The sequence below is a fragment of the Amblyraja radiata genome, chromosome 5, assembly GCF_010909765.2.
Source record: "Amblyraja radiata isolate CabotCenter1 chromosome 5, sAmbRad1.1.pri, whole genome shotgun sequence".
NCBI classification, from domain to species: domain Eukaryota; kingdom Metazoa; phylum Chordata; class Chondrichthyes; order Rajiformes; family Rajidae; genus Amblyraja; species Amblyraja radiata.
In genome coordinates this window covers 61,273,070-61,345,158 of record NC_045960.1, presented here as the reverse complement: position 1 = coordinate 61,345,158, position 72,089 = coordinate 61,273,070, and the positions used below count along the sequence as shown (strand labels likewise).

Here is a 72,089-nt window from a genome sequence, read left to right as displayed (position 1 = left end):
TTCCACGACCTAGCTGAGGCCGAAAGTAAGCGGGAACTCCTCGAGCATGACGGAGAGTTCCAGTGACCTCATAGGACCACCTAGGAACACGTGTTGACCATGCTGCGAGTTTGAGTCAAGGGTAAACTCTTCTAAACATGCAGATTAGGTCGCCGCAGTGGGACAGCCCCTTGAAGGGACTGTCCCACTGCGGCGACCTAATTGGCGAGTTTAGAAGAGTTTAGGAGAGTTTGAAAAAGTGTCATGTTGAAGACCTCCTTCGACTATGTACAAGACCTCCTTCGATCTCCTTCAACTATGTTGAAGACTAGCTTCGACTAGCTTCAGGAAAATTGGACACCGAATAGTGGAGAGTGAAGACGACCTCCTTCGACTTCCCTTCGATTATGTTGAAGACTATCTACGACTACCTTTGACTACCTTCGATTACCTTCAACTACCCTCGATTTCTATGTTTCTATGATTACCTACGAATAACATGCCGACCCACTATGACCTACTTCGACTAAACCTACGAGTAAAAAAAATACAGATTTTTTCCATGGCGACCTTTTTTTACACGCGGGCATTTTTCAGCATGTTGAAAAATACGCCGCAACCTAGCTGAGGCCTCGAGTACGTGGGGACTACTCACGAGCATGAAGGAGAGTTACAAAGACCTCCGAGGACATCGTGTCGACCATGCTGCGAGTATGAGTCGAGGGCAAACTCTTCTAAATTCGCCAATTAGGTCGCAGCAGTGAGACAGCCCCTTTAACGTTTAAAATATGACATAGCTGCACATTCCTTCTCTCATTTCTAATTCTTATAACCAGTGAGTGTATTTAGTTTCTTAGGCATCAGAAACATTTTGCATGTACATGAGGATTCGCTTGAATTTCTACCTGGAAAGGCAATTGCTCTGCTCTCGACTGTCTGAACCTACAGCGAGTGGTGAACACAGCCCAGTCCATCACAGGCTCATTACTTCCTTCCAGCCAATCCATCTTCACGATGAGTTGCATCAGGATGGCTGGATGTATCGCCAAGGATTCACTTCTTCGGACTGAGAGTCAGGGAAGGGGGAGGTACAAAGATAAGGAAGTGTAAGGTGTGAGAACGAGACATCAAAGGGGGCGGAGATCAAGGAAAATGTAGAATAGATCATTGTTAGCTAGGAGAAGGTAACAACAAAGCAAACAGAGATCAAATGTAACTTCCCCGTCATTATCTTCTCCCTCTAGGAGAGCCTTTCACATACTATTAACTCCACCTCATTCAGTTATTCTGAAATTTTACTTCAATCGTTTTTGCAATGCTTCAGATTGCACTACAATCTTGCAATAATCTGCTGCTTTGGATTCACCATTGTATTTATTTATTATTGCTTTTGTTATTTTGTATTACTGTATGTATATTATTTACTCTGTGTGCTTCGGGTGGGCAAGGAACTTCATTGCATCCTGTGCATATGACAAAAAACTAATCTATTCTAATTTATCTATATCAACTACCATTTTTGCTGAATTGCAGCCTTTAACTTTGTGGCTATTTATTAATGAGATATTTTGCACCTTTGTGCTTCCAACTTATAATTAGAATGGTGCTTTCAAATGAGAAATTTGCCAAGAGAAAGGATATCATATGCATTCCTCAAAATGAAGATCAAAATATTCCAACTAAAAAGAAATACAGTCGATTGAATTCTTTTAAGTGCAAAAGTAATTTGGCAAGGAATGTCATACTTCAATCAGGAGTCTGCTGGATCAGCACCTTAAAGTAATGAGATTGAATGGAAATGGAAGATGCCCTGACCCCTGAACAGATAATGCAATGGACCCAACAATCGTTGGAAAAAATCAAAGGCAATTCTTGATTGCACGGCTGCACCAGTTTGATTTGTTTTCAGTGTGTACAGAGGTGATGTTAGCATCACACAAAATAAAACTTCCCTAAGTTTCAAGATTAAATACCTATCGTACAAAAAGAACTTCAATTCCAGCCATCTTCCATATTTTCTGTCATTATATCATTCTATTTTTTTTCTTAAAACATTGTTACTCTTTTGCCTGTTATCCTATAATATATATAGCTCCAGATCATAATGTTTGTTTTCAAATCTTTTAATAACCTATTTTATATATTCTGGTCAGCCTCCACCCAAAATAATAACAATCTGGATAGTTCAGAATGAGAGAATGGGAGAGTGAAAAATTCAAACCTGCCTATGTAAAACATAAATGCTGCTTTTGAACCATATTTGATACTGAATCAAGTAATATTTTTTTTCTTATTGTCCTGGTTCTGTTACAATGGTTAATTATATTTCATTTAATGTACTGGAGAAAAGTTTTTTCCAGAGTAATCCAATGCCTGAGGGTAGTCGGGAATTGCTGGCAAATCTTATGATAAGTTTTAGACCTGTTGAGTGTTTACAGCGTCACAATGGATCACGACATCTTTGAGAAAGAGTGAATCTGTGTTATTTAGAGAGAAGTTAAGAAAATGTGCTGATGCCTGCCATTAATTGTGAAATTGAGGATGCATCAAGAACTCTGCCTCAATATACAATGAGTGGTTTGAACAAAATGGGTCCAAATAATGAAAGGGTAGAATTTCAGTTGAAGTCCATGTGAGAAGGATAGAATTACCAGCTCAGAGGGACAGTCATTAACCTGTTCGATTAATTATGCTTTCTAATCAATTCTTGATTAGTACAGGTGTCAGAGGTTATGGGGAGAAGGCAGGAGAATGGGGTTAGAAGGGAAAGATAGATCAGCCATGATTGAACAGTGGAGTAGACTTTATGGGCCGAATGGCCTAATTCTACTCCTATCACTTATGACCTTATGACCTTATAACAATAGTTGCTGCCTGACCTGCAGAGTACATCCAGCATTCTCATGCCCATTCTCCGGAACTGCCAGCTCCTCTGCTATCATGATTCTGAACCGTCCTTCCATATGCTAGAATACAGTCTACTTCAACACTGCCCCATTGTGGACATTGGACTTTGTCCAAGGCTCTGATGTGCTATAAGGCTGAGAACTATATTCCATACTCATTATTTTCCCCTTTGCTCTACCTATTGTAATAGAGTTTGCCTTGATTGTATTTAAGTATAGTATGATCTGATCTGCATGGATAGCAGGCAAAACAAAGCTTTTCACTGTACCTCAGTACATGTGACATTAATAAACCTAAACCTAAGCCTTTGTTTCAGGTTTCCAGCAATTACAGTGTTTTGTACCTTTCCCCCTCTTTAACACTTCTTCCCTCCCTCCTCCATTCTTATACATTTCATCTGTTTATATCTCCCTCATACAGTTCAGCTGAGCCTGACCAGCATCCGCTATTCTCCCTCAGTCACTAAGATGGAGGTGAGTCCCTCATCTGCATCATTCACATTTTTTTGGCCCCCAGCTTATTACCAACTTTTATCTTTGCTCGCTCCATTATTGCTCTTTGTAACCTAAAACACTTTTATTTCCAACTCCATCGGTCAGCATAAAGTTAATTGCCCAGACGGTTTGTCCTGCTTCTCTCACCACAGATACTGCCTGACCTGCTGAGGATTTCCAACATTCCCTCTCTTTATTTCAGATTAAAAGATGGGGTGGGAGATTGCAACCATCATGTGGTCCACCCTGTTTCGACGAATGCAATCAACCTGGCGTGCACACCTGAAGATCAACAGAACAAGTTGTCTTACAACTATAGGCTGTGCACGCCATACGCAAGAAGAAGAAGAAGATGAAAAAATCTGCTGTTGCTTTGTCAGGCCTAACCTGGAACAGCTTCAGTCAGCAGAAATCCCAAGGTAGATTCAGGAAGATCCACTGAAGATGTTTGGAATCAGCACACCACTGTCAGCAAGTTCACAACTTCTTAATGTAATTCTACAGTGCCAGCAATTCCCGGCTAAATTTGGCCCATGTGCTTTTTAGAAAATGTATGCTTAGAACCATTGAGGTTTACAGTTTGGCATGAGACTACTTGGATAGTAGATGGATTCAGCAAAAACAACCTGATCTAAGTAGTAGACACAAAGACCTGCAGATGCCAGTTTACCAAAAAAGATACCAAGTGCTGGAGTAACTCAGCAGCATCTCTAGAAAACATGGACAGGCATCATTACAGTTTTGGGACCTGATGTCCCAGATGGAATATAGTATAGTAAATTGTGGAGTCATGCACTTTGGTGGTCGGAATAAAGGCGTAGATTATTTTCTAACTGTGATGATTGAGCATTGATTGAGTGGTCGATTGATAATCAACTGAGAGTCAGATCTTGGTGGAGTGCAGTAGGTTTTGGTCAGTTCTCTGATATTGGTGGAGATTGTTGTCAATGAGCATAAACAGGGTTCTTATTGCAAGGGGAGGTCAGTGATATAGTGAAAAGACACACAATGCTGGAGTAACTCAGTCTGAAAAAGGGTCTCGACCTGAAATCTCATCCATTCCTTTTCTCCAGAAATGCTGTCTGACCCACTGAGTTACTCCCGCATTGTGTGTCTATTTTTGGTGTAAACCAGCATCTGCAGCTCCTTCCCACACAGGGGACTGACAGTGATTGAGAGAGAGGCTCAATTTTTCCATGGACTTCTGATCAGGCCATGTTAGAATCTGATTTTGGAGTGAAAGCTTTTCTAATCCCACATCTCAAATTATTAACTTTGTGAGCTGATTAAAATTCCTGCAAAATGTTTAAGCATTTGAGTCAGACATCATAAAGTGTGCTGCTGTCTATTTCCAACTTTTCTCATGTGGTAATTCTTCCTCTGAATTTTCATCTCTTTCAGTTGTTTTTCTGAATCAGTCGATCCCCACTGATAATTCAGCCTCAATGACCCCGACAGACAAGAGCTGCGGGATGCTATTCCCACTTAGTACCTCTGACAGGGAGCCTGCCTGCCAGTCACACACTGTACCTTTAGACACTTGTGATGCATGGCTCTCCGAGCCTTCATTTAAATGTTATTAAAATCAAATGTGCGTGTGTTTCCGATATGTGCTACCAACCAGTGAGGCTCCATGCTGCAGGTTTGTAGGCGTATGGTTACCTCTTAGATACTAACATGCATGGTGAATACAGATGTGAACATCAGAAGAACGTAGAGAATCTTCAAAGAGGTGGAAGTAAAACGTCAGAGAATTTAGACACCAGGAAGCGAATGTTTTGGTGGGATGGACCAAAATCTGTACTGAGCCTTTTGTTAACATTGTAGTTCCCTCAACCTTCTCAAAAGTTTGTTATTCAAATATAAAAGGTTACTAGTTTCCCGATAATAGAATCATCAAAAATATCTAATTGGGAGGAATAATATTTTCTCCCCAGCAACAAACATGTCTATTTAATAATTATTATACTTTCCACTATAAAAGAATAAAAAATAATTTGAACAAACGTTAATATTCCAGATATGATATAGAAATACAGTCAGCATAAGACTTAGACCAAAGTATTGGAGTAACTCAGTGGGTCAGGCAGCATCTCTGGAGAACATGGACAGGTGGCGTTTTGAGTCAGGATTGTTCTTCAGACTGATTGTAGTAGTGGGGAGAAGCTGGAAGAGAGGTGAAGTCACAACAAAGCCCAGCAAGTGGACACAGGTGAGTGGAGCTTTGATGGCAGATGGTTGGACAAAGGCCAGAGATGAAAAAAAAAAGAAAAGAAAAAATGTGAGATAAGGAGATAAGGATAGAAGAAGCGTGAAATGTGACCAATCGTACATAAGGTGACCAATTCGCTGATTTTTTGCACTCGGTCTGCCAAAGATTGTCTGGAAGGAAGTAATGAGCCCGTGATGGACTGGGTTGTGTTCACTATTCTTTGTAGGTTCAGGCGGTGAAGAGCAGAGCAATTGCCATAGCTGATTAATTCCTCTTACTAATTCCTAACTAATTCCTAACTAACTAATTCCACTTCCCATCGCCATCCAGACATTTCGGTCCTGGACCTCCTCTATTGCCAGAGTGAGGCCACACACAAATTGGCGAAAAAACATCTCGTATTCTGCTTGGTTAACTCACAACTTAATGGTATGAACATTTAATTCTCCAATTTTCAGTAACAAACCTCCTCCCTTTCCTCCCGCTTTTCCCCCTATCTTCCCTGTGCCCCCCACCTGGATGGCATTCATTTCTGCTTTTCTCCTTCATCTCTGTCCCCTTCCACATTTATTCCTTGTTTGGCTTCACATTTCATGCCTCTTCTATCCTTATCTCCTTATCTCACACTTTTATCTTTTCATCTCTGGCCTTTGTCCAACCATCTGCCAATCAAACCCTCCTCCCCTGTATCATTTGCCAGGATTTGACCCACGCCCATCTCTCTTCCAGCTTTCTCCCCCCCTACTACAATTAGTCTGTAGAAGGGTCATAAGATCATAAGATCATATGATAGTAGAATTAGGCCATTCGGCCTATCAAGTCTACTCCATCATTCAAACATGGCTAATCTATCTCTCCCTCCTAATCCCATTCTCCTGCCTTCTCCCCATAACCTCTGACACCTGTACTAATCAAGAATCGATCTATCTCTGCCTTAAATATATCCAGACTTTGCCTCCATAGCCTTCTGTAGCAACGGATTCCACAGATTCATACCCTCTGACTACCGAAATTCCTCCTCGTCTCCTGAAAAGAACTTCCTTTAATTCTGAGGCTATGACTTCTAGTCCGAGACTCGCTCACTAGTGGAAATATCCTCTCCATATCCACTCTATCCAAGCCTTTCACTATTCTGTATGTTTCAATGAGACCACCCCTCATTCTTCTAAACTCCAGCGAATACAGACCCAATGCCGTCAAATGCTCATCATATGTTAACCTACTCATTCCTGGGATTATTCTTGTGGACCTTCTCTGGACTCTCTCCAGAGCCAGCACATCCTTCCTCAGATGTGGTGCCCAAAATTGCTCACAATATTCCAAATGTTACCTGACCAGCGCCTTAGAGAGCCTCAACATTACATCCCTGTTTTTGTATAAAAGCCCTCTCGAAATAAATTGTTTTTGCTTTCTTAATTACTGATTCAACTTGCAGATTAACTTTTTGGGACCAGTACTACCAACTTCCTTTGCACCTCCGATTTCTAGATTTAGAAAATCTAGAAAATCTCCCCATTTAGAAAATAATCTAAGCCTTTTTCATCTTCTTTTTTTTGTTTCAATATTGTGTTATCTATTGAGTGCTGTGTTTACAACCTGTGGTGCTGATGCTGCAAGTAAGAATTTAATTATTCCATTTCGGAGCATCTATATTACTAAAAGTCTGATCTTGATCACTTCCTGTTGTTCTGTATATTGATTTTAGATAAAACGCTGTCACTTACGGCTGTGATTTTTGGCCATCTTACTCAGTCCCCCTCCGCTGCGCAGGACAAGAGGATTTTTCCCATCGAAGAAAAATAAAAGAGTTATTAGTGTTTAAAAAATGTTGAGATTCTCTCTCCTGTCAATCACGCCATGAGGGCCACGTCTCTTTTGGTGGGAGGGGGGAGGGTCTATAAAACCCAGAAGTGTGGGCATGGCTCAGTCTCTGCAAGATGGAGGAGGGAGAGGTCACAACTCACAGTCTTTAGTGGCCTTGCACCCTGCTTGAAATGGAATTTCAAGGAATAGCCAGCCGTGAGTCAACTGCCGCCCCACCACCCGTGAGTGAGTGAGCTGCCAGCACAACAGGCTTGAGTCACTGACCCGCCAGCCCAAAAATCCATTCGACCCACAATATCCATACTAGCCCTCTGGAAACCAGTCCCATCAGCCCACAACACCCATACTAGTGCTTCCCTCCCCTCACTGATGCATCCCACAATTGCGGAGTCATCTGAAAACTTCTGCAGGTGGCAGGAGTCCGAGTTGTATCTGAAGTCCGAGATGTAGATGATGAACAGGAAGGAAGAGAGGACCGTCCCAGTGGGGCCCCCGTGCTGCTCACTACTTAGTCCGAGACACAGTTCTGTAGCCTGACATACTGTGGTCATCCAGTCAGGCAGTTGGTGATCCAGGACACCAATGAAACATCCACCTGCATCTTCATCAGTTTGCTCCCTCGCAGTGCAGGCCGGATGGTGTTAAAAGCACTGGAGAAATTAAAAAACATGACTTTCACAGTACTTCACGGCTTATTCAGGTGAGCATAGAAACAATGATGCAGGTGGATGATGGCATCCTCAATCCCCATCTTTGTTTGGTAAGCAAACTGCAGAGGGTCCAGGTAGGGTTTAACGAGGGGTCGCAGCAGAGTGAGCACCAACCTCTCTAGGGACTTCATGATGTGTGAAGTCAGCACCACTGGTCTGTAGTCATTGGAGGAGCTGGGGAGCGTCCTTTTGGTACAGGAACCAGGCAGGATGTCTTCCATATCACAGGAACCCTCTCCAGGCTCAGGCTCAGGCTCAGGCTCAGGTTGAAGATGTGCTGGAGTACTCCACACAACTGGCTGGCACACGCCTTGAGTACCCTGGGGCTGACACCATTGGGACCCGTGGCTTTGTGTGGGTGGAATCTGCTCAGCTCTTTCCTCACCTGCTCAGCCTTGATGGTCAGGCACGACAAAGAAAGGGCAGAGGAAGTGGACCAGGGTGTTTGAGGGGGAGAGTCTGTTGGGGAGCAGGGGGGAGGGTGTGCAGAGGCCTCCACATCAAATCTGTTAAAGAACAGGTTCAGCTTGTTGGCCCAATCCTGATTGCTTTCCCTTCCCAGGCCACTGGTCTTCATGTAGCCTGTAATGCTCTTCATATCACTCCACACATCCTCATGCTGTTCTGCTGAAGTTTCAGCTCCAGCTTCCTCCTGTAGTCGTCCTTCCGGTTCTGATTGATTACTGCGCAAACACCTCATCAGTGGTTATCCCGTGCAGGTCGGAATGAGTAGAGTAGTGATTACATTTTGAAGTGGGCCTTTTTGACCAAGTTGAGGTGATCTAGTTGCTCAATCCCCTTTTTAAATGACTTAACATCGGGAGCAGGACGTGTGTTGGGTGGTAACCTATCCCATTCCCTTATCGTCCTTGGGTAAAGGGAATATTGGTAGCAAAGTTTATTGAAATTTAGCGAGTTGATGATGCAGGGACCGTTATTTACTCTTGTTTCATGGCAGTCGGTGCTCTGGGATGATGGGAGATTTGAAGGCTTGATTTTGTGAATCTCCTTGTAATTTGCAATAAGTCTTAGCCTGATTCTGCGGAGCTCTAGGGTATATTATTCACGCTTGATTTGCGCTTGTAGTCATTACATACAAAGCGGGCTGCTCGGCGTTGTACTTTTCCAGGGTGATCTTGTTGTTGTTGAAAGAATCCCATATGGCCTTGCCCTATCTCAGTCTCGCTTTCTGGTATTTCTGCACCCCTTTCACCTCATCCATGTCACCATTCCTGAAGGCCCACTTCTTCTAGTTGAGAATGGCCTTTATGTCACCTTTGACCCTGGGCTTGTTTTTGGGGAGACAGTGTACAGTCTCCACAGGGACAACGTTATCCACAAAGAACTACTATAAGTAGAATAAGTAGTACATGACTGGTTAATCATCACGGTGGTTCAAAGAAGCAAATTAATTCCTCTGCCTCCATTACCAGTAATATCAATTTAGCTTTGAAACCTCTAAGCATCGGCAGTGATCAGTAAATACATTGGCAGTCAAAGGATGTCGTGAATTCTGTCATGAATATTTAACCTTTTAGCGAAATTGGCTAAGGGACTGTAATTATAATTGTTAGTGACCATTTCACACTGCAGTCACAGGCCGGCAATCTCACCTTCAGGCTTTAACATTCAATCAATGCATCGGAGCCATAGGGCAGAAACCCCACAGAGATCTGGAACAATTTACTTAATGATGTTTCTCAGACACTGTAATTTAAAAGTTTACCCTCAAGCAGATGTGAAGCTATTATCTCTGCCGGATCTGGACAGGTGCAGCCGGCAAAAATAATAATCTCTGTTCCACAATATTTTCCGTCTGTTAGGCAGGTTCAGTAATTTAAAGCTGAGCTCTTGATGCCAGCTGAAGGATTTGATGATGTATCTCACAGGAGAGATTGTGCAGAGAGCCCAGTTATGCTGTGGTGTGCTCCATTTCAAGCATTGCCAACCTCCTGAGATGTCCCAGGCACACGCAAATAGTTGGTCAACTTTTAGATCTAACTCAGGGAGCTCATTATAGGTCATATGTGAAAATCAAAAGGACATGGACATTTAAATGGAGTATCCTAAATGTTGGTGGTGGGAGGGGTTAGATGGCAGAGTGCAGGATTGGGAATTGGGGTTACTTTATTTGTCTTTTAAGGAATGCTGCACCTGTTTTTCTCAACTCGAAACATCACTTATTCCTTTCTTCCAGAGATATTGCCTGACCCGCTGAGTTACTCCAGCTTCTTGTGTCTATCTCCTGTTTTTGTGGTATAGCTATCATGATCTAATTTTCAAAGAACTTTGGGACATTAAAGGGGCTGTCCCACTTGGGCGACCAAATCTGCGAGTTTAGAAGAGTGTCTTCGACCTTCAAACTCGCAGCATGGTCAACACGTGGTCCTTGGAGGTCCTATGAGGTCACTGGAACTCTCCTTCATGCTCGAGGGAAGTTCCTGAATACTCGTGGCCTCAGCTAGGTCGCGGAAAAATTTTCAGCATGTTGGAGTGGAGAGGGGTCACTATTTAGTTACAGGCCGTCGAGGGCAGCCGTAGGCAATCTCCTTCGCTGACCGGGCATTTTGATTGGCTCATTGGAGTTTTCAGGACCAAGGAAAACATACCAGTAGGCAAAATGCCCGCTAAACTTTATTATACTTCTTAAAAGTGTCTCCACTCCTTCTCCCCCGTTCTTTCCCCTTCTCTCCACTTCTCTCCCCATCGCCCCCCCCTCCCCCCCCCCCCCCGCGCTCTCTAAAGGACTTACCGTACACTGTGGCAGTCGTTTACCTTCCTCTTCATCACGCTGAGAGTGCTCCCCCACTTTCCCTGGCCCCCGCCTTTGCGATGTGTGTGTGTGTGTGTGTGTGTGTGTGTGTGTGTGTGTGTGTGTGTGTGTGTGTGTGTGTGTGTGTGATGACGTTGCAGTCTGTATCCGTTTGTGTGACGTGATCCGTAGCCGTAGTGCGTCCATTTTGTTCACCAGAGACCGAACGTTGGCGAGGAAAATGCTGGGCAGAGCTAGTTGGTGAGGGTTTAGCTTTAGTCTAGCCCGCTTCCCACGTCTTTGTTTACGGTCTCTGCGCCGCCTCCGGGCACTTCCTGTCAGAGGAGCTGACACGTTAGACCGCGGTGTCCTGGTGATCTCCGGCGGTAGTTGGAGGTCGTCTAATTTACTGACTGTACAGAGAAAACCGAGATCCAAAAGTTCTTGTGGGCCATACGATGTGTTCGAACGACTGAACCGAGTGAAAAGTACTGAAACTAGTAACCAGAATACTACTAATTTGTGAAAACTGGAGAGACGCAGAGCCTCGCGTTGTGCACGCGACGCCATCTTGATGCACTTGATGCTTTAAACTTCTCAGTTTAAAGCAAAATCATGCCTCTCCCTCATAGACCTTTTACCAAACGTACTAATTTTACTTCGGAGTCACGTGAGTGACTACGTGAAGAACCCGCTCAGTGCGCAGGCGCGGCATTACGCCAGCAGTGCAACAGCGGCTGCCACGGGAGTTAGGCTGTCCCGTTACAGCATGAACCGGACCGTCAGGTGAGTACCCTGAGGTCGGGTTTTCTTTTACAGGTGAGCCTTTTTCTGCTTGTGTTTTTTACAGGCAGAGAAAAAGGCTCTGGATAAAACTGTCCCCCGTTTTCCCGTTGCGGAGGGGGGCAGCAACAGGCGGTAGGAGCGTTACCCGGTGTTCCGTAATTCCCCGACACCGTGCCGAGGCCAGCCCGCTAGTACCTGAAGCAGCGGGCTGGACGCATAGCCACTCGAGAGGCATCCGGCAGGTGTTCCCGATGTCGGACGGGACGTCTCTCCACCCGCACGGGGGGAGAGAGAGCCGCCTAAGCCGCTGGAGCGGCTCACGGAGCAGATGCCTGTGAGATGCGCTGCTTGAGGGGCGCTCTCGCATCTACAAGGCAAAAGCTCCATAAGAACCTGTCCCCCGCTCGACTCCAGCGGAGGAGCGTTCCATTGCAGGGGGGGCAGCAACAGGCGGTAGGAACAATTACCGGTCGCCCCGCTATCCCCATCACCGCGCCGAGCCCAGTCCCGCTAGTGCCTGAACTGCGGGCTGGATGTCTAGCCATCCGAACAGGCATCCGGCCGGTGGCGTCCGATTCGTCGGACGGGGACATGTCTCCACCTAAATGGAGGAGAGACAGCCGCCTGAGCTGCATCCAACAGCAATTGGAGCAGCTCCAGCGAGATGCGCAGAAAGAGCGCTCTCGCGGAGGGAGGTCAGGCACCCCCTCCACAGTGCCTCATGCACTGCCCTCTGCTCCCTCATTACTGGAGGCTAGCATTGGTGACCAGGGCTGGGCTGGTCTGGAACAGGGGCAGGCGGACGAATTCGGGAGTATGCCAGGGGTGCAGGAACATGAAGAGCTGTTGGGTGTGATGGACCGCTTGTAGCAACCCCACGGGCTGGAGCACCGCTGGAACCAAGAATGGCGGCCAGCATCTACCATTACTGGAAAAGGTGCTCGCTGAGGTGCTGAAACAACACAGCACCAGAAAACGGTGAGGCCCTCAAAGTAAAAAGTGTCAACAGCCAAATCTGGGGGCATGTGGGTCACACATCCAGACCCAAGAACTCAAGCTACAGCGGATCCTAAGGCTCCTGACGTCAGCCATCACAGCCTTTGCTCGTTCCGTGGAGACCACGGAGATGGATACCTGCCAGCAGGATGTGCTGGCATTAATGTGTACCACACAATTTGAGATCAACAATCTCCGGAGGGAAACATAAGACCTGCCCTCAATCCCAAATTTGCTGGCTTGTGTAAAGCCCCAGCTGCGGAGACGGACGCGCTGCTATTTGGGAAAGATTTCAATAAAAACTGAAGGAGATGCAGGAAGCATCAAAAACCTTCGGCCTAATGAGGGCAGGCCCCCGGACGAGCAAACCAAGACCTCCGATACCCAAGTGACAGCACCCCACGGCATCCACCAGTCGACGTCCGCAATATGGGACTGGTGAACGCTTGGGGTCCGCACATTATCCCCAAAGATCTTTCAGATCAGGGCCCGCAGCGGACCCTCTGGAAAATGCGCCACCCCCCAACATCGCCAGCACGTCAGAACAAAATCTTCAGGAAAAGGAAGAAACAGAATCGCCAATAACCATGGAGGTAGGTGGGTCTGGTCCCTACCAGCATATAAAGAATAAGGGTGCTTTATTAACAGGGGGGAGATTACACTTGTTTAAAGAAGCATGGGGTATGGTCACGAGTGACAAGTATATACTCAACAACATTACAGGATATAAAATACAATTCATGTCAGAAAAAACGCCGCCAGTTCAACAATGGCCCCAAAGGGTATTTCTCCCTCCGTCAAAGAGAAACGTGAGGGACAAGCTGAACTGGTGAGACTTATCACAAAGGGGGTCATCGAAAAGACCAAACATGAACCTTTGGAAATTGTATCGAATATATTCACTAAAACCAAAAAAGATGGTGTCTGTCGCATCATCATTGACTTAACATCACTAAACAAATTTGTTAAGTATATACATTTCAAAATGGAGACATATGTTACTGCCAAACAACTGAATTCCAAAGGACACTTCATGGCAAGCATTTATCTTAAAGATGCTTACTATCTAGTACCCATATACAAGGATCATCGCAGATACCTAAAATTTATCTGGATGGTACAAAGCATTGCCCCATATCGTCGAACTTCAGCCCAAGATTATTCACCAAAATATTGAACCCAGCCATGGCAATACTAAGAAAACAAAAACATATTGTCATGGCATATCTGGAGGATATTCTCATAGTAGGGAAAACGATGGAATTGGCTGTGGCAGCAGTATCAGCTACAAAACAGCTCCTCGAAACTCTGGGGTTCGTCCTACATCCAGATAAATCTAAGTTGAAGCCATCCACTATCATGGACTACCTGGGCTTCACAATTAACTCAGTCCATATGACTGTTACCTTGCCAAAGGCAAAAATGGTTGAATTAGCACAATCATGCAACAAATTAATGGTCAACGAGCGACCAACTATTCGACAAGTAGCAAGAGTAATTGGGGAAATGGTAGCAGCATTTCCGGCTACACAATTCGGACCTTTGCACTATCAAAAAATTTACAGAGAGCAAAGGTACGGGCAATAAAACGACATACAGGTCACTATGATCGTGTCATGAACTTACCCACTGAAGCAATATCAGAGCTACAGTGGTGGGCAAAAAACGTTTGGCATAGTTTCAGCCCTATCTTTATCACTAACCCTACTTTAGTTATTCAAACAGATGCCAGTGCTCAAGGCTGGGGAGCGACTAACTCCATATCCAGCACAAGTGGTAGATGGACTAAACTAGAGTCATCATTACTACTTACACTGGGCATTAACTATCTAGAAGGTACACAAAATTGCTGGGGAAACTCAGCGGGTGCAGCAGCATCTATGGAGCGAAGGAAATAGGCGACGTTTCGGGCCGAAACCCTTCTTCAGACTGATCTATCTAGAGGGCTATCTGGGATAACTATCTAGAGATGTTGGGCGCCTTTTATGGTTTAAAAGCATATGTATCTAATATGCAGCACTTGCATGTTCGGTTACAAATTGATAAATACTACGGTGATGGCTTATATTAACCATATGGGTGGCATAAAATCATTATCATGCGACAAATTGGTCAACATGATTTGGCAATGGTATGTCGAAAGACATATTTGGCTATCAGCTACTTACCTACCAGGTAAGCTAAACACCCATGCCATGAGAAAATTAAACGCCTGGGTTGCAAGTTTGAACAGACCTTACCTGGAACTGGGATTGTCCAAACAAACCATCACCACCATGTCGGCATCCCTTCGAACATCCACCAAGAGGCAGTACTTAACCAGCATCAAAAAAGGGAGAAGTACTGCCAGGAAACATGGACAACATACGCAACAGCTACAGCCACCAACATACTGGAGTTCCTGGCCATCTACACCACGATGTAGGGATCAGCTACAGTGCCATCAACACAGCGCAGAGTGCTCTTTCTGCTTATCTCAAACCAGCGGCAGGACAACAGGCGATGGGATCCCATCCACTGGTGGTAAAACTGATGAAGGGCATTTACAATATCAAGCCCTAAGCCCAGGTATCCCCATATTTGGGATATCAGTGTGGTCCTGACATATCTCAGGGAATGGCCACCAGCCAGATCCCCCGGCCTCGAGCAAGCTACACTAAAGACGCTTAGGTTGATGGCACTTGTATCCGCTCAGAGGGTCCAGTCACTACACCTATTGCGACTGGACAACATGATCACAGCTCCAGACCAGATCTGTCGTTATCCAGCGACTGGTCAAACAGAGCAGACCAGGAACACCTAATCCAGTCGTGGCTTACCCACCAGAACCACGGTTATGTGCCATGACCTACCTACTATCCTACATAGACACAACCAGAATATTCGAGGGAGATGAAAAGCCTTGTGGGTCAGTCACAAAAACCTTATGGTGGGGTACGAGCCAAACCATTGCGAGATGGCTCAAGCAGGTGCTAGAAACTGCTGGGATAAACACTAACATGTACAAATTTTATTCCACCAGGGCAGCATCCATGTCGACGGCTAAAGAATGGACATGCCTATACACCACATCCTGGCTACAGCAGGATGGTGGGAAGGGAAAAGACCGTTCAGAAATTTTATAATAAGCCGTTGGCAAAACCTGGTTTATTTGCAGTAAAGATTTACGAACTGCAAATATTTAATTTAAGCCCAGGGGAGCAACTTATTTCTTTGTTGTTATTGTTTAAAAAATACCATTGTGTTTTTCTACAAATAGACTCATTGGTTCATTACGATAACACTTCCTCCCTCAAGAACTTCGGCAGTGAGTGAAATGAAACTGTTACACGGTTTGAAATCACAGAGCTTTGAAATCTTCACGTAGTCACTCACGTGACTCCGAAGTAAAATAGTAAGATTAAACGAGAACTTACCAGTTTGAAGTTTGATCTGTATTTTATGAGGAGTTATGATGAGGGATTACGTGCCCTCCGCTCCCACCCTCATTATATGGATCAAACTAATAAATTGATGTCTCCTTATCTTTACTATGTTTACTTCAAAATAACTGTGTCTATCTGTGATTCCACACCGCTGCTTGGAAGTATGCCGCACCTGCGCACTGAGCGGGTTCTTCACGTAATCCCTCATCGTAACTCCTCATAAAATACAGATCAAACTTCAAACTGGTAAGTTCTCGTTTAATCTTACTATTTTACACCTGCATCAGCTCGGTGCAGATGTTGCACTCCAGGCTCTGTCCAACATTTGGATACTTCTGCAACAACCACAGGGATCAGCGTTGTATTGACAGACATCCCAGCTGCTCTACACATTCATGCACAGAAACTGAGCATAAATGGCATGATGTCAGTGGTCTTCAGCATCATGTCTTCTGCTGGGGAAAGAATGGCCACATGTGTGAAGGATGAAGTGTGGCATTTAACTGAAATGTTGGCAGATCTTTTCTAAAAGTGAACATGCCATGAATGCAGCATTGAACAGCATACACTAGCCTTGGCCAATTATGTGGAGCTAAGCCTCAGCAGATCACTTTCAGCAAGAAAGTATGCAGACACAATAGGAGAGATGATGGTGATGGAGGCATGAAATTAAGAGCATCCACTTCCCAGCCATTGATCCCAATTCATTCCAATTGATCCTAATCAATCAGTAGCCTCCATGCTAATTTGTACCTTGCTGTCCACATCTATACCTGCACAGATCGAGGTGGAATTGTTTCTGGTCGAGTCCCAACAGACTGTAGAACTAGCAAACACGGATCAAGAGGAACTGAGCTATCAGAGCGTGGATCTGAGCAGATTGGCCCTTTCTCTGCCGAAGTGCATTAAGAAGAGGACATGGAAAGATCTAAATTTGAATAACAGTGCATATGCATTTTGATCAATTGCTCGGGGTAGGAATGTTAGAGTTTTGTTTTATTATTAAGTCATAAAAATAATGGGTGGGATTTCCTTTGGAAATGCCAGTATGATGCCAGTAGACATGTAGGAATGGGGGAATATGGGTGAACGGGAGTAGGCTAAAGGGCCTGTCCCACGAGCATGCGACCTGCATGCGGCAAGCGCGACCAAACCGGAAGTGGGGGCCGCGCGGAGGTCGAGTGAGTGACGTGAAGTTCGAGCGAAGTCCGTGGGACGTTCGCGCATGACGTACGGCGTCAAGACGCTGCGTACGGTGTCAAGACGCTGCATACGCCGTCGAGACGCTGTGCACACCCGTCGAGGCGGCTGCGGGCCGGCAGGCCGTTGCCGCGCGGAATTTTTGAACACGGTCAGTTTTTCGGAGCCCCGCGCGATGTCGGGACCAGCTCCGCACAACTCCATACGGCTCCGGCGATCGAAGTGGGACCAGCCCCGTGAGGCCGTACGGCTCAAGCGATCACGTTAGGTCGCGCTTGCCGCATGGTCGCATGCTCGTGGGACAGGCCCTTAAGAGAGGTGACACTGTATTTTGCATTTGATGGCTGATGAGATTGAGGTATGCCATACATAACTAAGTTTGTCCTAGGTATTTCAGTGGCAATGTTTGCTGGTAGCTGCATGATATTCTATTTCCTGTCCCAGCTCCTCCTCCTTGACTGCAGTGGATAGACTTGGTGGCTTTGTGTGACAAAATACTTGGTGCAGTGTGAGGGCTGCCAGTTAAACCATATCCAATGTCATGGACCACAGAGGTGGCTGGCAGCAACTTCGCACAGTTGCCACTTATCACTGGTGCAGAATCAAGAAGCCATTCTGTGCTGTGGATGTGGAGTCTAATATTATTCACATACTTTTGTATTTGACTTCAATGCATATGCCACACCACAAGCTTCAAAGTTTTGTCACTTGAAATAGCTAGCAAAAATACTTCTGAAATCTTATTCCAGTCAGAAGATATCAATCATAAATAACTATAAGAAGTTGTTGGTAGACAAAAATGCTGGAGAAACTCAGCGGGTGAGGCAGCATCTATGGAGCGAAGGAATAGGTGACGTTTCGGGTCGAGACCCTTCTTAAGAAGTTGTTGGTCCCCTTGAAATAGTGTCGAAAGCGGTGTCTTTTTTGTTGAGTGATATGTGGCCCACTAGAGGAGGCATCACCTGGGGTATTACATATCTGGAAAAAAAGTAGAACTGACATCAAATGATTGTTGCACATTGATTGAAGTCATGATGTACCTGCTCTGTATTCGTCCAGTGGCTATTTCTGTATTCACCAACAGCCTCACCAACAGTGTATTTATTGCTCCTCTTCGGATCGTTTACCTTGTCGTGGTGAAGAGGCTTCACGTGTCCCCATGATTCCGAGAGCGATGCCGTCGGAAGCACCAGCTTTCTGGTAGGGCCACCCATGGCGGTAAGGTCGAGGATGAGGGTCCAGACTAAGAATGATCCAACCTACAAGACCTCAACGGCGGACCAGGCGGACGAAGTTATCTTGAACTCAACGGCTGTGAAGGTTGCAACAGATCTATCAGCTCCAATCGCTTTGGTTCCTTTGCCATTGGAATAAGTTGATTGATTTGTGAAGGACCGTGTGCTTCTTGGAGTGCAAAATCAATTACACATTAAACAAACACACGCACAGGGATCTTCGTCTTCGATTTATTGCTCACAGCCAGCTTCAAGGCACATGCACTGCCGACAAGGGGCATGCACCCAATATCTCAGCCAGTGTGCTTCTGTGATCTTATATGTTATCATTTTATGATTATAGCTGCACGAATCCACACGGTACTCCAGGCTGCTTCTCTCCTGTATGTAGGTCACAACAGAGCAAAAGGGCCCTTCCAAACTTGACCTTGACTGTTAATTCTGGGATGTCAGCTTTGGACAGCAGGTTTGAAGATTATCCTAACAAAAACGAGGAGGTACTATTCGTCAGGATAATTCTGTCACTGAGGGTTGCAAGGAGAGCTCCGATTATGACTCCAAAATTTCAGTCAATTAGGAGAGGCAGTGGTTTCTGCAGTGATAAGCACTCCTTCAATGATAGGGAGGCTGCAGCTGATCCATCAACTGCGAATGATAAAAATAGTGAACATGGAGGGTGGTAGAGTGGGTGAGGGCCATCATGCAGTTATGAACCAATGCAGGACACTGTAAAGGGCATTGCACGTCACCTGTGGTACAAGAGAGGTAAATTTAGCTTTTAGGGCTAAAGGAATCTAGGGATATGGGGAAAAAGCAGGAATGGAGTACTGATTTTAGATGATCAGCCATGATCATATTGAATGGCGGTGCTGACTCGAAGGGCCAAATGACCTAGTCCTGCTCCTATTTTTCCATGTTTCTATGTACTGTTTATAATGTTGTTCTTTCAGCCAGGAGGTCTGAGCATTGGAGTTGTGCAGGAAGGACTGAGCCACACATGAGTGTGTGATGGATGAAACCAGCACAGGGAGGCAATTGAGGCAGATTCTGTGGGAGAATAGTTTGAAGTCAGAAACTGATAGATAGTTAAGGGAGCATAGAACCTAGAACAGTAGAGCATAGGTGTAGGCTCTTCAGCTGATGATGTCTGTGATCACTGGATGGCCAAATCACTGGATGGATTTAAGAGATAATTAGATAGAGCTCTAGGGGCTAGTGGATTCAAGGGATAAGAGGGGAAGGCAGGCATGGGTTATTGATTTGGGACGATTAGCTATGATCACAATGAATGGCGGTGCTGGCTCGAAGGGCCGAATGGCCTCCTCCTGCACCTATTTTCTATCTTTCTATGTTTCGATCACCATGATGCCAATTTAAACTAATCCAATCTGCCTGTACATGGCCCATATCCCTTCATTTCATGACTGGTCTATTATCTGTCTGAATGCCTCTTAACTGTGCCATCATATCTGCTTCCACTATCTCCCCTGCCAGTGCATTCCAAGCTCCCACCACTCTTTGTGTAAAAGAAGTCTCACAAATCTCCTTTAAACTTTCCCCCCTCTTATCAGAAATCTAGGCCTTCAAATATTTGACTTTTCTGGCCTTGGAAACTGCCTATCTCTGACTATCTATACTTTTATGCCTGTCACAATTTTATACACTCCCTTCAGATCATCCCTCGATCTCTGATGCACCAGAGAAAATAATCTCTCCTTGCAGTTAATATTCTCTGCTCCAGGCAACATTCTCTTTTGCACACTCACCAAAGTCTCCACATCCTTCAAAAATAAGTAGTGCTAATCAAAACTGCACACAATCCTCCAAATGTGGCCTAACCAAATTTTTATAGAGTTGCACCAAAACTTCCTAACGTTTATACCCAGTGCTCCAACCGATGAAGGCGAGCATGCTCAATTGTTTCATCAACACCATCCATTTGTGTTGACATTTTCAGGGAGTGATGAACTTGCATTCCAACTTCATGAGACATAAATCGCCATAATGAACAAAGCCATGTTGACTGTCCCTAATGAATACATACTCCTCTAAATGCAAGTCAATTCTTTCTTGGAAGAATCCTCACCAATATCTTCCCAATGACTGACTGACATAAAGTTTATAATTTCCTGGATTATCTCTACTTCCTTTCTTAAACAAAGGAACTAACATTGGCTACTCTCCAGTCCTTCTGAACCTCAGCTGTGGCGAGAGAAGATACAAAGATCTTTGTCTGGGCCCTTGCAATCTCCTCTCTAGCCACTCTCAATAACTTGGGATGGACCCTATCAGGCCCTGGGGATTTATCCACCTTAATGCTCTCCAAAATTCTCCAACTCCTTTCTGATTTCAAACTGCCCTTGCACATTAGTCTTCCCCCACACTGATCTCACTGTCCTCTGTACCCTCCTCGTTGGTGAAAACACACCAAAGTACTTGTTTAGTACCTCATCCACATCTGCTGACTCCAAGCATAAATTTCTTCATTTATTCTTGAGTGGTCCAACCTGGTTCTTCCTGGTTACCCTCTTATTCTTAATGTATGTAAAAAGATCTTTGGATTTTCATTCATCTGACTCACCAATGACTTTTCATGGCCCCTTTTCACCCTTTTAGTTGCACGTTTGAGTTCTTTCCTGCTTTCTTCAACGGCCCTTATTTTCTTTCTAAACCTTATATTTGCTTCTTTTTATTTTACTAAATTTACAATTTCTTTGGTCGTTCAAGGTTCCCTTATTTTACCGTCCTTACCCTTCTTCGTCACTGGAACATACTTTATTCATTCAGTGTGTAGAACAATGCACTCATTCATAATTCATTTTTAGCATTTAAATATACAATCAAATGTAAAAAAAAGACATTAAATCAATATATTCTGGGCGAATGGCAACACAAAGCAATATTTAAACAATTAAAATAAAACAGAAATGTGATGCTTTTGAATTTTAAAAGATTCTCATTAATTAAAAGGAAATTGTGATCCATTTCAAAAATATAAATCAGGGGATGGGCAGTATGATTAATAACTAGCTTTCTTCTCCATTATTTCTGCTGACACCTACATATGTGAATAATTGGCACGGTACGGTTGAAGGGATCTATTTTGATGCTTTTTCCTGAGATATGTGGCTACTTCATTGATTGCTTGCCAAAGAATCAATCAACACATTGCAGTATTACCAATGAACATTGCAGAATGTGAAATAAATAGTTTCAGACTAAAATATGACAATCAAAATAAAGCATTGTGTTGTTGAGGCAATAAACTTTTCTTATTTTAGGTGTCATAAAACAATACAATTTGGGAAAAATAGAAAATGCCATTAATTGTAGAGTGAGCCAGGATCACTCTGCTTATTGAAACAGAGAGTCAGCCATAGAGTCACTGTGTCCATTTGGGTGGAACAGTGGTGCAACTGGTAGAGTTACTATTTCTTTGTGTTCTGCCTGTGTGGAGTTTGTATGTTCTCCCTGTGACCGCATTGGTTTCCTTTGGGTGCTCAGGTTTCCTCCCACATCCCAAAGACTTGGTTGGTAAGTTAAATGGCTGCTGTAAATTGTTCCTAGTTTCTAGTGAGCGATAGAATCTGGTGGGGGTTGATGGGAATCTGGGAAAATCAAGAAAAGGGATTACTATAGGATTAGTGATAGAAGTGAATGGTTGATAGTCAGTTGGTGGGCTGAAAATCTGTTTCCATAATTTATATGATCAATATGGTGAGAAAAGACAAGAATTTGCATTCATAACCACAATATGCTCAAAGTGCTCTATTTATAATTGTTTTTTTTTCAAACTGGTTCCTTTTTTTTGTTTTGAGATACAGCATGGAAACAGGCCCTTAGGTCCACCGTGCCTGCACCGACCAAAGATCACCTGTACACTAGTTCTATCCTATACACTAAGAACAATTCACAGAAGTCAAATAACTTACAATCCTGGTGTGTGACACTGTAAGGCAGCAACTCCACAGGGGTTCCAAGACTTAATCAAGCCGACAAATGTACAACCTTAGATCTACGCTTACCATATCTCCAGAAGTTGAATGTTATGGCCTCTTCAATATTGACATTGCTGGTGCTTGTGCAGATACAGGAGAACCTCATACTCTGACTCCTCCTGACTCACCCGAAAGACACCATTGCATCCTTTGTTCGCTGCAGTTAGATTAGGGTGGACAATCCACTGCTGCATCTTAAGCCTGAAAGGAGGTAGCAGAATGGAGAGCCATAACTCTTGTTGTATAACGCAAGGTTCCTCAAGATTCAAAACATTATCGCTGCCACTCTTGTGGAAATGCAGCCTCCTCTAGGCTGCCCTGCTATACCTCCTGTAGCTGTTAGGGCCACAGCATTGATGATTGCAGGAGCTTAATTCTCAAACAGCAGCTTTGATTCCTTCACATTTAGCAGTCCTTGGCACTTGCTCATGACACCACTGCAATCGCCTGAAGCATTGGCAGGATGTGTAAATATCAAGGCCCATGCGGTTAGAATAATTAATTAGTAGACTACACGGAGGAAGTGTTCACTGCAGGCAAGGTCAAGGCAGATACTGGGAAGACTTGACAATAGGTGCATCAAGATGTTGGCTGAGATGAGGGGAAGGAGCAGAATAGGAATGTAAACATTTATTTCTTCTTTCGACTGTAATAGCTCCACCTTTGGTTGGAGGATTGTAAATGATTGAATAAGTGAAGTTCCGGTCAGCAGTGAGTTAACTTGTTATTCTGTGTCTGAGCTCAAGATTTCACAAATTGGCGGATGGGATCGTGGATTCCCCAGCTTTAATTGGTTGCGTAGATAAGGAATTCTACAGAGGCATGGAGAAGGTTGTATAACTTTTGGTCAGGGAAGATATCCAGAAAGAAGGAGAAACCCAGTGGTTAGGTTAAATTTGTGAAGTTGATTTTGTGAAATGCACATATCAGTGTATATGCAACATACATGCCTGATGCCCTTATTTTATTGTTATATAAAAGTAAACTATCAGACAAGATTGTAATAAATTCATACCGTTTGTATTATATTCAAAAATGTCAACAAGGTAATAACTTTTTCATTAAGGAAGGAGAAGTTGTAATAGCGCCATGTTGGAGGATTGTAAATTATTGCATAAACCACAGTGCAGCTGTGCAGTGAAGTTCCGGTCAGCAGTGAGTTAACTTATTATTCTGTGTCTGAGCTTAAGATATCACAATGACGTGCCTACATTTGCAACATAATGGATGAATTGAAACTTTTACCCAATATCAATTGTTATTCCAATGCTGGTTACTGAGCCCCAAACTACTGACAGCTGGCCAATGTTGCCAACACAAGTACAGTATATCACCACTCAAGGATTGATCACATTGACTAATGGCCAATACCATTGACAAAAGTACTATCTAAAATAAATAGTCAAAGTATCTCTGGAGCAATATACAACTTACATTGCATGATATCAAAAATACCTCAAAAAGAAGGAATTTGAGATGCTGGTTTAGAAAAAAGGGCACACAATTCAGGAGTAACTCAATGGGTCGGGCAGCATCTCTGGAAAACATGGATAGGTGACGTTTTGGGTTGGGACCCTTCTTCAGACATTGTAGGGGTGGAAAGAAAGCTGGATGAGAGGAGGGGCAGGGTGAAGCCTGGCAGGTAATAGGTAGGCACAGGCAGGGGGTAATTTTGAAAGGCAGATTTGTTGGACAAAGGCCAGAGGTGAAAAGGACAGACGGTGTGAAACAAAAAGATTGAAGAATTGGGAATCGTGAACATTGAATTCCCCAATTGTAGGCGACATAAACCCTCCTACCTCTCCCTTCCCCCTTCTCTCCAATGTGTCCCACCTGGACTCATACCCATTTCTTCCTTGACCTTTTCTTTCCACCTACATTCCTTAGTCTAGATTCACAATTCCCAACTTCACTCCTTTTGTCTTACATCTTCTGTCTTTTCTTCTCTGGCCTTGGCCACCATATATATGCCTTTCAACCCCCCCCCCCCCCCCCCCACCGCCACCCCCCCCCCCCCCCCCCCGCCTCATCTGTATCCACCTATCACCTACCAGGCTTTGTTCCGCCCTCCTCTCTTCCAGCTTCCTCACCACCACTTCGCAATCAGTCTGAAGAAGGTCCTGACCCAAAACATCATCTATCCCTGTTCTCCAGAGATACTATCTGACCTGCTGAGTTACTTTAGAACTCTGTTTCTTTTTTTCAAAAAAGAAGAATTGTACCAAGTTCCATTGTTGGACTGCAGCTGACTGTAATATTCCTTTGAAATGGAAATCATATACTGAGCCTTTGCACTCTATTTGTTAATCACCTTTCCACTGAACTGCATTATGACTAATTCATTTCCCTTGCTTTTATACACAATGTCTGATAGAGTTGAAGGAAGATCTGCTTTCAACTACAGTAGATTTCATTGAAACTGGACCATATTCCGACAATTCTGATCAGGAATAGTTTTACGAGTGTACATTTCCCTACCCTGTAGTATTGTGGACGTTAGATTATTGAGGTTATTTAAATGGGAAGTCAGTGCACTTTGGAAAGATCAGGGAACAAAGGGCCACAGAAGAAGAGATGAGACCTGGGGCAGATCAGACATGATCTTGTGTAGGAAGGAACTGCAGATGCTGGTTTAAACCAAAGATAGACGCTGGAGTAACTCAGCAGGAATGGTGACATTTCGGGTCGAGACCCTTCTTCAAACTGATAGTCAGGGGAGAGAGAGATGCAGAGATAAGGAAGTTTAAGGTGTGAAAACAAGACAATGGGGATGGAGTTCAAGGAGCATGTAGAATAGATCATTGTTAGCCAGGTGAAGGTAACAACAAAGCAAACAGAGATAAAATGTAATCGGGGGCAGTCAGACTGGTTGGAGAACTGGGGGAGGCGATGGATAGAGAGGGAAAAGAAGGGTTACTTGAAGTTAGATAAGTCAATATTCATACTGTAAGCTGCCCAAGCGAAATATGAGATGTTGTTCCTCCAATTTGCGCTGGGCCGCACTCTGACAATGGAGAAGGCCCAGGACAGAAAGATCAGTGTGGGAATGGCAGGGGAATGGAATGGAAAGTGTTGAGCAACTGGGAGATCCGGCAAGTTCAGGTGGACTGAGTGGAGGTGTTCAGAGAAACGATTGGTGAGTCTACAGAGTGCTGGAGTAACTCAGCAGGTCAGGCAGCATCTCTGGAGAACAGATTTCAGCAAGTTTTCTTCCATAACCATACAAAATATTCTCATCGTCACCAATAAAATGCAATGGTATGATCTGAGCAGCCTGTATATCATTCAGTTCAAGTAGCGATGCAAGTTACTCAGGTCATAGAATAATGGAATCATACAGCATGGAAATAAGCCCTTCTGCCCAACTCATCCATGCCAACCAATATGCCACATCTAAGCTGGTCCCATATGCCCATGTTTGGCCCATATCCCTCCCAATTTTCCCTTTCAATATACCTGTCCATGTGGCCTTTAAATGCTGTTATAGTACCTGCCTCAGCTACTGCCCCAGGCAACTCATTCCATATACCCATCTGACATTGTGAAAATATTGCCCCTCAGGTTCCTATGAAATCTTTCTCCTCTCATCTTAAACCTATTCCCTCTGATCATTGATTCCCCTCCCCTGGGTAAAACACGCTGTACAATCACCCTATCTGAATCCCTCATGATTTTATACACGTCCATAAGATTACCTCTCATCATCCTGCGCTCCAAGGAATAAAGTCCTAATCTGCTCAACCTCTCCGTATAGCTCAGGCCCTCGATTTATGGCAGTATTCTTGTAAATCTTCGCTGCACTCTTTGCAGCTAATGACAGGTGCAAACTGAAATCTAATATCTGGGTCTTTTTTCAACAATCCTAAAGAAACAAGCTAAATTCTCAGCAATAAAATATCTGTGCATGTGTAGTGGAAGTTTAGGGCAAGGTAAACACTTCCATCTACTCTTTGCAGCAAGATAAGCCAGCCTAATTAATGCACGGAAGGTAGCAAGGGATTTATTTTGTGTAGGATGGAACTGCAGATGCTGGTTTAATCCAAAGATAGACACAAAAAGATGGAGTAACTCAGCGGGACAGGCAGCATCTCTGCAGAGAAGGAACAGGTGACGTTTCAGGTCGTGACCCTTCTTCAGTCTGAAGAAGGGGCTCGACCCTATATGTCACCCATTCCTTCTCTCCAGAGATGCTGCCAGTCCCGCTGAGTTACTCCAGCTTTTTGTGTCTGGCAAGGGACTACTTTTATCCCGCTGACTTTTGCAGTAGGTTCTACAGGTTTTATTTGTCTCATAAATATAAGACCACCCATACATTGCTGCCACGTGGCATTTAATAAAACAAAACCACAACCTAGTAACAGCAAGGCTTTCCTGTTGAAATCAAACCCTGCACATGCCTGGTTAGGCTGAAGATTAATTGTGTTCGCTGTCTTGCTCACAGCTGACCTATTTTTACTTCACAGGGACCTTCTATTTAGAAAATGCAAGCAGACACTGGGGAGATTTAACATTTACAGAAAATGACTGCCGAGCTGGCAAAATGGATGGTATCAAGAGGCAATTATATTTGTGTATGAGCATTGTTAGAATGCTGCAGGTAAGGTGTAAGGGAGATGGGGAATCAAGCAGCTCAGAGGGAGTCTGGGGAGTGAGCAGACTGTAGCTGATGCTGGAACGATGGACTGTTGGCCATTAGTTTGTTACTGTTTACTCCTGTCTCTGCAAAACTTTAAAAAAATAAACATTTCAGTATAACGTGTGAGCATTTATTAGCAGTCGCTCTCAAGTCTAAATGAGCCCCCCCACCCCCCCCCCCCCGCAAATTACCCAATTTGATAGTTCATGATATTGATCAAAAAGCAAAAATAATGAAAGATGTCAAAATCATAAAAGTTCCAAAATTCTAACTGTATGGAGGTGTGGGTTTTACATATACATACTAGTATCTTACTTTTAGACTTACTTTTGCCCCTGCGGTTCCATGACTTGGTGAACTACAAGTAAATAGCACGATCATACCTACCCTAACCAATTAATTTATTTTTAATGTGGCCATTATTTATGTCACTAAAATACATTTTTATTTTAAAAAGTTAGATGCTACCATTGAAAGAATTTGGATGGCAAACAAAGGAATCTTAATGGGATTGTTGTTCATCTTAACAAACCATTAGATACCTTTAAATTCCCAGCTGTTATCTAATTCTCTGCAGCTCCAGCTTTAACTACTGCATTAAATCATTACATTCATTCATCAGTAACCAAGTAAATTAATTCCAAGACATGAGACCTTTAATATCACCTTCATATTTTTCAAATGTGATGTATCATAAAATCAATGAATCAAAGAAAGCAAGCATTAAAAAAAATCACATTTATGACCTCATTTTCAATGGTACAACAACATGAAGAAACATATTTAGTATCTGACATTGTGGCTTGCATGTATGTCAATCAAGTCAATCCCTTTTTTAAATGGTATAATTTGTCGCCTTCAGCAAATAATAACTGTTTAATATGGCCATTCCTCACTACAGAGACAGGAGTAGCCATCAATTAACGGCGAATGTGTTTTTAATGTATCAAAAACCTGATAAATTGAACCTTCTGAGAACAGGTTGTCCATGAGCTCCTTTCTGAGATTCACGATCATTGGCCAGTAATGTGAATCCGAGGGAAGGAATTATCTTTGAAGAAACGTTGATTTCCCTTAGGTGGGTTGTGGTCTTGTTCCATCTGATGCAGACCCACCTGAGGCCAACATGTATTATACAAACAGAAGGAAGTGTGCCACCAATGTCACCTGCAAACTCAGACCTTTTGGGCTTCACCTCCTTCCTGAGAGATCACCGATATAGTTAACCAATGTGCACAACACCAGCGCATAAAACAAATTGACTGAATCTTCAGTCTGAATTGCCGGCATTCATCTTCTTTATTACTGTCTAGCATAACAAAGAGTGCAGGAATGTTGAACTGATAGAATGCTACAAAGGAAGACATTCTGCCATGGATTGCTGAACTGAAAACAGGTAGCATTTACATTTTGCTGATCAGAGCAAGAGTAACATTTTGTTATCTTCATGTTGTATAATTATGGGATAATATTTCATGTTAGTGGATATGCCATGCACCCTACATGAGGTTTAAGTTTGTTTATTATTGTCACGTGTACTGAGGTACAGTGACAAGCTTTGTTTTGTATGCTGTTCAGGCAAATCAGATAATGTATATATAAATACAATCATTTCAGCTTATACTTTCCGTCTGAAATCACTGGCTTCATGTTCTTCCAATCTAATTAACATTTTTGTCTCACAAAACTGATTGAGAATGAGTATGCAGGGGGCTGTGGGATAACTTTATGAAGGTTTAAAAAGTTGCATAGATAAAGTGAATAGTCACAGTCTTTTCCCTAGAATAGGGGAGTGGGGAAAGATTTAAAAGGGACCGAAGAGGCATTTTTTCACACAGAGGAAGAATAGAAATGCAAATATTGAAAGAGCTGTCGCTGTCAGAGGAAGTGGTCGAGGCAGGTACAATCATGGGATTTAAAAGATACTTGGACAGGTACATGGATTGGATATGAGCCAGGCTCAAGCAAGTGGGATGAAATTGTTTGGGCAAGTTGGTCAGCATGGCTGAGTTGAGCTGAAGGCCCTGTTTCCCCTAGATAGACACAACAAGCTGGAGTAATTCAGTGGGACAGGCAGCATCTCTGGAGAGAAGGAATGGGTTTCGGGTCGCGGCCCTTCTTCAGACTGTTCCCACCCAAGCCTGCCTCTTTGTAGGGTATGTTGAACAATCCCTGTTCCAGGGGTAAATAGGCCCTATCCCCGAACTCTATCTCTTCCGACGAGAATCCTGTTTCCCCTGTTCTTTAGCTCCATGAGTTTCCTTATGTCAATGATAGCCATTGACCTTTCATCCTCACCCTACTATCTGCTCTGAATTCATCAAATCCAATGGGCAAAAATGAAGGATGACATGTATATTCTGGTTCAGGAGTCCCATGGAGATCAGGTAAGTTTGTCTGTCCCCCCCCCCCCCCCCCCCCCTCCCCCCCCCCCCCTGAAGGGCTAACATGAATCTTTTGCGGGGTTATTTATATTTTCTGATTGTCAGAGTAAGTTACATTTAGATTTACCATGCCTGGTAGTGGGCCATTCTCCAGCAAAACCTTACAATCTCCAGTAAACCATTCATTATCATATTACCAAGCACTCAAAGCCTTTGTTGAAAGGCAATGCTGAAGAAGGAGTATAACAGATGATCGGGTCCCTGAGATTTGTTTTCCTTTTCTCATTGTCTCGGTTCTGTGTTTATTGCGTATACTAAGCTCCAGTCATGACTAATTAAAGGTACCAAGTTTGTCATGTCATTTTCAGTATCTATTTTTAAAATTTCCTATTAAACACCTCAACACTACGTTACATCCAAGTAACGAACAACTGCAATATATCGAGACATGAAAAATACATTAAATTATTCCTATCTATTTGAATGAATCAACTAATTTCTAATCTAATTCCAAATCTAATTCCAATTAGATTGTTAGTTAACAATAAAAATGCAGAAGTTGAAGTAAACACCCTTATGGACAACAAAATAAGCATATGGGAGAAAAGCAGACCATGGAAAGGTACTAAAAGAGTTCTCTGAGACATCTGGGTAAAAAAAAGAGATTTGGTGAGATAATTGATTAAGCTTTCCTCTTTGTTGTTAGACTTGATGGAGTTGTAGGTTTGGGGAATGGTTTCACTCCAGAGATTAGAATCCAAGCCAAGACTGCTGCTCTGGACTAAAGTTATGCTTTTCAGCTGAGGTGTTAAATACCTTTCAGTTGAAGGTGAAAGATCCCTTGGCTCTGCTTGGAGTAGAAGATGAGAGTTACCTTGGCTTCTTCATTATATCAATAGCTCATCCACCATTACCACAGCCATCTATCTACTCATTAGCTCACTGCTGTCAGTGATAATTTGGCTGTTCCACTTCCTACATTTCATCAGTGATTACATTTCAAAATCTATTTCTATTAGACACAATGGAATGCTGTAAAAGGCATCTGATGAATTTAATTTCATTTTCACACTCACTCAATTTTACAGCACATGATGAAGGCTTGGGGATCACCAGAGAAGGGAAGCCAGAACCTGTCCTCTTTTTGCTTCACTTGCCAGTCCTTGAGAAAATATAAAAACACAGAATGAGTGGTGTGTGGACGCAAAGGTAAAACAGCAGCAAGACTACTGTCGCTTGCTTCTTGTGAATGCACATCCATTTTTAAATGGAATTTAACTTTTCCTTTAGGCCACGAACATGTCAGCAAAATCTGAATGTAATAGCTCAAAATCTTCTGCACTCAGAGCAGGCAACTCCTTTGAGTTAAAAGCCAGGACATTGTCCCCTCATTGACATATCCTGGCATCATGTCTACATGTGTGGCTGACTCGAATGCCTGGAAAATGTCCTGCATCATTTAAGGATCTGGCAGACGACAGGTATGCTTGTGAGACAGGATGTTGTCCTCAGAATTTAGCCTTATTGGTCCTGTTTTATGTGCAGTAAGAATCGTTTTCAACCCCTGGTTTATTGTACACATGTTGAATTCTGGACAGGAATTCTTATGTACGTATAGATACCATATCTAATCTCTGGATGCACTTTTATGATTATACAAAAAGAAAGCATCTTACTCTGTTAGGAGTTATTCAACCTTGTTTAGAGATTTTTTACTGTGTTACTGCAGGAGCTAATGAACTGTTCTCAATAATATGGTAAGCGCTCATCACAAGTGAAAGAGAAAAGACGCTAATTGCTAACTTAATTGGCTATTTTATGTTAATCTGGCTCAGTGAAGTCATTGGGGACAATGTATGAATTAAGAAAAAGAAGGGATTGTTGACGGTGTGCCAAAAAATATATGTGCCAATAAACAGCTTTAAATTTGTTTTATTTTATCTGTCCAAGATATCAAATCAGAAAATTAATATTTAAAAACTGAAGTGTAGTATGAAGTGTAGGTTATTAGGTAAAGGTGTGATGGGAGAATGGAATTTGATGAAGGGTAAGATGCAGAGACTCCAGAGATCTCTGTACAAAGTATCTGATGGATCCTATGGGATGTTTCCCAGGCAGACTATTAAAAACCATATGACAGTCTGAAACCATATGCTAGATGCCTCATCACCAGAACTCACCAACAAGCACCTGGCTGGCAGTGAGAGGAGTGCTCCCCATCAGGCCCTTCCTGTATGGTCACTCTCCCAACACACACAGCTCTTGAGAAGGCTGTGGAGATGGTGGGACAACCACTGTAATTAAACATACGCAGAATTCAAGGATTCAGATCAATGAATTGAGGAAGCACATGCTGAAGAGCACAAATAACTATTAAAGCAAAATATAAGTAAAATACAGAAAATCTATCAACTGTTAATAAAGTAATAATACAAACTGTAATACATTATATGTTCTATATATAATATAATAATAATATTATTATTATTTCTGAGTATTTGATTCTCCTGACTGGCTGTCACCCACACACACGACAGTCCAAGCTCTCTCTCACCCTCCTGGTGAAGCTCTCTTCAATCTCTCCCCAAAGGTGAAGCTCTTTTCTCTCCCCAAAGGTGAAACTCTGCTCTAATGGTAGAGAATATAGCAAGCACTATATATAATGTTTTATCTTTCAGAACAACAGGTGACTATGTGTCAAACTAGCTATCCCCTTTGGTACCACAATGGCGTGAGTTATGTGTCCCATCAGATGTCGAGCTAGTCTCGGGTGTCTCCAGGTAGGCAAAGCTTATCTTAGTGACCTCGCAGGTCACCTCATGATTTACTGGTCCCTTCAAGTTAGCCTCAGCATTCTTCGAAAATATCTACTTGTTTTCCTAAGCAGGGTTTGAAACGTGGTGCTATTAATTTAGCTGACAACTCCATTTTAGCTGACATAGTCTGTTTAACCCTTACATTACAATCACCCACCTCTTTGAGGACTGTAGATTTACAAAGAAGGTCTCGAAAAGGTTGCAAGAGTTCTTGTTGGGATTTGTTCTGAGCACCTGCCTAACAGAGGATTCTCTGACCTACTGGTTGTTCCCTGGGACACATAGGGAGGCAAAGATCACGCCATGAGTCAGGTGTGTTCAATTGTCATATGTATTGGCACTGGTGCAATGAAATTCTTACTTGCTGCAGCTTAACAATCCTGTTAATACAATAAGACACGGATAAATAAGAAGATCACGGTGAAAGATGCATTTTATTCTGCCCGAAACCTGTTGATCTTTCAGTGCAATGATTTGTCCATGAGAGGATATGGCAACCTGAATTGTTCTCGGCTGCAGGTGTATGTGATAAGAGATGCTCTCAAAATCATGGCGCCTACATTGTGGGGAAGCACATCAAAATAATGAAAAGAAAATCAGACTCATCCTTCAAAAATATGAGAAATTCTTTACCATCTTGCTGTCACTCTGTTCATTCCAACATAATATCCTTAATATGTAAATTTCCTTCTTTAGGTGTTCCTTGCATTCTGTCCACCTGGCTGTTTCAATTCTCTCATCATAATGTATTGTCTGCTTTCCAAATCTGCATATGGCAGTTGCTGTGGTTCTGAATACCTCCATGATTAAGGGACTCTTAGAGCTTAGCAAATGATAAAATATATGGGAGGAGGGGAAAAATAAATCATTACATAGCCATATAAATTGATAATATTGTTGACGGTGATTATTCGCTATGAAATAAATCATGGTTTATTTTCTCAGTTAGAGCTACGATGTGACATATGGAACGGTTTATTGCCACAATGCCGTTAATGCTGATGAATTGCACATCATTTGTTTAAGAGCAAGTCATTAACTGCAAACATAAATATGTTAAACTTTCTAATCTGATAAATCTGATTCAGCCACGATCGCGACTCCTGACTATGAAGAAATTCAATTGTCGAGTGGCAGCAGCATAGATCCATACCATCAGAGGCACCAAGGATACTTGTCCTACTGGGAATGCAGCAGATTATAGTAGGTGAGGGCCTAACCACTGAGAATCTCCAGCACCAATAAATGCAGGCCTCACCCCACCCATCACCCTCACCCCCTCATCAACACCATTCCACGGGCATCAGCAGTTCCGGCCGAACTGCTGGTGGATCATCATGAAACCCTTTTTCAATGAGCTTGGGCTTTTCGGAGAGCGAGTCATGATCCAACTCTTGAGTCCATGGTTTTCATTGTCCAACCATGTGTTTAAATGCTCATAGCTCAGTGCATCTAATTTAATTAAACCCACTCATGCTGATTATGTAACGGGTCATTGTTGAGGGTATTAATCATCTCTCGGACGGCACATGTAGTTACATTGTCTCTTCAGTGGCCAAAATACTTTTCATTCAGAGATCCAGTTGAAATAAAATAAGACTTGAATATATATAGTGGCTTTTAACAACAACTATTGATATAGTAGCTTTAGGTTGTTATGTTGACTGAAGGGGTGTTCTGACCTCAGGCCATTCAAAGCATTTTACAGTTTAAAATGCTCTGAAGCATAGACATTATAAGAATATGAATATTGAGCAATTATTTCAGGCATTACAAGATCACCTTTGGTAGAGTGCATGTTTTTACATACACTCAACCTGTTACTTGAATTGGCTGAGTTGAATATTAAGACTTCCTTTTATTGCCATTAAGCATGATGATAAATATTTCCTTCCATGGATCTACAGATAAATTACATAAGTCAAGGTATATTAACTAGTCAGTATTTTATTTCTTGCACTGTGTTGGTATATACAGGTAGAATATTTTACACGGGAAGCTCATAGAAACATAGAAAATAGGTGCAGGAGTAGGCCATTAGGACCTTCGAGCCTGCACCGACATTCAATATGATCATGGCTGATCATCCAACTCAGTATCCTGTACCTGCCTTCTCTCTATACCCCCTGATCCCTTTAGCCAGCATTAATTGTTGAAAAAGGACAATCTAGTTTAACGCTGTGTGATTGTAGAAACTATTCATTAGAGGTCGTGTTTAAGAGGGAACTGCAGATGCTGGAAAATCAAAGGGAGACTAAAATGCTGGAGAAACTCAGCGGGGGTGAGGCAGCATCTATGGAGCGAAGGGAATAGGTCGTTGTGGTTGGTTATATATTTACTCTTGATCATAAGCCATATCTCTCATATTGTGTTTTCTAAAGTATTTTATACTCTTTAGTGATTATGTAGTCAATATATTATATTTCATAATTGTGCTGGTGACAACGATTTGCTTAAGCACTAATACATTTAAAGAATAAAGCTTTGTGTGCATAATATTCTTACAGAACTTTGAGTAATTACAGTTAAAATGGAAAAAATTAGTTTTGCTAAAAATAGTATCCACCAGGAGGCAATCGAGTGTTACTGGGTAAAACATGGAGATTAGGACAGCATTAAATACCATAGGAATGAGTCACCCACATATATAATCTATTTCCCCTCATATCAGAGATGTCAGTTAATCTCTGTCCGTCTAAACTGTTAGCTACTCTGAAAGATGTTGTATAAAATATGCATTTGTTCATAGTTTCATGCACCCTGTCGCATATGCAGAAAATAGCATCCTCCACAACTGGACATTAATCTATTACACATGTTTTCACTCCTCTCGGTATCATTAAACATTTTGGCATCTGAATCAAGACATCACAATCACAAATACTGCATTCCGAGTCTAAATAGTAATCATTTATTTTCAGTAATATTATATAATACATGGAACAATACATATGTGAAACTGATAAAATAAAAGGTGAAAACAATTTAAGATGTCACTTATGAAGCACTTTTGCAGGCTTTGGATGTGCCAAATAATTTTGTGACCAATGAACATAGAACATAGAAGTACAGCTATGAAGTACAGAAGTACAGAAGTACAGAAACTGATCTTTCAGCCCACAATGCCTGTGCTGAATGCAATGGCAAGGTAAACTAATCACATCACATGACTTTGGTGCCTTCCCACACAGTGGGAAACTTTGATTCTGCTGTGTGGGGATGTTTTATGTCAAATTCTATAGTGTGTGTTCTTTATACCCTTTCTGGCTTAATCCCTCCCTTCACCACCTCCAGTTTAAATTCCAGTTGGAATATTTTGGAGGACCCAGGAACCAAGAACCAAGAACCAAGAATCTACTAGGGCGGCATGATGGTGCAGCGGTAGAGTTACGGCCTTACTGTACCAGATGCCCTGGTTCGATCCTGAGTATGGGTGCTGTCTGCACGGAGCTTGTACATTCTCCCTGTGACCACGTGGGTTTTCCCAGGTGCTCCAGTTTCCTCCCACATCTTCAAAGACGTACAGGTTTGTAGGTTAATTGGCTTCGGTAAAGATTGTAAATTGTTCCTAGAATGTAGGATAGTGCTCGGGTACCGGGATCGCTGGTTGGTGCGGAGTCGGTCGGCTGAAGGGCCTATTTCCGCTCTGTATCTCTAAACTAAACTAAAAACTAATCTGCCTGCATATGATCCATATCCCTCCATCCCCAATGAGGTACAGTTGTTGAGCCATCACTCTGGGAAATAGAAGAGGCATTGAATACTTCCATAAAAAATCTAATTGGTAACAACCAGATAACCTGTTTTTGTAATATTGCTGACAAATTATGAGAACATTCTATTTTAATTATAATTTAATTAAATTAATAATTATAAATTATAATCACAAATTAATATTATGACGAATAATAGTATTTTTAAAAATATTGCCTTAGACATAATATCCACCAGAGAGAGTAAATTATGCTTTGGTCTAACATTTAGTCATAAAGACAATATTTCAAAGGTGAAGATATTCTTAGGTTTCATAATGATGTATGGGCCTAAATTCTTGAGCTCAAGACTCTGGAGTGGTAATTAATCCCATACTGATACTGATGCCATACTATGATACTGAGATATTAACGAGCCATAGCTGACACTAGACAATATATTTGCACAATTATACAGAATATTATCTGTTCTTCTCACACTCCAACGCGAAATGGAGAGGTTTCTAAAAAAACATTAAGATAATAATTCCTCATTTTGATTGCCCTTTCCCATATCTATCATCTTAATAATACAGAAAATCAGGTCAATGGAAACATGTCATGGGTTTTATTCCTTGTTCTTATTAAAAATTATAGGGATTTGTGTCAAGTAACTTTAACTCTCATACGAGCATAAAAATAGCAAAAATAACATGGTTGATAATCCAATTTATGATCTCTGGCTTTGAAAATGCAAAAGTTCCACAAATGTTTGTGTGCCACATTGTAATCATCTCTAACTTGTTATTTTCCAGAGCTGTACATCTGTTGAGAGTTTTACAGTTGACAATAGTAACAATTGATTGCAAAATGCTAAGCTAATGACCGATCGGTTCAATTTGTTCTGCCGTTGTAATGGGCCAAGAGATAAGCACTGACTTTGTTTTCTGTTCATTAGCCTTCAATTTCAATTTGTCTTTTGCAATGCTTTCCATAAACAACTAGTTGTGAACTTCAGACTCTGATCCTTCCCAGAGAGCAATAACTTTAGCAAATCTCACGGTGTTCATATTTAGAAGTTGATACTTTGTTCCATCTCCACAAGGATCATTCATGCTACACACTTGAAAGTACATATTGATCAGTACTGAGAAGGATAAATTTCCTTACAGGTATAGAGCTGGTCCATTATCTTGTGGTACTAATTTAAGCTTTCCTCCTTTCATCATTATAAACATGTGCACGACAATGATAACCTTCCTGTTTTGTGATATTCAGACTCTCCCAATAAATCAAAACAGCAGCCAGTTCCATGGCGTTCACATCAAGAAATAACCACACTTAATATCTCAGCAAGAGTTCCATAGCGAGCATTGAAAAATAGGCTGTGACATCAAGCAAATGTTGGAACTGATTTGTTAAATAGTTGTATTAGTTGAATTTTTGCAATCTCTGAACAGCAATGGGTTGACTGTAAAGCTTACAAAATCCAGAGAAGTATCATCCTTGGTTTCATCAAGTCAGGATTTATTTTCAAAAACATTTGTAAATGTTAATGCTCAGATAGTGAAATCAAATCCCTTCCATAACCCTTCAAATGCTAATAAATACAAAATTTCTCCCAATAAAATTCCTCTGAACAATAACAATCAGACTTCAAGTAAATAATATTGTTTTAAAAGAACAGACAGAACTTTGGAATGGATAAGTTGGGTCAAAGGATTGCTTTTATGCTATATGTCTCTATGACTTTTTAATCGATTCCACAGTCAAAAAGACCCAACAGAGAATGTACTTCCTGCGGCAGCTGAGGAAACACAATGTGCCACAGGCAATGAGCGTCCAGTTTTACACTACCATCATAGAGTCTGTCCTCACCTTCTCCATCATGTTCTGGTTCGGCTCAGCCACCAAGCATGATATCTGGAGGCTGCAGCGCATCGTTCGATCAGCCGAGAAAGTTATTGGCTGTAACCTTTCCCCCATTGACGAACTGTACACTGCAAGGGCCAAGAAGCAAGCGGGTAAGATCATCTCTGACCCCTCTCACCCTGGTCACAATCTATTTGAAGCACTTCCCTCTGGGAGATGACTCCGAACTATCAAATCGCCACAGCCAGACCCAAAAACAGCTTCTTTCCATGAGCAGTAGCTCTACTCAACAGCCAACTCACATGTTTAAATTATAATATTTTATTTTTAATACTGCTGTATACCGTATTTTTACCATGTATATCATATTTTTGCCATGTACGAGCAAAGCACCAAGTCAAATTTTTTGTATGTAAACATACTTGGCTAATACATTTATTCTGACTAACATATGGACTAATAAAAAGCAAACACGATCACAATTAAGGGAGAGAGGTAGGGGAGAGTAAAATCAACTATGTGCAGAAAGACATGTTTAAACATAGAAACATAGAAAATAGGTACAGGAGGAGGCCATTTGGCCCTTCATTGTGATCATGGCTGATCATCCACAATGCCTGCCTTCTCCCCATATCCCTTGATTCCACTAGCCCCTAGAGCTCTATCTAACTCTCTTTTAAATTCATCCAGTGAATTGGCCTCTACTGTCTTCTGTGGCAAAGAATTCCACAAATTCACAACTCTCTGGGTGAAAACGTTTTTTTCTCATCTCAGTCCAAAATGGCCTCCTCATCTCAATTTTAAATGGCCGCCCCTTTATTCTTAGACTGTGACCCCTGGTTATGGACTCCCCCATCATTGGGAACATTTTTCCTGCATCTAGCTTGTCCAGTCCTTTTATAATTGTGTACGTTTCTATAAGATCCCTTCTCATCCTAAATTCCAGTGAATACAAGCCCACGGTTTATCAGAAGTAATTATTTGCAGATCACTGATCTACTGAATTGGAAGAATTGTGGGAATTATGCTGATTTATGCCATGAAACGAAAGATGAGATAGTTTGAGCTGAATTCTTGCATCCTGTAGTCTGGCAACTTGACACGCAAGATTTTCATCTGTAGTTAGGAAGATGAGATGTGGGATGTGTAGCTCAAAGTTTAACTGGTAACATGCAAAAATTAGAGTGGACAGCAAAGAGAAGCCATGGAGTCCGCTGACAATAGCCAACAGAGTTTGGCATGAAAGGAATGGGCACGCAGCTACAAAGGCACTATGGGCAGAAAGGGGTGACTTGGTAAGTTACCAGAAACTCATCTGCACGTTGAGGACTGAGAACGAATCTGCAGTCAGGAAGGGGTTCTCTGGCCAGAGTTTAGTCATCTTGATAGTCAGTACACTGACAGCCCAGTAACATCCATCTTCTGACCAGAAGATGGATGTTACTGGACTGTCAGCGTACTGACTATCAAGATGGCTCATACTAAACCCTTAATGAGAGAAGATATTGAAGGTCAACATTGTGTTGTTATTGTACATTTTGCAATTTAAGTAAAGATATGTTATCATAGGATAAGAATTGCTGGTAGAAACAAAGAACTGCAGAAACTGGTTTACAAAAGAAGACACAAAAGGATGAAATAACTCAGCTGGTCAGGCAGCATCTCTGGAGAACATGGACAAATGATGTTTTGGTTTGGCACCCTTTTTCAGGCAGATTGAACAGTGAGAGGAGGGGGCGGGGCGGGGGGGAGGGGAGGGGGGGGGGGGGGGGGGGGAGAGAGGTTGATACTGGTAAGGAGAGTTTTTTGATAGGCAAATAATTAGACATAGGCTAGAGATCAAAATCCAGAAGGTGATATCCTGCTATTCATGGTATCTGGTTTTAGAATTCTTGGTATCTTGTTATTTGTTACATTCCTGGGTCACTTTTGTACAACCACCTGTAATTCATTCTGAGCACATAGTAAATCTAGATAGATGAAGCGGCACCCAGTGGTTAAGCTATGTTATGCAGAACCCTCGTCAGAAGTTGGGACTGTCACGTGACAGGGTTTTTTTGCGGGGTTGAGTTAGGAGGTGTGTTCAGTTACCCACTCACCCATTTACCCACTCACCCACTCACCCATTCACCCACTCACTCACTCACCGAATCACCCACTCACTCACTCACCCGCCCCCCCACTCACCCACCCACTCACACTCACTCACTCACCCGCTCACCCGCTCACTCACTCACCCACTCACCCACTCGCACACCCGCTCACCCACTCACCCACCCACCCATCCACCCATCCACCCAGCCACTCACTCACCCACTCACCCTCACCCACCCACTCACCCACTCACCCACTCGCACACCCGCTCACCCACTCACCCACCCACCCATCCACCCATCCACTCACTCACCCTCACCCACCCTCACCCACCCACTCATCCACTCACCCTCACGCACTCACTCACTCACTCACTCACTCACTCACTCACTCACTCACTCACTCACTCACTCACTCACTCACGCACTCATTCACCCGCTCACCCACTCACCCACTCGCTTACCCGCACCCACTCACCCACCCACCCACTCACACCCACTCACTCACTCATTCACTCACCCACTCACTCACCCACTCACCCACCCACCCACACTCACCCTCACTCACCCACTCACACACTGACCCACTCACTCACTCACACCCACTCACCTTCACCCACCCACCCACTCACTCACCATCACTCACCCATCCACCTTCACTGACTCACTCACCCGGTACTCACCCACTCACCCACTCCCTCACTCACTCACCCACCCACTTACCCTCACTCACTCGCCCAACCACTCACTCACCCACTCACTCACCCACTCACTCACTCACCCACCCACTCACCCCGTCACCCACTCACCAGTGCTCTTTGCAACAACAACAACTGGAAACCATTTCTCTCGACTAAGTGCACGTATATTTCAAATGCTGTTTTGTCTCGACCCAAATGCTTGGTCTCGCTACATGGACTTAATATAATATTTGTCCCTCATCAGTTTTGTGTTCTTCAAGTAAATAAAGTGCACATGCTTTTCATTTTAATTCTCTATTTAAATATAAATCAGGACAGCATTAATGCATTAATGCATTAATGCGAATTATGACTATCGTTTCTGCATCAACTATCGTTTCTGCATCAACGCTAGCTATGAAATAGTTTAATCAAACAATAATGCTGAGTAATTTCTAGGCCATTTAAATGACCAAACTAAATCGTCTTATATTTGAAAATTCTAGTTGGTGATCAATAGAATGGAAATAAAAAGGATGAACATTCTCATACAATTTAGGTTTTTAATGCATAGATACAGGCTTTCATCCAGTCGAAGTTCCTTATTCTCATAATGTTCCTCAACAGCCAGCAATATGTATCCAATGTGGTTTGATTGGTTGAAAGATACTGCATGGAGACAGGCCCATAGAAACGATCCATCAAGTCCATGACAATTACCCGTTCTGTTCTTCTATGTTATCCAATCTTTCCATCCACTCTCTAAAAACACTAGGGGCAAATTACAGAGACCAATTAACTTACTAACCTGCAAGACTATGGGATGTGGGAGGAAACCAGAGCACCGGGAGGAAACCCAGGAATCAAAGGGAGAATTTGCAAACTCCACACAAACAGCACCCAAGGTCATTATCAAACCTGGTCATTGGCGCTGTGAGGCAACAGCTCTACCAGCTGCACCACTGTGCTGTTCTTAAATGGTGAGAAAAGTACAGCAGCTCTGCCTCCTGAGCCTCGAGGTCGCCAGCTCCGCCATTAGGCCTCAGCGCAGACGGAGGCAGAGAAGGGGAATACGACAAAAAAGTCGCATTCCCCCGCAGGGAGAGACAGCAAGCCCCGTTTCAACCCCCCCCCCCCCCAAAAAACACAAACTAAAAACCAAAACTAGACTAACCATTAATATCAAGATAAAGACAAATCTAATACCACAAAACCAGAAATGGGTTAAATTAAGAAATGTAGAAATAAAGTATTGTAGATGATAGTTTACAAAAAAAGACTCAGAGAGCTAGAGTAACTCGGTGGGTCAGGCAGTATCCACGGAGAACAAGGATAGATGATTTTTCCTCTCTTCAAGCTTTCTGGAACAGACAAAAGGTAGAAGATTCATGCAAATCCAAGGCATAGCTATTACCATGCACATGGGCCCCAGCTACGCCTGCCTCTTTGTATGGTACGTCGAACAATCCTTGTTCGAGGCGTACAGTGGCCCTATCCCCGAACTCTAACTCCGCTACATCGACGACTGTATTGCTGTGTGAATGTCTAATACAGGGAAAGATCTCTGCAACCAGCTAAGGGATTCTGTTGTAACTGGCAGCGAAATAGAAATAGCAGGGAGCCACTTGGAATAAATCTGTAAATATGAAAAAATGTGAAGATTTTCTTTTGTATAAATCTTCCCATTCTTTTTTTCTAAATTAGCCCATCAACCCTTTTATGATGTGTTATAGTGTCTGGCTTAAGCCCTCCCTTCACCACCTCCAGTTTAAATTCCATTTGGAATATTTTGGAGGACCAAGAGACCAAGAACCAAGAACTCTCCCTCCCATTCTAAATCTGACCTTTCTGTCCTGAGCCTCCTCCATGGCCAGAGTGCGTCCCACCGCAAATTGGAGGAGCAGCACCTCATATTTCGCTTGAGCAGTTTACACCCCAGCGGTATGAACATTGACTTCTCCAATTTCAGGTAGTCCTTGCTTTCTTCCTCCTTCCCCTCCCCTTCCCAGCTCTCCCACAGCCTACTGTCTCCGCCTCTTCCTTTCTTCTTCCTGTCCCCCACCCCCAACTCCACATCAGTCTGAAGAAGGGTCTCGACCCAAAACGTCACCTATTCCTTAGCTCCATAGATGCTGCCTCACCCGCTGAATTTCTCCAACATTTTTGTCTACCATCAGTCTGAAGAAGGTTCCCAACCTGAAACATCACCTATCCATGTTCTCCAGGGATGCTGCTCGACCCACTGAGTTACTCCAGCACTTTTTGTCCTTTTTAATGGGTTAAATTAACATGCCACCAGGTAAAGAAGCAACAGTTTCCAACACTAAGGATGACTATCTATTCATTTCAGATGTCCTTACCTTGGGTGGATAAAAGATTTGGGAGGATAAAAGATTTAAAAGGGATATATGGGGTAACTAGTTTGCTGATGGAATATAGTTACTCCTCTTGTTATGTTACCTATTAAAAGCCAATACTTAGTCTTAAAATAAACCCTGTTTGTAGACAAACCTGCTGGCCAATCTGACTATATCAACACAATTATGTGTTGGAAGAGAAAAATACCAGCAGTGTTTCATTTAGCAGCATAACGATTCTCAAATAGTAATGCAGTTTTTCCAACTTATCAATAATCAAATGAAGAGAGATATTCTGCTGACATTGAAAATATTTACAAGAGTATGATAGTGCAGTGATCGATGGAAACAAATGTATTTCAGAACGTATTTGAGCACTTCGAATATCAATGTGCAAAATGAAGGTGGAGTGGTGAGTAAGATTGGTGTATATTTTTACCCATCTGGGATTTGAGTTCAAAACAGTTGTGAATCTGTGGAATTCTCTGCCACAGAATGCAATGGAGGTCAATTCACTGGATGTTTTCAAGAGGGAGTTAGATTTAGCTCTTAGGACTAAAAGAATCAAGGAATATGGGGAAAAAGCAGGAACAGGTTACTGATTTTAGATGATCAGCCATGATCATATTGAATTACGGTGCTGGCTTGAAGGGCCGAATGGCCTACTCCTGCACCTATTTGTTTTTCCTAAAACCTGACATGGCTAATGGGATGAAAGTAGTCTCTCTCGACCAGTTACAAAGACCCTAGGTAAAAACGATTTTAGCTATTTCAATCCACTTTCCAATGACTGAGAATGTGTGACATCGAGTTTGACAAGTCAGCATTAAATATTTAAGCCAGGAGGCTCGAAGAATGGCTGGTGCACTAATTTAAGAATTAGGACCATGGGAACATAGTGACTGGAGTTGGGCATCAAGCCACTTGAGTCTGTTCCACCATTCAATAGGTTTGAAGCTATACTGTGATCTGACTTGATTTCTCGCCACAATGCTTCACACTCTTGAGTAGCAAAAATCCACAATTGTCAGATTCAAAATTAATCACTGACCCAGCATCAATGACCATTTATGAAGGGAATTCTAAACCATTGCTACCCTTGGCGGCTGGAACTGTTTCAAAACACGCACTCCTCAGCAGCATGGATATAATTTTTTGGAATGCTCCCAAATGCTCCATTCATTACCAGTATTAAAAGTTTCTAAACGTCCTAGGTTAGTTTCTACATTTACAGCAAGCACTGTTAGGCACACAGTACTGTGTCTTTGTTTGGCATTTGGCTAGACCACAGTTGTCCTCAAGTGATTGATTCTCATGGATAATGGAGTGATGGTATATCCTGAAATGTACACATTTTTTAAAATGGTAAAAAAAAATGAGAAATACACACAAGAATTGTTAAAACAATTGGAGAATTAAATTCCCCTGCTGATTGCTGAAGCAACACAACAAACTGAATGGATATCTGCAGAGGGAACAAATAGGCAACATTTGTCTTAAACTTCAAAGATGCTGTCTGGCCTGTTGAGTGTTGCCAGTGTTTTCTGTTTCTATTTCAGATGTCCAAAATAGGTGGAGGGGCAGGTAGTGTAGAGAAAGCAGGGACTCTGCAGAGGATTTGGACAGGTTGTGAGAGTGGGCAGAGAAATGGCAGATGGAATATAGTGCAGCAAAGTGTGGAGTCATGCATTTTGGTCATAGGAATAAAGGAGTGCACTGTTTTCTAAATGGGGAGAGAATCCAGAAATTGGAGATGCATAGGGATTTGGGATGCTGGTGCAGGATTTCCAAAAAATTAATCTGTAAGTCAAATCAGTAGTAAAGAAGGTAAGTGCAATGGTAACATTTATTGCAAGAGGGCTAGAATACAAAAACAGGGATGTAATGCTGAGGCTCCATAAGGCGCTGGTCAGGCTGCATTTGGAGTATTGTAAGCAATTTTGGGCACCATATCTGAGGAAGGATGTGCTGATTGCGCTCTATGTTTCTATGTTTCTATGATTCTAGAAAGGGTCCAGAGGAGGTTTACAAGAATGATCCCAGGAATGAGTGAGTTAACTTTTGATGAGCGTTTGACAGCACTGAGCCTGTACTCGCTGAAGAATGAGGGAGGAACCTCATTGAAAGGTTTCGGCCCGAAAAGTTGCCTAATCCTTCGCTCCATAGATGCTGCTGCACCCGCTGAGTTTCTCCAGTATTTTTGTGTACCTTCGATTTTCCAGCATCTGCAGTTCCTTCTTAAAAACCTCATTGAAACGTACCGAATAGTGAAAGGCTTGAATTGAGTGGATGTGGTGAGGGTGTTTCCACATAGTGGGAGAGTCTAGAACTAGAGATCATAGCCTCTGAATTAAAGAACGTTCCCTTAGCAAGGAGATGAGAAGGAATTTCTTTAGTCAGATGGTGGTGAATCTGTGAAATTCTTTGCCGCAGAAGGGTATGGAAGCCAAGTCAATGGATATTTTTAAAGCAGAGATAGATTCTTGATTAGTACAGGTGACAGGGGGTTATGTGAAGAAGGTAGGAGAATGGTGTTAGGAGAGATAGATCAGCCATGATTGAATGGCAGACTTGATGGGCCAAATGGCCTTATTCTGCTACTATTACATGACTTTATGACCTTATGTCCAGGGTTTACTTACGTTTTTGGATTAACCCATTTCAATTGCCTATTTAAGGAAGATAGAACATAGAAAAGGACAGCATGGGGCAGCAAGGGCTATCTAAAAGCCTCTTAAACACCACTATTGTATCTGCGTCCACCACCACATGAGGAAGGTTTCTCTGAAGCATTAAAATGTCTTTCATTCTAATAGCATATGATGCTGGGCAAAACCTTATTTGATAAATAATACTGTATTAATGATGCAAACTATTTATTATCATATAAATCTGCCTGCAGGCTCAGAAGATGAAGAGATACTATACACATTACAGCATTAGATATAACCATATAACCATATAATAATTACAGCACGGAAACAGGCCATCTCGGCCCTTCTAGTCCGTGCCAAACACTTACTCTCACCTAGTCCCATCTACCTGCACTCAGACCATAACCCTCCATTCCTTTCCCGTCCATATACCTAACCAATTTAATTTTTAATTATAAAATCGAACCTGCCTTCACCACTTCCACTGGAAGCTCATTCCCCACAGCTACCAATCTCTGAGTAAAGAGGTTCCCCCTCATGTTACCCCTAAACTTTTGTCCCTTAATTCTCAAGTGATATCCTCTTGTTTGAATCTTCCCTACTCTCAATGGAAAAAGCTTATCCACGTCAACTCTGTCTATTGCTCTCATCATTTTAACGACCTCTATCGTCCCCTAGATCCCTCTGTTCAACTGCATTCCTCAATTCTCTACTATTTATCTTGTATGTCCTATTTTGATTGTCGTGCCAAGATGTAGCACCTCACACTTATCAGCATTAAATTCCATCTGCCATCTTTCAACCCACTCTTCCAAATGGCCTAAATCTCTCTGTACACTTTAAAAATCTACTTCATTATCCATAACACCACCTATCTTAGTATCATCTGCATACTTACTAATCCAATTTACCACACCATCATCCAGATCATTGATGTATATGACAAACAACAGTGGACCCAACACAGATCCCTGAGGCACCCCACTAGTCACCGGCCTCCAACCTGACAAACAGCTATCCACCATTACTCTCTGGTATCTCCCATTCAGCCACTGTTGAATCCATCTTGCTACTCCACTATTAATACCCAACAATTGAACCTTTTTAACCAACCTTCCATGTGGAACCTTGTCAAAGGCCTTACTGAAGTCCATATAGACAACATCCACCACTTTACCCTCATCAATTTCCCTAGTAACCTCTTCAAAAAATTCAAAAAGATTAGTCAAACATGACCTTCCAGGCACAAATCCATGTTGACTGTTCCTAATCAGACCCTGTTTATCCAGATGATTATATATATTATCTCTAAGTATCCTTTCCATTAATTTGCCCACCACTGACATCAAACTAACAGGTCTATAATAGTAAGATTAAACGAGAACTTACCAGTTTGAAGTTTGATCTGTATTTTATGAGGAGTTACGATGAGGGATTACGTGAAGAACCCGCTCAGTGCGCAGGCGCGGCATACTTCCAAGCAGCGGTGTGGAATCACAGATAGACACAGTTATTTTGAAGTAAACATAGTAAAGATAAGGAGACATCAATTTATTAGTTTGATCCATATAATGAGGGTGGGAGCGGAGGGCACGTAATCCCTCATCGTAACTCCTCATAAAATACAGATCAAACTTCAAACTGGTAAGTTCTCGTTTAATCTTACTATTTTACTTCGGAGTCACGTGAGTGACTACGTGAAGATTTCAAAGCTCTGTGATTTCAAACCGTGTAACAGTTTCATTTCACTCACTGCCGAAGTTCTTGAGGGAGGAAGTGTTATCGTAATGAACCAATGAGTCTATTTGTAGAAAAACACAATGGTATTTTTTAAACAATAACAACAAAGAATTAAGTTGCTCCCCTGGGCTTAAATTAAATATTTGCAGTTCGCAAATCTTTACTGCAAATAAATCAGGTTTTGCCAACGGCTTATTATAAAATTTCTGAACAGTCTTTTCCCTTCCCACCATCCTGCTGTAGCTAGGATGTGGTCTATAGGCATGTCCATTCTTTAGCCGTCGACATGGATGCTGCCCTGGTGGAATAAAATTTGTACATGTTAGTGTTTATCCCAGCAGTTTCTAGCACCTGCTTGAGCCATCTCGCAATGGTTTGGCTCGTACCCCACCATAAGGTTTTTGTGACTGACCCACAAGGCTTTTCATCTCCCTCGAATATTCTGGTTGTGTCTATGTAGGATAGTAGGTAGGTCATGGCACATAACCGTGGTTCTGGTGGGTAAGCCACGACTGGATTAGGTGTTCCTGGTCTGCTCTGTTTGACCAGTCGCTGGATAACGACAGATCTGGTCTGGAGCTGTGATCATGTTGTCCAGTCGCAATAGGTGTAGTGACTGGACCCTCTGAGCGGATACAAGTGCCGACATGGTGGTGATGGTTTGTTTGGACAATCCCAGTTCCAGGTAAGGTCTGTTCAAACTTGCAACCCAGGCGTTTAATTTTCTCATGGCATTAGTGTTTAGCTTACCTGGTAGGTAAGTAGCTGATAGCCAAATATGTCTTTCGACATACCATTGCCAAATCATGTTGACCAATTTGTCGCATGATAATGATTTTATGCCACCCATATGGTTAATATAAGCCATCACCGTAGTATTTATCAATTTGTAACCGAACATGCAAGTGCTGCATATTAGATACATATGCTTTTAAACCATAAAAGGCGCCCAACATCTCTAGATAGTTAATGCCCAGTGTAAGTAGTAATGATGACTCTAGTTTAGTCCATCTACCACTTGTGCTGGATATGGAGTTAGTCACTCCCCAGCCTTGAGCACTGGCATCTGTTTGAATAACTAAAGTAGGGTTAGTGATAAAGATAGGGCTGAAACTATGCCAAACGTTTTCTGCCCACCACTGTAGCTCTGATATTGCTTCAGTGGGTAAGTTCATAACACGATCATAGTGACCTGTATGTCGTTTTATTGCCCGTACCTTTGCTCTCTGTAAATTTTTTGATAGTGCAAAGGTCCGAATTGTGTAGCCGGAAATGCTGCTACCATTTCCCCAATTACTCTTGCTACTTGTCGAATAGTTGGTCGCTCGTTGACCATTAATTTGTTGCATGATTGTGCTAATTCAACCATTTTTGCCTTTGGCAAGGTAACAGTCATATGGACTGAGTTAATTGTGAAGCCCAGGTAGTCCATGATAGTGGATGGCTTCAACTTAGATTTATCTGGATGTAGGACGAACCCCAGAGTTTCGAGGAGCTGTTTTGTAGCTGATACTGCTGCCACAGCCAATTCCATCGTTTTCCCTACTATGAGAATATCCTCCAGATATGCCATGACAATATGTTTTGTTTTCTTAGTATTGCCATGGCTGGGTTCAATATTTTGGTGAATAATCTTGGGCTGAAGTTCGCCCATAGGGCAATGCTTTGTACCATCCAGATAAATTTTAGGTATCTGCGATGATCCTTGTATATGGGTACTAGATAGTAAGCATCTTTAAGATAAATGCTTGCCATGAAGTGTCCTTTGGAATTCAGTTGTTTGGCAGTAACATATGTCTCCATTTTGAAATGTATATACTTAACAAATTTGTTTAGTGATGTTAAGTCAATGATGATGCGACAGACACCATCTTTTTTGGTTTTAGTGAATATATTCGATACAATTTCCAAAGGTTCATGTTTGGTCTTTTCGATGACCCCCTTTGTGATAAGTCTCACCAGTTCAGCTTGTCCCTCACGTTTCTCTTTGACGGAGGGAGAAATACCCTTTGGGGCCATTGTTGAACTGGCGGCGTTTTTTCTGACATGAATTGTATTTTATATCCTGTAATGTTGTTGAGTATATACTTGTCACTCGTTACCATACCCCATGCTTCTTTAAACAAGTGTAATCTCCCCCCTGTTAATAAAGCACCCTTATTCTCTATATGCTGGTAGGGACCAGACCCACCTACCTCCATGGTTATTGGCGATTCTGTTTCTTCATTTTCCTGAAGATTTTGTTCTGACGTGCTGGCGATGTTGGGGGGAGGCGCATTTTCCAGAGGGTCCGCTGCGGGCCCTGATCTGAAAGATCTTTGGGGATAATGTGCGGACCCCAAGCGTTCACCAGTCCCATATTGCGGACGTCGACTGGTGGATGCCGTGGGGTGCTGCCACTTGGGTATCGAAGGTCTTGGTTTGCTCGTCCCGGGGCCTGCCCTCATTAGGCCGAAGGTTTTTGATGCTTCCTGCATCTCCTTCAGTTTTTATTGAAATCTTTCCCAAATAGCAGCGCGTCCGTCTCCGCAGCTGGGGCTTTACACAAGCCAGCAAATTTGGGATTGAGGGCAGGTCTTATGTTTCCCTCCGGAGATTGTTGATCTCAAATTGTGTGGTACACATTAATGCCAGCACATCCTGCTGGCAGGTATCCATCTCCGTGGTCTCCACGGAACGAGCAAAGGCTGTGATGGCTGACGTCAGGAGCCTTAGGATCCGCTGTAGCTTGAGTTCTTGGGTCTGGATGTGTGACCCACATGCCCCCAGATTTGGCTGTTGACACTTTTTACTTTGAGGGCCCCACCGTTTTCTGGTGCTGTGTTGTTTCAGCACCTCAGCGAGCACCTTTTCCAGTAATGCTTGATGCTGGCCGCCATTCTTGGTTCCAGCGGTGCTCCAGCCCGTGGGGTTGCTACAAGCGGTCCATCACACCCAACAGCTCTTCATGTTCCTGCACCCCTGGCATACTCCCGAATTCGTCCGCCTGCCCCTGTTCCAGACCAGCCCAGCCCTGGTCACCAATGCTAGCCTCCAGTAATGAGGGAGCAGAGGGCAGTGCATGAGGCACTGTGGAGGGGGTGCCTGACCTCCCTCCGCGAGAGCGCTCTTTCTGCGCATCTCGCTGGAGCTGCTCCAATTGCTGTTGGATGCAGCTCAGGCGGCTGTCTCTCCTCCATTTAGGTGGAGACATGTCCCCGTCCGACGAATCGGACGCCACCGGCCGGATGCCTGTTCGGATGGCTAGACATCCAGCCCGCAGTTCAGGCACTAGCGGGACTGGGCTCGGCGCGGTGATGGGGATAGCGGGGCGACCGGTAATTGTTCCTACCGCCTGTTGCTGTCCCCCCTGCAATGGAACGCTCCTCCGCTGGAGTCGAGCGGGGGACAGGTTCTTCTGGAGCTTTTGCCTTGTAGATGCGAGTGCGCCACTCAAGCAGCGCGTCTCGCAGGCACCTGCTCCGTGAGCCACTCCAGCGGCTCAGGCGGCTCTCTCTCCCCCGTGCGGGTGGAGAGACGTCCCGTCCGACATCGGGAACACCTGCCGGATGCCTCTCGAGTGGCTATGCGTCCAGCCCGCTGCTTCAGGTACTAGCGGGCTGGCCTCGGCACGGTGTCGGGGAATTACGGAACACCGGGTAACGCTCCTACCGCCTGTTGCTGCCCCCCTCCCCGACGGGAAAACGGGGGACAGTTTTATCCAGAGCCTTTTTCTCTGCCTGTAAAAAACACAAGCAGAAAAAGGCTCACCTGTAAAAGAAAACCCGACCTCAGGGTACTCACCTGACGGTTCGGTTCATCCTGTAACGGGACAGCCTAACTCCCGTGGCAGCCGCTGTTGCACTGCTGGCGTAATGCCGCGCCTGCGCACTGAGCGGGTTCTTCACGTAGTCACTCACGTGACTCCGAAGTAAAATTGCTAGGTTTACTCTTAGAACCCTTTTTAAACAATGGAACAACATGCGCAGTACGCCAATCCTCCGGTACCATTCCCGTTTCTAATGACACGTGAAATATTTCTGTCATAGCCCCTGCTATTTCTACACTAACTTCCCTCAATGTCCTAGGGAATATCCTGTCAGGACCTGGAGACTTATTCGCTTTTATATTTTTCAAAAGTGTCAGTACTTCCTCTTCTTTGATCCTCATTATTTCCTTAGCTACTCTACTTGTTTCCCTTACCTCACATAATTCAATATCCTTCTCCTTGGTGAATACCGAAGAAAAGAAATTGTTCAATATCTCCCCCATCTCTTTTGGCTCTGCAGATAGCTGTCCACTCTGACTCTCTAATGGACCAATTATATCCCTCGTTAGCCTTTTGCTATTAATATAGCTGTAGAAACCCTTTGGATTTACTTTCACCTTGCTTGCCAAAGCAACCTCATATCTTCTTTTAGCTCATATATATTATATATAGCTCATAGGGCTAACAGAATCAAGGGATATGGGGAGAAAGCAGGAACGGAGCACTGATTTTGGATGATTAGTCATGATCATGTTGAATGGTGGTGCTGGCTCGAAGGGCCAAATAGCCTACTTCTGCACCTGCTGGTTTGCTTTGCACAGTGCATCTTCCTGTTACATTGAAGAACTTGCTGGGTCCACTTATTAATTACCAATTAATCTTTCCACATAAAGTTAGTTCTAGGTTTTAACTGTATAAGTAGTGATTCTGCAATGTGTTAAAAAATGTGTCGATGGAAGAGCAGTCAATTAATGAACAATTTAAGGTGTGAGGACTTTTCTTCAAGTGATAGATACAAAATGCTAGAGTAACTCAGTGGGACAGGCAGCATCTCTGGATAGAAGGAATGGGTGATGTTTTGGGGTGAGACCCTTCTTCGGGACCCTTTCCTTCAAATGATCCACTTTTTGGGGATGTTTAAATTATTTCTTACTTTTAATGTTCTACTTGATAAAATGTTTTCTTTTAATCCTGTTTTTCTTTCGCTCAATGGATTTCTCTTTCTAAATTTGATTTAACTCTAATTTAGGCTTCTTCTCAATCAGAACACTGGTTCTAATATGATACTTAAATCGCATTGCTTGCAGATGCAAAGTTAAGTATCATTCTCGTACACCAGCTTCTTGTGTTTGCCCCTTTGCTGTCCCAGGGTTAAGCTTGGATATTGCGACACTGTGGGTCCAAGTGAATTCAAGACCTTGTTGTCTTGACTGTCTCAGAAAGTGAATGGTCTGGCAGGATCTGGACCATGGGTGTAAGATCCTAGGACCCTGCCCCAATTCGCCTTTCAATAGTTTGCATTGAAAAAGGACTTTCCAAATGTTTAAAATTTCTCTGATAATCAAATGACAGCTGAAAGTAGCAAATTGTGAACATCTAAAAAAGAGCACATTATGCACTGATGAAATTTAATTTTAAATGTCAATGTTAACTAGAGCAAAGAAATCAAAAAATTAAATAAGCCACTCAAGTTCAATTAACTTTTCCATCCTTCATATGAACGGGACCACATTAGACACGTGAGCCATGGCTGGTGTAAAGCTGCAGAGCCGAATCTGAGCTAAAGCTGGCTGTCTGGCTCAGCACAATTGAACTCTACCCCTAGGCTCAGTTTTGAGTCTAGTGGTAGAGGGGGAAATAAATAACCTCTATCTGATCCAAAATGTTTCATAACCCTGCACTGCAGAGAGCAGAAATAGAAGCCGAACATCCATTGAAAAGTGGAGGAAGGATGCATGGATAAATTGGAGTCTGTCTGATAGCTGGATGTCATTAATAAAGACCTAGAACCCCTGTTGCCTTTGTAATCATCTTTAATTTTCACTGGGTTATGATGGAAAAACTCATTTAGCTGAAGGTTGCTAAGAATCTTTCTCAGCACAAATGGGAAAGACATGACATGAACTGCGTGACTTCAACAATCTCTAACTCAATCTATTTGAATTTATAATGCAGCAATTGTATGTGAGCTATCAACCAACTCCAGTGAAGGAACACATCACACTGGATTGAAGGTCTTGTGTTTAATTAGTTTCATTGCTATTAGTTGACTGCTTAAATCCACCACAGTTGTGTTAGCTTTCACATCTCAAAGCAAATATCATAAGAATTGTAGTAAATGCATTAGTCACACTTATTTTTGAGAGAATACTATTTTGAGAGAATATATTGTTTCCAAAACGCTCTCTTCTAGAAGGCACCTACACTTCCCATCCAGTCATTCACCACATTGGCCTCTACCTTCAGCCTGCTCTATTAATGGTGCTCGTGCCATGCTTTGATTCAGGAAGCATTTAATTGCATTGAATGTTCTTTATTTGTAAGCATCAATAGTTTAAGCAAGATTAAGTGACTAAAGCATCATATCTGAGTGTATTCCTATCCTCAAAATAAATCTTCCTTTATCTGCCCTATTCCACATAATAATTGTGGTATCTCCATTCACAAGTGAGAGGAAATAAATGGAATCAACACAGACTGGTGACTGATCTATCAACATTGGTGAAATAACTCTCTACTGGATCACTGCACAGTCAAATGTTGCTTTGATATTTCTCTCTCCTCTGGAATCCATGTTTGAATCAAGGCCATGATGAGGTTTGGAGCTGTATGTTTTAGATGAAACCAGTCTGGACATCACTGAGCAGCTTATCGGTGAATGTGCCACTGTGTAATAACACTGTGAATGACATTTTCCATCATTTGAGCATAAAACAAAATGCTGAAGGAACTCAGTGTATCAGGCAGCATCTACGAAGGGAATAGACAGACGAGTTTCTGGTCAGGACTCATACTCATACTTTGGACCTTTCCTTGTTGAGATTGGGATACACGTTAACTGTTAGCCATGGCTGGGTGGATGCCAAAGTTGTAACTGCACAGTTTGTGTAGCGGTGCAGCTAATGGTTAATGAGAATGAGTTATTAGTAGAAGCTGGGCACCTCTGGCTTAACATGATCATGAATGCTTTAGCCTTGTCATTAGCACATCCCACCATCATGGAGATTTGTTACTGTTGACTGCCTGGCTTCTACTAAAAACTCATTCACATTAGCCATTATCTGGATTTCTTCTTCATCATAATTCCCGAAAGATTGCTACTTCTTGCTGTCCTGAACGTTAATGGTGCTTTTAGTATTGATAATGGCATGCCGCACATGATCACCGCCCTAAGTCAGTGCTGCACTCCCAGCTGACGATTGCCTGATCTCGACTATGCGATTATTATTGTAACGCTTAGCTGCACAGTGAGAAGTGTCATTCTGACATGGATCTCACTTACATTTTCTATCTTTTCTTTGTGCCAAAACATTTACAACATCCAGACAATGTTGCTCATTGTGCAAATTATGCAGCATTTGTGCTCTCTTTACTTTAACCAGTCCCAGGTGATGACAAATAAATAGCTTAAAAAATTATGCAAAAATCAATAGGGAATAGTAATCAATGGCTTTGTCAGCAGGCTTTAATTGATCCAAACCATTTGATAAGAGCAATGTTAGAGAAATTTTGTCCATGATATCCATAGCTGTCAATCTCTTCCTCTTCACTGAGGTTAATGTCTAACGTTAACTGAGTCTAACTGAGTTGGATGATCAGCCATGATCATATTGAATGGCGGTGCGGGCTCGAAGGGCCAAATGGCCTACTCCTGCGCCTATTTTCTATGTTTCTATGTTAATTCCTCAGTCTAAATTCACTGGAATTTAGAAGGATGAGAGGGCATCTTACAGAAACATATAAAATTCTTAAAGGATTGGACAGGGTAAATGCAGGAAAATGTTCCCGATGTTGGGGCAGTCCAGAACCAGGAGTCACAGTTTAAGAATAAGGGGTATTTGGCACTGAGATGAGGAAAAACTTTTTCACACAGAGAGTTGTGAATCTTGGGGGTTCTCTGCCACAGAAGGCTGTGGAGACCAATTCACTGGATATTTTCAAGAGAGAGTTAGATTTAGCTCTTAGGGCTAAAGGAATCAAGGGATATGGGGAAAAAGCAGGAACGGGGTATTGATTTTAGATGATCAGACATGATCATATTGATTGGCCGTACTCGTTTGAAGGGCCGAATGGCCTACTCCTGCACCTATTTTTCTATGTTTCCGTGTTTCTATGTTACAGTCAGCACCAGGTAATGGTCATTAATTCCATCACAGTGCTAGGAACCCTGCTGCAGCAAATCAGCTGCTTCAACACCTGTCTGAAGAAGGGTCTCTACCTGAAACGTCACCCATTCCTTCTACCCAGAGATGATGTCTCGCCGAGCTACTTATGCTTTTTGTGTCTATCTCCGATTTAAACCAGCATCTGCAGTTCCTTCCTCAACACAACAACGGCTGAGTAGCAGGTGTTTGGGAGACATATTGAGGATGGGATGGAATGACAAATGCTTGAAAGTTTGTTTTCTCTTGGCAATTGGAAAAAGGTCGCAAAAAGGCGACTGGGGGGGAGAAAAACATGACAAATGAGAACATAGTACTTCTTTTACTTAGCACTTTCAATATAGCAAAAATATCCCAAGGTGCTTCATAAAACTGGAAACAAATAAGAACAACATGCTGAGCCGTGGAATGTTGATTTTAGGGCAGCTGACCAAAAGATTCATGACAGAATGTAATTGGCAACAACCCAAACAGAAAGCTGTAAACTAGAGAAGAAAATCTCAGAGTGGTATAACGCTAAAGGTTTTCTTTTACATCAAAAAATAAACAACATTTATGTTTTATGATCACATTAAATCAAGAGACAAAATGCTGGTGAAACTCAGCAGATCAGGCAGCATCTGAGGAGGGAATGGAGAGATGATGTTGCAGGTTGGGACCTTTTTCCAGTCTGAGGAAAGATTCCGACCCGTAACGTCATCTGTCCTCCAAAGATGCTGCCTGATCCTCTGAGTTCCTCCAACATTTTGTGTTTTGCTCAAGATTCCAGCATCTGTAGTTTCTTGTGCCTGCAGATAATCGGGAGACGTTTGTAATTCTTTATTCGTAGAGTTCCTTAACCGTGACATTTTCTTTCACCGCTTTTAGACTTTAGAGATACAGCACGGAAACAGGCCCTTTGGCCCACTGAGTCCACGGCGACCAGCGATCACCTCGTATGGATAGCACTATCCAACACACTAGGGAAAATTTACAGAAGCCAATTAACTTACAAACCTGCATGTGTTTGGAGTGTGAGAGGAAACCGGAGAAAACCCATGTGGTACGGGGAGAACGTACAAACCATGGTCAGGATCTAACCCAGGTCCCTGGCGCTATAAGGCAGCAAATCTACAGCTGCACCACCGTGCCTCCACTTATATTCATATACCTTTTCAGAGATGTCAAGTTTATTTATTACAGTTGGTGATCCTACACCTTTAATTGTGCAGAAGATAGACATAAAGTGCTGGAGTAACTCAGCATCTGCAGTTCCTTCCTCCACCTTTAATTGTACAGTTTGATTGGACAACACATTGTACAGGGTTTTGAAACAATTGCACCACACTATTATACACACATAACCTATTTTTTAAAATCAAAGACTGCTGCTTTGAAGGATAAAAGCCATTTGCTGACATGACTTCAAGGTTAACAAGTGCCCTGCATGAATATGAACTTAGATTCTAGTTGACCTCCAGCTGTCTTGAGAGAATTTCTAAATGAACCTTCATGAATATGGAGATCATGGAGATCAAAGTGTCGTATTGAAATGGAAACTGTACTGGCAGAACAGTTAATTTGCAGACCTTGACATATTTCTCTTTGCATTGTCACATGATTAGCTGGAAGTGCAATCTGATGACTTTGCTCTTGGCTACACTGTTATTAAACATCCAAGTTATAATTTGTTCACTGTTGATACAAAAAGCCAACAGCAATTAAATTACAGAATTACCAATACAAGTTGTTGGAAGAAAACCTAAAATGGACATTTTGCTTTTATACGGGCACAGAAGTAGAGTTGCTGCCTTACAGCTCCAGAGGCCAGAGTTCAATCCTGGCTACGAGTGCTTGCCTGTACGGAGTTTGTACAAACTCCCTATGATCTGTGTGGGTTTTCTCCGGGAACTTCGCTTTCCGCCCACACTCAGGTTTGTAGGTTAATTGGCTTGGTATGAATGTAAAAATTGTCCCTAGTGTAGGATGGTGTTAATATATATAATATAATATGGTGTTAATATGCAGGGATCGCTGGCCATTGCGCACTAGGTAGGCCGATGGGTCTGTTTCCGCACTATCTCTCTCAACTAAACTAAACCAATTTTATACAATTTTATACAATCCAGTTTCAAGTGTTAGGGTATAGTAATAATAATACAATCAAAATATATACGTTAATAAAAAGGACATATACCTGTCACAGAAGGTAACATTTTACTACATTAAGGGTCTGCGAATAAAAGAATAATGAGAGGAATCTTCCTTGAGGTTCTCAATCCTAGAATTTCCTCACAAAAATCACCAGCAAAGTGCAGCAGACAAACATGAATTAAAGCCTAATCAACTATCCTTGCCTAGCCAAGCAGATTCCAAGGTAAGGTGAGTTAGCCCTGAAGAGCCAAAATAGACACTACATATACTATTGCCTACTTTACAAATTCAGTGCTGTATAATGTGAAATAGGATGGCTCCTGGTCTTCTTAGAGTTTGAGCTGGTTTCCTGCATACTATATTTTCCCTCATGCTGATTCCTCTAGTTGGACTGGACCTGGCAAAGAACAGAAAAGCTGCCTGCCAAGTGTGTTGAGTATTACTAGATGACAGATGAGCAGGATTAAGCTGCATCTCAGGGAATTCAGGCCAAGAAACGGTTCTGGATCCCTGAAGAATGGAGTTGTTTCTTATTAGCTCCTCTCAGTGTCAGGTTTCCCTTCTTTGAGGAAGGTGAGCCCTAAAGAAACATTCCACAAGGTGTGGGACTTATCAAGTCCATGCAACTTAGGCAGCTTCCTGCCACCCAACTAACTTTGGCTGGATTGGTGCTGGAATAAATCAAGGGTTTTATTTTGGCATAGCCTCTGGATTTAGACAGTCCGTTATGTTAGCAAAAGGAAAAAAAACAGCCGTGGAGCGCAATTTCAACAAGTGATCAGTGAGATGTTTTTTTGTGGCAGTAAAATAGAGGCATGGCATCTTGTAATAATTTTCTTGCATTTCTTGGCCCTTTTTGAGATCTGTCAACCAAACACTAGGCATCTTGTCCACTCCTCCACCTATGCAGACCTGGAGTTGTTCTGCTGCTTCGCGCACATTGAGATCACCAGGAAGTATTCCTTCCCGATTTCTGACCCACAGCATTGATGCTTCCTTTGGGAAAATTCTTTTATATCATTTCCATGGTATAGGAGAAATGGCGGCAGAGTTTGGACTAAAGATTTCACACCAGTATTATTCATGGTTCCACCCCACCGCTCCGGATTGGGCGACACATGTCATGTCATAGCCTTTAGAAAGAGAAATGCAATAAACATGAGCGTCATCAAAGAGACACTCTAGCAGGTCTGCCATGCACTTTATGAAGTTTTATAGCCACATTGCCCTTTCTCCATTTAGGTGAATGACCATGGCAAAACAAAGAACTACAGATGCCCATTTACAAAGAAGTGACACAAACTGTTGGAGTAACTCAGCGGACAGGCATCATCACTGGAGAACATGGATAGGTGATGTATCGGAACGGAACCCTTCTTCAGACTGATTGTGTTTGGGGGGCAAGGGTGAGCTGGAAAGGAGGAGTGATAGGACAAAAGCTGGCAAGTTAGAGGTGGATTCAAGTGACGGGGTTATTGATAGGCAAATGCTTGGACAAAGGCCAGAGAAGAAAAGATGTGAATAGGATAGAAGAAGTGTGAATTGTGAAGCCAGAGGAAGGAATATGGTTATTCTTTAAAATTATTAGCAACCAGGAGATCCTATAGGCCTTGGCAGACCAAGTTGACACTTGGTCTCACCGATGTAAAGGTGGACACATTGGGAACAGCAGATGCAGTAGATGAGGTTAGAGGAGGTGCACGTGAACCTCTGTCTCACATGGAATGACTAAAGGGGCTGTCCCGCTTGGGCTACTTAATTGGCGAGTTTAGAAGAGTTTGAACAAATGACATGTTGAAGACCTCCTTCGACAGCAACGACTAGCTTCGGGAAAATTGGACACTGAATAGTGGAGAGTGAAGACGACCTCCTTCGATCTCCTTCTACCTACCTCCAACTATGATGAAGACTATCTACGACTACCTTTGACTACCCTTGATTACCTACGACTAACATGCCGACCTACTACGACCTACAACGACTAAACCTACGAGTAAAAAAAGTATCAATTTTTTCAATGGCGACCCTTTTTTACTCACGGGAATTTTTTAACATATTGAAAAAACACTATGCTGCGAGCATGAGTCGAGGGCAAACTCGCCAGAACTCGCGGATTAGGTCTCCCAAGTGGGACAGGCCCTTTACAGAATCGAGGGATATGGAGAAAAAGCAGGAATGAGATACTGATTTTGGATGATCAGCCATGATTATATTGAATGGCGGTGCTGGCTCGAAGGGCCGAATGGCCTATTCCTGCACCTATTTTCTATGTTTCTATGCTGCAGTCCCTGGACGGAGGCGACGGAGGCGACGGAGCAGGTATGTGTTTCATCTCCTGCGGCTGCAGGGGAAAGCACCTGTGGTGGGGGTGGTTTAGGTGGGAAATATTAAATGAAGCAAGGATCTGCACAAGGAGCCATCTTTGCAGAAGGCGGAAAAGGGTCGGGTGGGAAGATGAGATTTGTAATTTGATCACGATGAAGGTGGCGTATATGTCGGAGAATGAGATGTTGGGTGCAGATGATGCTGGGGTGAAAGGTGAAGACCAAACACTAACCATTTAAACTCTCATTCCAATTCCCATTCCCAAACTGACCTTTCTGTCCTGGGCCTCCTCCATCGCGAGTGTGGAGCCATATGCAAACTGGAATCTCAGCCCTCCATCCCCCCCCGCCCTCATCAGATTCTACCACTCAGCTTCATCTTAGGGGCAAATTACAGCAATTTAAACTATGCTTGTTATCAATGAACATTTTTGAGGAGTGGAAAGAAACAGGAGGACACAAAGGAAATGCATGCAATCCATGGTTAGAGAAAGTGTAATTGTCAGACAGACAGTGCCATGGATCAGAAATGAACACGGCAGATCCACTATCTACACCACACTGCCGCCTCAGTTCTTGATTGTCCTGCTCTATGGAAGGATTATAATATTTGTTGAGTCTGAACTCATGCAGCTTTCCCCTGCCTTATCACTTCTGCTGGATGCATCTCTGGACCAGGTACCTCCTACAACTCACAGGCATGTTGATCAGAGCAGCACGATCATACAGCAGCTATTGTAACTACTCTGGGCTTGGTGCTCTGGAATCCACTGGTGCTTATGAGATCATGAAAGCCCCGAGGGACATCATCACAAACACTCCACTCTGGGAGCCAAAGTGCACCGCCAGGACAATATTTCCAAGCTTCTGAGATCGTTACTTTTCTGAAACCTAACAATAAAACAAATGCAACACGAGAAAGAATATCTGAAGAAGGGACTCGACCCGAAACGTCACCTTTCATGTTCTCCAGTGGTGCTGTCTGATTTGTTGAGTTACTCCAGCACTTTGTGCCCTTTTACAAGAAAGAATAAAAGTAAATAAAAATCAGTTGTTAAAATCTGCAGATTACCAGGAGCTGCAGTGTGCACCCACTTAAAAAAACAGCAATTTAAAATTCTCATTTTGGCAAGTATTTTATGAAATAAATTAAACTGCTGATGTCTTATCTGCAAATTACATATACAAGATTATCAACTGCAGCTATCTCTCAATGTTAATAATAACTTCTTATTTTTGAGTTAGCAATAGATAGTATAAAGCAGCAGTGATGAAATTATGCTTACTTGATGATCAGCTTAATTTGATTTGGGCTATTTTGTGCTGAAAGTGATTGATGATACCACAGAAATTTGAATGTGGATTGTGTTCTGTATCATTGGAGGATACGTGCTCATGACTAGTAATTGAGAAAGATGTGTCTGGGCACAGTAACATCGGTCAATACGTATTGCCTTCACAATACACAACTGAACGACAATTATTTCACGAGTGCACCCATGAAATAGAATAAGGAGGGTGGGAGGATGTTAATTAACATCACGATTTTAAAACATGGAGTCAATGACAAGCAGAGTGTATACTGCTGTCTTAGTGAAAAGCCAGCTGCAAATACCCTGTGATCCTGGCTATATCTACAAAATGTCATCAATGGGAGATATCACTGCATCTGGATTTCTTTATCTATCTGTGCAGACACAGATGCTCAAAGTTGCTGACAGATTTAGAGTAATTACAGTGAAACAACAGCTTCTCTGAACATCTGCAGAATTTGTGTCATAGGTTGCCACTCAATGTTATATCAAAATTGTTCATACTGTATATAGGAAAACATACCCATGTTTCTCTTTATGTAGGAAGAAACTGCAGATGCTGGTTTAAACTGAAGAAAGACAAAAAGCTGGAGTAACTCAGCGGGACAGGTAGCATCTCTGGAGAGAAGGAATGGGTGACTTTTCAGGTCAAGACCATTCTTCAGACTGAAGGAAGAAGGTTCTCGACCCTAAACGTCACCCATTCCTTCTCTCCAGAGATGCTGCTTGTCCCACTGCCTTACTTACTCCAGCTTTTTGTGTCTTTCTTCATGTTTCCCCTTAAGGGACGCCAGGTGTTGCTGTTGAGCCCTCTGGAGGTGTTGTGGGGCTATCAACGAAACATCAAGGAAGGAGGGTGGCCACCTGATGACCCCAATTAAGTTTTTACCCTTACCCCCACTCAAGATATTAAGAAGGCGTCAATTATAGTAGGGATTGTAATATCAAGTCCTATAAGCTCAACTATAGCCAACTTTCATTATTTATTTATTTCAAATGTTACATGTTATTCTAATAAAAACTGGGGGAAAAATGTTAAAAGCCAGTAAGGTAAGGAACAGTTTATTGCAGTCTTGAATTGTTTTGTAGATGGAGGAAAGGTTTTAGTATCAGAAATGAGTAATTCATCACAGGATGTTTAAGAAGGAACTGCAGATGCTGGAAAATCAAAGATAGACCAAAATGCTGGAGAAACTCAGCGGGTGAGGCAGCATCTATGGAGTGAAGGAAATAGGCGACGTTTCGGGTCGAGACCCTTCTTCAGACTGATGTTGGGGTGGGGTGGCGGGAAGAAGAAAGGAAGAGGTTGAGACAGTGGGCTGTGGGAGAGCTGGGAAGGGGAGGAGAAAGCAGGGACTACCTGAAATTGGAGAAGTCAAACGACCCAAGAGAAATATGAAGTGCTGCTCCTCCAATTTACGGTGGTCCTCACTCTGGCCAAGGAGGAGGCCCAGGACAGAAAGGTCGGATTCGGAATGCGAGGGGGAGTTGAAGTGCTGAGCCACTGGGAGATCAGGTTGGTTATTGCGAACTGAGCGGAGGTGTTGGGAGAAGCAATCGCCAAGCCTACGCAGCTGACACCTAGAGCAATGGATGCAATAGATGAGGTTGGAGGAGGTGCAGGTGAACCTCTGCCGCACCTGGAAAGACTGCTTGGGTCCTTGGATGGAGTCAAGGGGGGAGGTAAAGCGACAAGTGTAGCATTTCCTGTGGTTGCAAGGGAAAGAGCCAGGGGAGGGGGTGGTTTGGGTGGGAAGGGACGAATTGACCAGGGTGATACGGAGGGAGTGGTCTCTGCGGAAAGCCAAAAGGGGAGGAGATGGGAAGATGTGGCCAGTGGTGGAATCCCGTTGGAGGTGGCGTAAATGTCAGAGGATTATCTGTTGTATGTGGCGGCTGGTAGGGTGGAAGGTGAGGACAATGGGGACTCTGCCCTTGTTACTAGTGGGGGGATGGGGAGTGAGAGTAGAGTTACGGGGTATAGAAGAGACCTTGGTGAGAGCCTCATCTATAGTCGAAGCAGGGAACCCCCGTTCCCTAAAGAATGAGGACATCTCTGATGCCCTGGTGTGGAACACTTCATCCTGGGTGCAGATGCGGCGTGGACAGAGGAATTGCGGGTAGGGGATGGAGTCCTTACAGGAAGCAGGGTGGGAAGAAGTGTAGTCCAGGTAGCCATGGGAGTCAGAGGGTTTGTAGTAGATGTGCCACAGGGTAGTCATCACAGGATAGTCATTTCTGACCTGGTCTTGTAGCCCTGACACTTTCTATTGCTCCAGTTGAGTTTTTGGTTATTATTGACTCCCACTATGTTAATGGAAATAGTGATGCTATTCATAATATGATCATAATATGATTAGTTTTAATCTGCAATTTGTGAAGGAGAAGGTTAAATCAGAAGTGTCAGAGATGCAGTTGAACAAAGGGGATTATGAAGGCATGAGAGAGGAGCTGGCCACGGTAGACTGAAAGTAATAGCAAAGTCAAATGTGGGTCCCTTGAAGGCAGACACAGATGACATTATTATGGGGAACAAGGAAATGGCAGATCAGTTGAACAGGTACTTCGGATCTGTCTTCACTAAGGAATCACAAACAATCTCCCAGATGTACTGGAGGACAGAGGATCTTAGGGGGTTGAGGAACTGAAATAAATTTACTTTAGGCGATAAATAATATTGGGTAGGCTAATGGGACTGAGGGATGATAAATCCCCTGGGCCTGATGGCCTGCATCCCAGGGTCCTCAGGGAGGTGGCTCTAGAAATAGTGGACGCATTGGTGATCATTTTCCAATGTTCAATAGATTAGTAAGATTAAACGAGAACTTACCAGTTTGAAGTTTGATCTGTATTTTATGAGGAGTTACGATGAGGGATTACGTGAAGAACCCCGCCACGACGCATGCGTGTCGTTCTTCAAAGCAGCGGTGTGAAATCACAGATAACTGTAATGACTAAACATAGTAAGATTAGAGAAGAGATACCAGTTAAGTCTATGATCAAGGGTGGGAGCGGAGGACACGTAATCCCTCATCGTAACTCCTCATAAAATACAGATCAAACTTCAAACTGGTAAGTTCTCGTTTAATCTTACTATTTTACTTCGGAGTCACGTGAGTGACTACGTGAAGATTTTAAAGCTCTGTGATTTCATGCCGTGGAAACGAGTCCATGCATCACGTCTGCCTTGATGACTGTAGGAGGAATTGTGTTAACATAATTTGGACATGAATTCGACATTGAAATCATAAAATTTATTAACACAAATTTATAACCCCTTTTTATGGGTTTAAATTAATTTATAGAACTTAAAATTGTTTCTGCAAACGTTCCAGGTTTCATTACTGGTTTATTGTAAAATAATTGGAATGTTTTTTCCCCCCCAGACCATCCTGCTGCCTTGAGGATTTGGTCCATTGGGACATCCAACTGTATCGCTGCCGATGTAGCTGCAGCCCTGGTGGAATGAGATTTAAAATATTAATATCCACCCCAGCCTGTGTTAGCACCTGTTTCAGCCATCTTGAGATGGTCTGGACCATCACTCTTTTGTGTGGTTGCTAGTGGCTGACCAAAAAGTGCCTTCTCATTGCCTCTTAGGATTTTCGTTTTCTCCATGTATAACGACAGATGTCTTACTATACACAGACGGTCATCTGTTGGGTATGACCTAAATTGTATATTGAGGCCTGCTGATCCCTGTCTGTTCTGCTTACTAACTCATAGATATGAAACGTAATATTTTCTGTTGAGGAAGTCATGTTGTCCAGTCTTAGTTTATGCAGTGACTGTACCCTTTGTGCCGTGACCAATGCCATGAGCATGACTGTTTTTAATGTCAGTCTGTGTAGGGACAGAGCTGTTGCTGGAGACCAATTCCTGAGCATCTTCAGGATAATAATTACATCCCATATTTGGGAGTACCTGGTTCTTGGGGGATTAGTATTAAAATTCCCCTCATAAGTTTTGTTACCAGTGGGTGAGTCCCAACAGAGTAACGCTCTGTCCCCTGCCATAGGTAAGTCGATAGGGCACTTCTGGCGCAGATGATGGCACTGTAACTGAGCCCCTCATCATAGTGGAGGCCTGCCAGATATTCCAGAACAGACGGGATGTTCATGTCTCTGTAGGTGATGTTGTTTTTATGGCAGTGCATCGCCCACTTCCTGATATAGACCAGATACTGTTTTTTGGTTGACTGTCTTTGGGCCGCCGAGATCATGTTCACTGTTCGGTCCGTCAGTCCCAGTTGTAGTAGAGGTGTTTTTATAACTCTACAAATTAATAAGTTCAAATGTTTATGGCATGGGTGGCTATCCCTTGTTACGGGATGTAGCAATAAATCTGGTCTATGTGGGATGGTGATACATGGTTCTAATACCATGTTTAATACCACTGGGAACCATGGTTGAGTAGGCCAATCGGGTACTACCAATACCAGACGCAGAGTCTTGTTGTATTTTCCTTAATACCCGATTGATGAGGCAGAAAGGAGGGAATGCGTAAATAAACAATTCCCCCCCCCCCCCCCCCCCCCCCCCAATGCAGCGAAAATGCATCTGTCGCCGCTGCCCCAGAGTCTGGTTCCCATGAAACATAATTTGATAACTGGTGGTTAAGTCTGGATGCGAATAGATCGATATCTGGTGTTCCATATTTTGCTGTAATATCAGCAAATACTTTTTTATTCAAGATCCATTCGGTGTTTTTATTAAATTTGCATGACCTGGTGTCTGCCACTAAATTTAGTCTTCCTGGTAGGTAAGTGGCTGATATCCAAATATCTCTCTGGATACACCATTGCCAAATTATATTAGCCAGATTGTCACATGATGTCGATTTGTTTCCACCCATGTGGTTAATGTATGCTACCACGGTGGTATTGTCTATCTGTAGTCTAACATGCTGGTGATATGACCCAGTACAATATGACTTTAGGCCATGTAATGCACCCAACATTTCCAGGTAGTTTATGCCCAGTGTGAGTAATAATGATGCCTCCTGAGCAGTCCATCTACCTCCACAGCTGGTGATGGTATTGGTGGCTCCCCACCCAAGTGCACTGGCATCAGTTTGTAGTACCATGGAAGGGTTACTGACAATGATTGGATTGGAACAAAGCCAGATGTTATCTATCCACCATTTTAGTTCCATTTTAGCTTGATTGGTAGTTTCATAGGTCTGTCAAAGTGACCTGCATTAATTTAGAGTGCTTGTATTTTTGCTCTCTGTAAGTTTAGGTAATGTAGAGGTCCAAATTGTGTGGCTGGAAAGGCAGCCACCATTTTGCCAATTACTTTTGCTACCAATCTGATGGATGGTTTGCTGATGTCAATTAGGTTATTTCATATATATAGGCAGAGTCACCGACATGTGAACTGAATCAATGGTGAAACCCCAAATAGTCCATAGTAGTGGAAGGCGTTAGTTTAGATTTAACTGGATGGATAATAAATCCCAGTTTTTCAAATAACTGTTTTGTGGCTGTTACAGTTTGTTTGGTCAATTCCAAAGTTTTGCCCACAATGAGTATGTCATCTAAATATGCCATGACCATGTGTTTACGTTTCCATAGAGACGCTAGGGCTGGTTTCAAAATTTTTGTGAACAGCCTGGGGCTGATGATAACCCATTTGGCAGTGCTTTATACTGCCAGCGTTGTCCCATCCAGTTGAATTTTAAGTAACATCTGTGGTCACCTCGTATAGGCACTGAATAGTAAGCATCTTTTAAATCGATGCTGGCCATGAAGTAACCTTTGGAAATTAATTGTTTAGCAGTAACAAAGGTATCCATTTAGTCAGATCTATGATGATGCGACAACCACCATCTTTTTTGTTTTTGATAAATATATTGGACACGAATTCTAATGGTTCGTGTTGAGTTTTCTCAATTACACCTTTTATGTAAAGCCGCTCCAGTTCAGCTTGCGCTTTTGATTTTTCTTTATCAGAAGGCACGAACATTCGGTTCAGTATATGTTGAACTGGAGGGCTGTACTTGTGTATAAACTCTATTGTATATCCCTGAATACTGCTTAAGATGTAAGTATCGGTTGTTAATATGCTCCATGCCTTCAGAAAAGAGCGTAATCTCCACCCAACCTCCATGCTCCCTGTATTTTGTAGGGAACCAGACCCACCTACCTCCATAGTTACCAATGGCAGGTTTACTTCTTTTTGTAGGTTCTTCGCTGCTGTTGTTGCGCTGGTGTCTGGATTTTCGGTTTGGTTGGAGTTGGAGGTCCCCGCATCTTCCAAGAAGGCCGGCCTGGGCCATGGCCTAAAAAAGACTCATGTTTTGAGTACCGGGCCTTCGAGCTTTCACCAGTTCTGCTGGTGGGTGCGTGGGGTGCTGTCTTTGGCCGTAGTGGGTTCCAGTAGGTTCTCTTGTTCCTGCACCCCTTGCACACTTGCCTTTCCTTCTGCGGACCCCTCTTCCAGGTCAGCCCAGAACTGACCCGCAGTGCTCCCCTCTGATGAGGTACTGCTGTGGGTTTATCATAGGGCCCACAGTGACCCGACTCCATCTCCCGGAGTCTGTCACGTTGGAGCAAATGCTTCAACACACCGCTCCATCCGGCTCCAGCGCTCTCGGGCGCTGGCCGCCTGCGGTTGTTCAAAGTCGGACTCCTCTGAGTCCACGACCTTGTTTGTTTTTGTGTCTAGCCTTACCGTCCGGCCGCGTGGATCTGGCCGGTGCGGAGGCGACATCGGGCACAGCTGATCCCACTATCGGTGATCCGAGTGCCGCTGGCTGCTGCTGGCTGCCCGCTGCTCCGCGGCCTCCCTCACCAGCTTTGTCCTTACTGCCCTTCCGTGGAGTGGATCTGGCCGGTGCGGAGGCGACATCGGGCACAGCTGATCCCATCTAGCCCACCAGCTTTGTCGCAGCCCATTGGTTTCTCCACCTGTAATCAGCATGTTAAAAACACAAAAAAACGCAGCTCTTACCTGCAGGTCCGGTTAAAATTGTCGCTACGGGGGAACGTCGTTCCACCCCGTCTCCTGCCGTTTTTGACTTGTCCAAAAGTCGACGGCCCCATTCTGAATAGTCTCCCGCCCGGCCGTGGTGTTCTGGCCGGCGTGGGACCAAAAGCCGGCACAGCTGATCCCTTACGGGGCTTGTGCCTTCAGCTGCTGCTGGCTCCCGCAACTTTGCGGTCCTCCCCAGCCAGCTTCACTTGCAGCACTTGTGGACACTATTTTGTCCAGCTTCCCCCCCTGTGAAAAAACAGCGCGGCGAACAAAACTACCGCAGAGTAAATTTCTTACCTGCAGGTCGCGGTTTCAAACTTACCGCTGCGGGGGAACGCTTCCCCCCGCCTGACGTTTCGCAAGCGTGAAGCGTCGTGGCGGGGTTCTTCACGTAGTCACTCACGTGACTCCGAAGTAAAATCAGGATCAGTTCCTGTGGATTGGAGGATAGCTAATGTTATCCCACTTTTCAAGAAAGGAGCGAGAGAGAAAACGAAAAATTACAGTTAGCCTGACTTCGGTGGTGGGAAAGATGCTGGAGTCAATTATTAGAGGTAATAATGGGGCATTTGGATAGCAGTAAAATAATTAGTCCAAGTCAGCATGGATTAATGAAAGGAAAATCATGTTTGACTAATCTTCTGGAATTTTTTGTGGATGTGACAAGTAAAATGGATGAAGGTGAGCCAGTGGGTGTAGTGTATCTTGACTTTCAGAAAGCCTTTGATAAGGTCCCGCACGGGAGACTGGTGACTAAAATTAGAGCACATGGTATCTAGTGGATAGAAAATTGGTTGGCAGACAGGAAGCAAAGAGTAGGAGTGAACGGGTCCTTTTCAGAATGGCAGGGAGTGGCGGGTGGAGTGCCGCAAGGCTCGGTGTTGGGGCCGCAACTGTTTACCATATATATCAATGATTTGGAAGAGGGAATTAGGAGCAACACTAGCAAGTTTGCAGATGACACAAAGCTGGATGGCAGTGCGAACTGTGAAGAGGATGTTAGGAGGTTGCAGGGTGACCTGGACAGGTTGAGTGAGTGGGCAGATGCGTGGCAGATGCAGTATAATATAGATAAATGTAAGGTTATCCACTTTGGTGGCAAAAACAAGGGGGCAGATTATTATCTCAATGGGAGGTACACAAAATTGCTGGAGGAACTCAGCGGGTGCAGCAGCATCTATGGAGCGAAGGAAATAGAGACCTGGGTGTCCTTGTACACCGGTCACTGAAAGTTGGCGTGCAGGTACAGCAGGCAGTGAAGAAAGCTAATGGAATGTTGGCCTTCATAACAAGAGAATTTCAGTATAGGAGTAAAGAGGTTCTTCTGCAGTTGTATAGGGCTCTGGTAAGACCACGTCGGGAGTATTGCGTACAGTTTTGGTCTCCTAATTTGAGGAAGGACATCCTTCTGATTGAGGCAGTGCAGCGTAGGTTCACGAGATTGATCCCTGGGATGGCGGGACTGTCATATGAGGAAAGATTGAAAAAACTAGGCTTGTATTCACTGGAGTTTAGAAGGATGAGGGGATATCTTATAGAAACATATAAAATTATAAAAGGATTGGACAAGCAAGATGCAGGAAAAATGTTCCCAATGTTGGGCGAGTCCAGAACCAGGGGTCACAGTCTTAGAATGAAGGGGAGGCCATTTAAGACTGAGGTGAGAAAATACTTTTTCACCCAGAGAGTTGTGAACTTGTGGAATTCCCTGTCACAGAGGGCAGTGGAGGCCAAGTCACTGGATGGATTTAAGAGAGAGTTAGATAGAGCTCTAGGGGCTAGTGGAATCAAGGGATATGGGGAGAAGGCAGGCACGGGTTATTGATTGGGGACAATCAGCCATGATCACATTGAATGGCGGTGCTGGCTCGAAGGGCCGAATGGCCTCCTCCTGCACCTATTTTCTATTGAATATCAAGGGGAGGTGGTTAGACTCTCTTCTGTTGGAAGACACACAAAGCTGGAGTAACTCAGCAGGACAGATGCTGCCTGACCCTCCAGTTTTTTGTGCCTATCTTTTGCTTTAAACCAGCATCTGCAGTTCCTTCCTACACATCTCTTCTGTTGGTGATTGTTACTGTCTGCCACATTGTGCTGTGAATGTGACTTGCCACTTATCAGTCCACTTATAATTAAGCAAACACGTTTGCAATGAGGCCACATAAATGTTAATTTACATTTTTCTCAAGAATTCTAGGTTGTTTCTCAGTGAATGAAGCAAAAAAAAGGTCTAATGTTGCTGTATTCACTTTAGATTAACATTGATTCTTCTTTGTAACAAATCTTGACAACACTCATGATTAAAGTGGAATCAATATGCAATCTGCCTGAATATCTCTGTATGTGCAAAAAAAAAAACAAATAGTGCTGGTGTAACTTAGGGGGTCAGGCAGAATCTCTGGAGATAGGTGATGCTTCGGGTCAAGACTGCTTCAGATAGCGGTGGGGTGGGGGATGGGAGCGGGGGAGGGGGTAAAAGCTGGAAGACAGGAGGGGCAGAACAAAGTGTTTAAGAAGGAACTGTAGATGCTGGAAAATCGAAGGTACGCAAAAATGCTGGTGAAACTCAGCGGGTGCAGCAGCATCTATGGAGCGAAGGAAATAGGCAACGTTTCGGGCCAAAACCCTTCTTGTGGAAACTAGGTGGATACAGGTGAGAGGGGTTTTTGATTGGCAGTTGGTGAGAAGGGTTTTTGATTGGCAGAGATCAAAAGGCAAACGGTGGGAGATAAGGATGGAAGAGTTTAGTTTATTTTATTTTATTGTCACGTGCACTGAGGTACAGTGAAAAGCTTTTGTTGCGTGCTATCCAGTAAGCGGAAAGACAATACATGATTACAATTGAGCCATTTCCAGTGTATAGATACATGATAAGAGAATAACATTTAGTGCAAGGTAAAGCCAGTAAAGTCTGATCAAAGATAGTCTGAGGGTCATCAATGAGGTAGATAGCAGTTCAGAACGGCTTTCTAGTTGTAGTAGGATAATTCAGTTGCCTGATACAAGAGTTATAAATTGTGAAGCAAGAGAAAGGAATATAGATGGAAGGGTAGGGGGAGGGGTGAAATAGGTGTGTTCAGATGTGGCATTTGAAGAATGAAATTGGTTGAAATAAACCCTACCTGATCCTGAGGATAGTTCCTTATTTTTAAAAATTCAACAAACACAAACACAAAAAAGATGTCTGGTCCTGTCCAACTTAAGTAGCCAGAGTAAGGGCTGCTGGGCCAGGATCTATTGGGTTTGCCCGGCAAAAGGCATTGTCCTGGGCCGCTCTCTTGATCTGTCTGCCTGGCTGATGGCTATGACCAGTGCACAAGTCACTAGAAATTGCATCACTTTGCCTAACCAGTGGGGACATTCAACTTACTTACTTACTTACAGGTGCACAGTAGAGACCATGCTGACTGGTTGCATCATGGCTTGGTTCGGCAACTTGAGCTTCCAGGAGCGGAAAAGGCTGCAAAAAGTTGTAAACACTGCCCAGTCCATCATCGGCTCTGACCTCCCTAACATCGAGGGGATCTATCGCAGTCGCTGCCTCAAAAAGGCTGCCAACATCATCAAGGACCCACACCATCCTGGCCACGCACTCTCCGCTGCCATCAGGTAGAAGGTACAGGAGCCTGAAAACTGCAACATCCAGGTTCAGGGACAACTTCTTCCCCACATCCATCAGACTATTAAACACAACTTACAACAAACTCTGAACTATAACAGCCTATTGCACTTTATCTGTTTATTTATGTGTGTATATATATATTCTATGG

The 72,089-nt window shown here is 43.1% G+C and overlaps 1 long non-coding RNA gene across 1 annotated transcript; it reads left to right on the top strand.

The window, feature by feature from the left end:
• Positions 1 to 19,634: 19,634 nt before the first annotated feature.
• LOC116972838 lies at positions 19,635 to 32,455 on the top strand. The gene is made up of 3 exons (XR_004411911.1): positions 19,635 to 19,644; positions 25,304 to 25,306; positions 32,329 to 32,455. It is a non-coding gene; the product is annotated as an uncharacterized LOC116972838 (long non-coding RNA).
• The last annotated feature ends 39,634 nt before the right edge of the window (positions 32,456 to 72,089 follow it).